Here is a 72,089-nt window from a genome sequence, read left to right on the forward strand (position 1 = left end):
TTTGCTGTTGCACAAGTAGGCAGAAACAATTGTTGACTTAGCCAATGCCAATGAAGGAATATTTTATGATTCCTAGTTTAGCGAGTGACAAATGCAAGCCCATTGGAACCATGAAACTCCTAGCTTTTTGTTTTTTTAAGTTCTGTACATATCATTGAAATATACACATTATAGAAGCAAAGGAAAACAAATAAAAAGTATTGCTTATCTAGGCTAACTATGGTCAAGGTAAAGTGCGTCTCTGTCTAGTCTGCAAAATTGACAGAGAAGAGCACGTAGAGCTTTCTTCTTCCTGCATGCAGATAGTTTTTTTTCCAACTACGGTCGATTATATTTTTTGGACCCTGCATTTATTATTTTGATTGCTCAGAGGAAATGCTTACCTTTGAAGTGACATCCTGGGGCAGTGCTTTGCAATATCCTTTATTAAGCTTTACTGTGTCTATTCACATTTATTTTAATTCTTATTTTTAGAAGGAGGATTTTAAGAAGGTCAATGCATTTAAGAAGGTCAGTGATTGAATTCCAAGAGTACTTAGCAGGGGTCCATGTATATAAGGGTGTTGAATCATTGCGAACTGGGAATGCGTCCAAGTTCATGCTTAACTGAGAATCCTCTGTGAAATATTTAAAAGTGAAAGCGTTCTTATAAAATGGGCCCATGGGCCTGGACAACACAGAAATGGGAAACAGCACTACAGAAGCAGCAGAGGCAGAGCTGAGATCTGGGCTCGCTGTTGTTCTGATCTTGGCTATATCCCCAGCCCCTCACCCCTTTTATTGATGACATTCTGCTTTCTAGCATGTGAGGGGCCCTCAGACAATTAACTTTCATTTGCTCACATTGTCCTCCCCTGGGCTTCTATGTGGCAAATATTTCAGGGCCCAGTATGGTCCTGACCTGGATTTGCTTCCCGGCTTTGCCACTAGTAGTTAAGGGACCTTGAACAAGAAATGTACTTTTTCTAAGTTCTAGGTTCCTTATCTGTAACTGGGAGACCTTAATACCTATTTGAACATGTAAAGCATGTCCACCATGTAGAAGACTCTTGATAAATGTAGTCTTACCCTACCATCTTAAGATCAGTTGCTACCTTGGATTAGTAAGAAATGATGTTTGCAGAGAAGTATGGATGTAAGCATCTAGATATTGAGTGCAGTAGGAGGAAAAAGCAAATCTGGAGGTGAATATTTTATTTATAAAATTAAACCTAATTTTATTTTGCAAAAATCAACAAATACATGTTCAGATCTGGTTTATCTTCAAAACACGTTTTTGTTTTTTAACAAACATGCAAGGTAATTTGGCATGCCAAGCATCTTTCTCTCTAGCTCTCCTTGAAATTTTCTTTCATAACACAAAGAAGGGTGCAAATATTATCCAAAAACTATTTATATCTTTTACCCTCCAGAATTACTAACATTAATATTTATTGAGAGGAAAGGAAAACTGCAAGGTTTGTTCTTTGGCATTCACATTTGACTCAACAGTATAATTAAAAACTTGTATTGGTTTCTAAGATAAACACTTTGAAGGAAATTTAATAAATCTTGTTTTTGCTCTACAAAGGAGCCACTATATCAAAGCATTTAACTGAAGCTGTCGAGTTCCTGCTGGTAGAATATTACTTCCAGCCTATTTATTAGCTTTTCTTCCTGTAGCCCAATATATGATCCCTACCCCCCTCTCCACTGAGTGAAAGCTCAAAAAGGAGGCAATTTCTTGTCTCTTTCCCCCCAGCATCATGCAAGGCAAGGCAGCATCACAATCACAATATCTGAATTTATTTTGATTATATATTTTTTCTTATGCTTAAAATTATTTTGTATTATAGTACTTACTGGGTTATCTAAAATCAACACTGTTGATTTTGAACTGTTATAAAGCCAGACTTTTAGAGGCATTTGAAACAATTCATGAACCATGTCTGATTGGAGTTAATTGCCTTCAACCAATGCCTTCAATTCTTTTGCACTTGAAGGAAAAGAATTTTAGAATCAGCAGGTTCCTAGAAAATAAGACTTTAGGGGTCTATATAATTTATTCAGGTCTTTTCGTATATTGTAAACAAAGATAGGATACTTTGACAGTAGCTTATGAACAAATTTTTTAAAAATATATCTTTCACTATAGAATAGGTATCAAGGGAGCATTTTAAATATGACTCTGATAGGTCTCTTATGAGCCTATCTTCCAGAAAAAGCTTATAGGCAATTTACCAATTAAAAACAAAATCTAAACTTATAGATTTAAGTTGAGAGAATATGGTATGTGACGTAAGGTCATTGTGTTATCCATGGTCTAATGCACAACATAGCGTGTACAAAAGAACCTAAAGAGACATCTATCTCAAATTTCAGGCAGGATCTAAGACTGCATAGAGAGGGGAGAGCTTTCCCGGTTAGATAGTGAAAGAAGCCACAGTATTCACCTAAATCAACGCGTTGGAAGCAACATACACATATGCAATGCCAGTTCGCAGAATGCAGAAAAGATCATTTAGAAATTGTACTGTGATAGCCACACATTTTGGAGAAAAATTCCCAAGCCAGACGAATGTGGATGGGGATAAAAACATAGGCGGTGTACACCACCATAGCAAAGATGGTTAGTAGGATGGTATTGAACATAGATTGCTCCCAAGGCTCCAAGACAGCACAGCAGCTAATGATTTGATATTGATAGTAGAGCCAGGATAAATAGTCCTTCACACGCTTGAAATCCATGGCTGGTTCCTTCAAGCTGCAGCAAGTCTGTCCTGTTAAACAAGGTAACAGATTAGAACAAAACAAATAAGGCACTGTACACAGAATCTCCTTAGATTTTCATGATCTCAGCATGTAAAAAATTTTCAAAGGTTAATGATCATTGAGTGAATTACTAATAGGAATATTACATGGAAATAATAAATAGCATGTTAATCATAGGAATTAATAATATTGTCATTATTGCTAATAATTACTACTAGAATTAATAGCAATATTAACAGTAATATTTATCTAAAAATCATAAATGTTAGTAATAATTCTAGTGATACTAGTATCTACAATTGAGGCTAACCACATTTTCTTTAGCCCTGTACATCGAGAGAAATAAACATGAATTTTCTATTTCCTACAACATATATTTTGCAAGAAGAAGTTTAAAAAATAGTATGTGGGAAAGAGTTAATATAGCAAGCCTGAGGTTGCTATCTTTAGAAGGGCCCTTGGCTGGCATCTGGGAACTTGATTTTTGGAATGTTCTCTTCATTCCCTAATGGATAAGGATGATTCACCTTGCCTAGACTGTGCAAACACTGTAATTTATGGTGAACACCTGCTTTATTCTGGGAGCCTGGAATTTTTCTAATTGCCAGACAAAGAGTGTCCATGTAGCCAGCCCCAATAAAAATCTTTGTGCTGAGTCTCTAATGGGCTGCCCTTGGCAGAAACTTGACATGTATCATGGTACTTTTTGTTGGTAAAGAAAGAAGCACATTCTGGGTGTCCAGTCATGGGAGGGAGAGAACATCTGAAGCCTATAAATGAATTTCTTCAGACTCTGCCCATGTTCTCTCTTCCTTGCTGATCCTGTTGTTTATCATTTTGCTACAGTAAACCTTAGCTGTGAGTGTGAATATATGCTGAGTCCTATGAGTCTTCTAGTGAGGCACTTGACATGTGGTTGGTCTTAGAACCTTGGAAACAAAGGGGAAGCCGAAAGTGTACCTTTGGGTGGTCATTTGGTTTGGGGGTAGAGAACTTATGAAAACCAAAAAAATGTTCTGTTGGCCCTGAGATAGGATCACAGTTAAAACTTCCTAGAAGGAAGGCCATCAGACGCTCACAGACATGGTGGGTGTCCTTGTAGATACAAGCTGACCCGTGCTTGTTTTGCTTACTCTTCAGGATGTCATGGTATCACATAATCTAAGTCCATCTTGATGACTTACTATTCAAGTCACAGTTATGTTTTTTGAAGATCATTCCTATGTTCTGACATGAACGTATCTCTCTTTTCTTTGATTCTCATTTGAGTAAAAGCAATATATTTTTGCTGCATAAGACTGCAGACTCCTCAGGTTATGGGGAGATTCTCATGATCTTAAGACCTAGCATAAAGAGAGTCATCAGCAAATACTTGCTGAACAAATAAGTAAATGAATGAATAACATGTAACTAACTTAAAAAAAAAATAGAGATGACTCATAGTCTGGACCTAAGTGGGATATGGTTGGCTATTGCTGACTTTCAACAGCTTGGCTTTGATAATAAGTAACCCTTTGTGATAAGGATAATTTCCACAAAAACTTAAAATGGGAAAGCCTTTGTGTTACCAGGTCGTGATTATTTGTAATAATGGTCAGAATAATCCAAATAAGTAGATAATACAAACTGAAGTTGTTTTCACTTTCCTATGAAAAGAAAAGTGAGCCTCTCATCTTTTCTAGAAGCCAGAGTGGGGACTAAGTCATTGGATATAAATGCATTGTCTTGGCAGGTGGACTTCAGTGAGAAGTTACCTCCAGTGTTCTTCATTCCTAACTCTAGTTGTAGAGAAAGAGCAAAGGTCAAAGGTCTTAGAGAGAATGAGTGACAGGAGGAGTGATCATTTTAGTGAATAATATTATCCAAGCAACCAAGACTTTCCATTGATAGACTGATAGAGAAAATTAGGAGATATGACTATTTGAGCTTTTAGGCTGTTTCGTTAGACAACTGTATGTTTCAAACTAAATTTGATTTTTAAAAATTTCATTCATGGATACCCATACTTGCTCTCTCTCCATTACTTAGACAGTTTAGGGTGGTGCCAGGTAAGTGACTAGGAACGTGAGAGTCCATTCATCAGGTATGAAGTCCCAGACTATGCTGGGTGAAGGTGGGAGAATGATGGTTCAGGGAGGCCCAGACCTTCCCCTTACGAAGCTTGATCCAGTTGGGAAGACAAGTAGCAATCAAACAAGGTACATAAATATATAATTATCAGCTACATTATACCCTAAAGGACAGGAGCGATGTATAAAGGGGCTGTGGGAAAATTAATCCAGACTGCGTCTATGTCTCTGAGGAAGAGATATTTGAGGTAAAATCCAAGAGACGATTGTGAGTCTAACAGATAAGTCAGGTGGGGAGAATGGCCAAGACAGAAGAATCGACTTGTGTTTGTTCAGAGGTTAGAGGGTGGAAGGAGTTTGATGAGTGGTTGGGTGGGGCAGTGAATGGAGCACAGATATCTGGGGAGGGAGACTGGGAGTGTGAGAAAACTGAAGAGGAGGGAATGACCAGAGTGAGGCCACACACCCTAAGCTTGAACCTATGAGTGAGGGGGCTCCAGAGGTTTTTAATACGGGAATGCTGTAGTGGGTTTGAGAGGATGAGGCTTTAAGTTCACATAGACATGTTGCCTTCCCTGTATTCTAAAGCCAAGTTGAAATGCTTTTGAATTTTCAGTAAATCTATGCCTCTGCCCTCCCATGGGAATTACTCATTCAGAATCAACCATGTACTGAAAATCTGTTTAAAATATTTTCAATTACTCTTTTTACTTTTAAAAATGAGATAAATTACTCTTTTAGAAATATCATTGACTTTTTCCCCTATACATTTTAGCTTTTAAAAAATGTACTAATTGATTGCCTAGCCATTGGTTTCTCTTAAAAAATTAAACTTCTTGCTTGAGCAGCCCCAGTGGACACCTTGATTGTACCCTTGTGAGGGATCCTGAGCCAGAGGCACTGAGCTAACTTGTACCCAAACTCCTAAGCCATAGAAACCCTGAGGTGGTCAGTGTTCATTGTTTTTAGCTGTTAAAGTCAAACAATCAAGGAAACAACAGCTATAAAGCATACCAACATGCATCACACCAAAGCCGGATACTTGGTAAAGACTTGGTTACATATTGCTAACAATTTAAAGGATTAAGATTGAACTTTTTTATTCTTGCCCATTTCTCCAGTGCCCCGGATCATTTCCCAGCCCTCTCAGTTCTCAGCTCTGACAAGCTTTTATGGTCCCATTTCATTCCAGTCTCACAAAGTAGGAGAATCAATAAAAGACATTGATGTCCCCCTTTCCTTTGGTTCTTTTCCCCCTTATTAATGAGATGCAGTTTTAAAGATTATCTATTTACTGTTGGTCATGAAAAGGTGAGAAGAGAGTTGGTTATTATTGGTAAACCATCTGCTACAACCTATTGTTAGAATATACACTATATTTAGATTCTAGATTTGCTTAGATAATATGCTTTTCCTTCCTTTTGAGTCTATTTTTAAATTTCCTATGGGACAACATGCAAGATTTAAGAAAACCACTCTAGACAATTTAAGATGAGTGATGTGGGAAGGAGAATTTGTTCATTCATTAAACAACTGCACTTTGAGTACTGCTCTGTGGTTTTTTCTGAGTAGTAACAGCTTCAAAAGGAATCCATTCCAAAATGGCATTGCAGACAGAAGATGCTCTTCTTGGCAGCAGCAAACTGGACCACGTAGCAAGCATGCAGTGATGGGGGCCAGGAATGAGCACTAAATGAGGGGAAAGGGCATGGAAAATGCTAAGAAGCAAGCTAGGAAGACCCTAGGAAAACTGGCTGAATTTGGGAAATAAGATGACAAAAATGGCATGAAATTAATTATCCAAAGGTAACCTGGAACTGTTATTGTTGTGTAGTTGCTAAGTTGTGTTCAACTCTTTTGTGACCCCATGATCTATAGCCTGCCAGGCTCCTCTGTCGATGGGATTTCCCAGGCAAGAATATTGGAGTAGGTTGCCATTTCCTTCTCTAGGGGATCTTCTTCACCAGGAATTGAACCCACATTTTCTGCATCTCCTGCATTGGCAGGATACTTTATCACTGAGCCACCAGGAAAGCCCAACCTAGAACTAGATAACAGCAAACATCTTAATGTCTTAATTTTCACAGTGAAGTGTGAAATTAACTTGCCCTTAAAGACCTGATGCCATATCCTAGTAATGGTAAAAAAAAGACATAAAATGCTTACTCTATTTAAGCATAGTATGCATCTCCTTGTTTTTAATTATGTGTTTTTTAAAAGGTGATTTCCTGTATATGGAAAAGAGGGAGCAAGTAGTTTGTTCTTTCTCTTCCTCCTGCTTCTTTTAATTTTTCCTCTAAACTTGATGATTTTTCGAAACCCTCTTAAATGTTTAAGGAGGTTGTGCATTCAAAGGTGACACTGCCTAAGCACGTGGTGGAATGTGTTCAGTAGGACAGTGGCCTGGATGGGCTTGGCTCTCGCAGCTGAAGCTGTGTGTAATGGCTTAAGGCGAGTGGGGAGGGCTGGGAGCCCCTGTGGGACACACAGTCAGTGACGTGCTCGGTAAAAAATGGGGGTGGATGTACAGAACAGACTTTTGGACTCTGTGGGAGAAGGCGAGGGTGGGATGTTTCGAGAGAACAGCATTGAAACACGTATATCACAAAGGGTGAAACAGATCACAGGCCCAGGTGGGATGCATGAGACAAGTGCTCGGGCCTGGTGCACTGGGAAGACCCAGAGGGATTGGGTAGAGAGGGAGGTGGGAGGGGGGATCGGGATGGGGAACACATGTAAGTCCATGGCTGATTCATGTCAATGTATGACAAAAACCACTACAATACTGTAAAGTAATTAGCCTCCAACTAATAAAAATATAAAAAAAAAATGGGGGTGGGACAAAGGCCAGCACTGTTGCTTGGAGGGATGGATTGTGAGGCCAGAGGAAAAGGTTTCTCTGGGCCAGTTTGATTTTTAATGTTTCTTTCTTTTAATGGAAGTATAGCTGTCAATGTTGTGTTAGCTTCAGGTATATAGCAGTGATTCAATTTCTATGTGTATTTATATGTGGAAGTGTGTGTAAATATATGTGTATATACATACATACGTATGTATGTGTGTATATGTGACTAAGCCTAAGCACTGGCCCAAGTTCTGACTTCCCCACTAGCTGGCATGTAAACTTGGCGCAGTTACTTAATTATTCTGGACCTCAAGCTCCTCATCTGCAAACGGAAATAACAATCCCTTCTGTTTAAGGTTGCTGTGAGGATTAGCAAAAATGCAAGCAAAGCATCAAGTAAAGGGGTTTGTATATGGAAGAAGTACATAGATAGGAAGATGGAATCTAACCAGAGAAAGACTTTCCTCTCTCTCTACCTTCCTTTTTATTTACTACCATCCTGGTAATTGCACTAGGAACTGGAGATTCCATAGTAACTAAGACAATCATGGCCACTGTCCCCAAGAATGATAATTATAATTTAGCTGGATACATTCCACATATATGCATTTTAGACAATATTTACCACGTGTTAAGTAGCTAAAGTGTAATCCTAGAATGTTAGGGGTGGCTGGATGGACTGTAGAATCCCCTAGTCCCAGTCATTAATTTTAAAGAAAAGGGTCAAGCCTATGAGGCTAAACATTAAATGGATATTAAATTGCTTGATGTCAAATTGGTTTGTCAAACTGAATTAAAGTGACTAGATTATTCTAGGTGGTGAATACTCTGTGTTTGTGAACTGATGTTGGATGAAAGAAGTAGACATTTCAGTGGAGGCTTTCTGTGATCTTCAAAGATTCAAAGTTGAGCAAGGACATTGGTATCAAGTGTGTAGGTATCTGGAAGAACTTCAGCCCCACCTTCTCTCAATTTCCCCAGATTCTACTCTTCTCTTACTCAAGACTCCTGAAAGCCCAAATTCTCTTCCAGTCAAATAAAGGTCTGAATGCCCACTTATTGCAGATATTACTGGGAACTGGCAAAAGCCAAGGTTCCTGTTACCAGTGTACAACTTAGCATGGATAAAAGACCTAAAGTGGAGTTTTGCCAAGTTGAGGGGAGAAAACGTTGGGAGGAAGAGATTATTAGAGAATGATTAAGAGAGTCTTGGGAACCAGAGGGAGAGAGAGATTCCTGCAGGGAAGCCAGGGAATGAATGGAGACACAGTGACAGTAGAAAACAGGAGAACTTGGAATTCCCCTAAGAAGTTACATCATAACTGATTGGAGAGTTAGTGGCTATTTTTACTTTCTGAATGATTTTTTAATTTCTGAATATGGTCACTGAATGATTTCTCTCTCACTAGACTGTATACAGTGAGGAAAGGTAAATTTTGATCTCGTCTCTCACAATGATAGGGAGAAGTCCTGGGACTTGGGATCCACATTAGTCAGGGACAAAACTTTCTTCTGGCCTGAGCAGAGAAGAAGGTTAGAATAAATAGAGCAATAAAAAAACTCATATGCTCGCATAAACCCATGTAATCTATGAGTCACGAAATGAGAATACTGTTAAAGGAACCTTCAGGGTGGGGACAAAAGTAGAGGCTGGGCTTGCTCAGGAGGCTTTTTGGTTTTGGATCTCTCCATGGGAACGGAAGTGGTAAAAAGTTAGGCAACCACAATGAAAGATGAGTACTTGATGATTTGTCAGGGTGGTGTTTACCTTGGGAATACTGCAAAAGACTTGATCCTGCAGCCCTCTTCTGCCTAAAGAAAGTACTCCAAATGATTGGATTTTCTAAGAAAGGGATTTTCCTTTCTAAACATTGGTTAAAAAATCTTCCCTCCCTAAGTGGGTGTGGGACCTAACACATTTTGGTTTAAATCTCCTTCTAAAATGTCAGAATCTGGGGCTAAAGAGAAAAGTCAGAAGGATCTACAATTGATCGTGGGCTAACTCCTTCCCAACTTATTTTGGAATTCTACGTCAATCACTCAGCTTTTTCTGTGCTTCATATTTGGAATCTGAAAACCTGAGAAGTGGGAAAAGTATCTTGCCTGCTGCCGCAGAGGGAGATGCTGTATCTAAAAAGAGATTGTGTCTGTACTTGGAAGTAGCTTTCTTTAGAAAGAGCTCAATATGACTGACTCAAGTTGAAGCCTTCCTTTAATTAACTAATTCATTTAGAGAGGGAGCAGAGTGATTTCCTTCCAAAGACTACAGTGTGAAAAGTGGTGATAACTGCGAGTAAATTTACAGAGGAGGAGACTGATAAGCTCAGTCAGCTGATCAAGACCACTATCAACAGTGATAACTCAGGCTGACAGTATGTATCCATGATATCATGGCATGAAAATGGCACTTTTCTACTCTACTGTCTTTCTCTCCCAAACTCAGCCTCAGTCTAATCATGAGAAAAAACACCAGACAAATTTCAACAGAAGAGCCTCTTACAAAATGCCTGCCCTTAAAATTCTTAGTACTTAAAACTCTCAAGGTCATCAGAAACAGGCAAAAGCAGAAAAATTGTCACTGCCCAAAGCAGCCTAAGGAAACATGACAACTAAATGTAGTATTTTAGCCTAGATGGAATCCTGAAAAAAGAAAAAGGATTTTAGCTAAAAACAAAGTAAATTTGAGTAATGTATTGGCTTTAACAATAGCACATCAACATTGGCTCATTAATTATAACACATGTCATACTAATGTAAGATGTTGATAGCAGAAATTGAGTGTAGGGTATATGGTAATTCGCTGTATTACTGTCTCAATTTTTCTGTAGGTCTAAAAATGTGCTAGATATTCTAATTTTCTAACAAAAGCAAAAAAAAAAAAAAAAAAAAAAATTAGGAAAGTCCTAAAACATCCAGTTACCCTTACTCCAAACTCCAGTGAATTTTGCTTATACTGTCTTTCCCTTCTGGAAGTCTCTTCCTCATAACTCTGAATGTAGCTAAATAATAGCCTTCCACAAAAGACTGACTTTCAAACATTTTCAAACACAATATAGAAGAAAAGCACACTTTACACTGTGATCCAAGGGTACACACACATACACATACCTTTAACTGAAATAAGCACCTCTCAAAATAAACTCTTCAGTGCATGCTGACATTTTATTTCCTATTCTGCTCTACTCCATTCATTTCTGTTCTGCTGTCTTCTGTGTTATTGTCTTCATTCATTAAAAAATACCAATTGTGAACTACCACATCAGTTTTTGGGGGGCTGTGCTGCTCAGCTTGTAGGATCTCAGTTACCCGACCAGAGATCCAACCTGGGACATGGCAGTGAAAGCCCAGAATCCTAACCACTGGGTCACCGGAGAACTCCCTACCACATCTATTTCTTAACCCACCAATTGCAACCTGCAGTTGGAAAAACTCTCCTTTAAGGTTTAACCCAAGATGTCTCTGCATTGTCCAATTTGGCAAATTTAAATTTAAATTTAAAATTTTAGTGCTCAGTAGCCGCATGTGGCTCATGGCTACCATACTGGACCGCACAGATACAGAATATTTCCATCACTGCAAAAAATTTTCTTGGACAGTGCTGTGGACTCTTTCCATCTCTTCTTTGGACTAATGTAATAGCCCATCTACCACTTGTCTCCTTTTCACCTTACACTCTTCCATGCTGTTGCTGGAATTAACTTTCTAAAATAACAGATTCATTTTTCTGCTTGAAACCCTTCAATAGCTCTCCATTTCCTATGAAATGAAACATTCATCTAAGACCTCCACCTCTCTGAACTTTCCTGCTAAATGCCATTCACTCTTAAGCTTCTGTGTTCACCTGCTTTCCTTTTCTAGAAATATTTTTTCTTTTAGAGAAAATCTTATTTGTTTTCAAGATGTAGCTCCTATATGCTCTCTTCTACGAAACATTCTCAGGAGACTACCTTTCCCAAGGAATGTATATTGCTTTCTTCTATGGGTTACCATTGTAGCAAATATACTGTGTTATAATTAGCCACATATTCAATACAATGTTGCCCCATTAGACTCTGAGGTCTTTGAATACTGAGGATATGCCACAGTCATCTCTCTATCGCCAGTGTCTGGAATGGGATACTTACACACCGGCTCATGAGCTGGTGGGCTGACTGGCTGACTTACTGAACTTTAAGGTTGTGGAACACCAGGACCACACTTGTACTTATTAAATATTTCCGTAGCACAACGTGGATATAAAAGGAACTTATGAATTCTCATCGTCTGCTTTCAGGCAATGAGTTTTAGACATATTGTTTTCTAAGTACTGTCAACTTCAGTGTAATCTGTTTTTTGTAAGATGGAAGGGAGTTGGTACTAATGTTTTTTATTATGACAAATGCTTTTTAATTTTCCAGTACTGTTCAAAGTTCATGGACTCTGTGGGGGAAATAAAAACACTTCTAAAGTTTGTCTTAAATCCCATTAAAATAACTTTTTACAAGGGCGTATTCTAGGTGAGTAACTATTTAAGATTGGTAGGTAGAAAAGTGGTTCTAATGGGAATAATTCCAGGATGAAAACATCTGAAGACCTGAAGCGTATTACAGCTTTTTTTTCTCTTCATCTCTTTTTCTCTTTATTTCTCTTAATTCATTCATTACTTTGTGTCTTTGAGAAAGTTCCAAAGTCTTTCTGTGTCACAGCCTCTCTATGTGAAATGGAGATAATTGGTAATTTTCTCTGTCTCAGTGATGTAATAAGGAATGTAGGCATAGTTTGTGAGTTCTTTAGGAATATTTGTAAGAGTCATAGTGATAGTAATAGATGTTTGTTGTTGTTCCTTGTGGATTGGTACAACTTTAAACTATTTGCAAGATTTTATTAATTATAATTTGGAGTCAAAGATTCTTCATAGAAATAGTCTATAATGGTCACCTCAACAATGGAGTGCTTTGGGAAAAAAAACCTCAGTCCTATTTATGTTTGCTAGATGAATTGCCTAGTACATTAAGAAACTGTAATAAAACAACACATATATATATAGTCACTGCCACAAACCATTACTTGAAAGGTGTTATAGTCTTCACACAATTTTTTAAATGTGTTTTGGGCAGGGCCACCACATACCATTGTGTGGACTGTGTGTTGCCTAAGTTTGTGTCATTGTTCATATCTTGAGGACCTAACCACAAACTGCTTCTTTATATGAACACAGTTTGATTGACAGAGGTACAAATTTGTATTATTAAAGGAAAAAGCTCACATTGTGTCTGTGTAAGAATCAGACATAACAATAGTTTATTGACTTCCTCTGAGTTTGGCTCTAAGTTTTCTGTGGGTGACTCTGGTTTTTTTCTGTATCCCACAGAAGGTTCTATTTCTGCTTAACATTTTCTGGAGAATTTCCTTTTCATCTTAAAATACTCTCCAGTCACCCTTTGGCAAGTCAGATACCAAGGTGAATATTGGATATCAGACCAGAAGTGATGGATTTGAAGTCCAGGTCTTCAGAGGGAGCTTTGAAAAACAAACAAACAAACAAAAAACTTAAAAGTTTGTGAGAAGCAAATCAAATAACTATAGGGCAATTAAGGAACTTTCTTTATACTTTTATGAATTATATGAATAATTTATAGACTCCTCGAAGAGGAAGAAATAAACAATTGTAAGTTGAAGCATGTTTTTGCTTTTAGGGAGCTAAGTTACTCAGTTTTATACTCTAATACTTAGAAGTGAGTTACTGAAATAGTATACTAAGAGGAAAAAGTTTCAACAACAATTGAGCCCAGTTGTTGTTGGTATGGTGTTAGTCTGAGTAATACACAAGAGTAGAGTATCTTTGTGGAACCAAACTTTTGGCTTCCAATTTCCACTAAGGCCAGCAAAAGCAAAACAATAGAATACATGTATTTCTAGTCCAACTATCAACTGAGGCCATTGGGCAACACAGTGTGTGTTGAAATACTAATTTCAAAGCAGTCCTTGCTGTTTCACATTTTATGACAGACTCTAGAGGAATTTATGAATGAAGGACGTCTCTCTGGGAAAGGAAATTTGGAATTTCACTTTAAGAGAAAATTCCTTAATCATTTAGGAAATACACAATTCAGATTAGATCAATTTCAATGTCATGTGGCTAGTAAAAAGGTGATGCACATAATAAAACCAAGGGGAAAAAAAAGCAGTACATATACATATATATATATATAAATGCTGAATAGATGTTATGAATAGGAAGAGAAACTTGTAATAGGGGATGATATAGTTATTCCTGGCATCCTGTCATCAACTCATATAGAAACAGGGCGAGGGGTATTCCCTGATGGTCCAGTGGTTAGGCTGCTGTGATTTCACCACGTCTGGATTCAATCCCCGGTCAGGAAACTAAGATTCTGCAAGCCATGTAAGGACAAAAAAAAAAAAAAAAAAAAAAAGCCTCTTTAAAGAAAACCAGCAAAAAAAAAAAAGAAAGAAACAGGGCAAGTATCCTTCTTTATTTCTGCTAACTTGGGAATGGAAAGTAGGACTTCTGGACCAACTTTTTACCTCTAATGTCACTTCCTAGGATGAACCTCTTTATTGTTTTGTTAAAAAAAAAGAAAAAAACCCTGTTATCCTAAGGAAAGAAGAAAGAGTACAGCTTCTGGGTTGATTTTTCCTTCTGCAGATATTGTTCCCAAAGGTTACCAATTTGCTTTTTGTTTTTAGAAGTAAAACGTGAATACAGCTACAACGCTAACAGTTGACTTAAAGACATGAACAGTCATTTTTAAATGTCATTAAATGTACACACATGTTAAAGCACATTATTCACAATAGCCAAAAAGCAATCCAAATGTCTATTGGCAAATGAATGGATAAGCAAAATGTATTAATAGCTTATATCTACAATGGAATATTATTTATTTTTAGAAAGTAAAGAAATTCAGACACATGCTGTAACAAGGATGAACCTTCAGGATATTATGCCAAGTAAAATAAACTAGTCATAAAAAGACAAATGCTGTGTGATTTCACTTATCTGAGATATCTGGAGTGGTCAAACTCAAACAAACAAAGTAGGATAGTGATTACCAGGGGCTGGAGAAAGGGAGAAACTGGGACTTGTTCATTGGGTATGAAATTTCAGTTTTGCAAGATACATTAAAAATACTCAGAATGATATCTTTTAAAAGTCATTGAGAGTCTCAATTTGTAGTGGGCACTACTAGTCTAGCAAAATTGCTTGGATGGACCATCTGTAGTTGAATAAATGAATAACCCTAAAATGTCTTCAAATAATCATTTTAAGATCCCAGTTGGGGTTTTCCTCTCCTTGGCTTTCAGGGTATAAGAGGAAAATTGGAAACTGCTGAAATGCAAAGAATCTTCTGAGAGGAGTGTTGATCTATTTAGGTTGACTCTTGGCATCTGTGAAATTTTCAAAGTTTAATTTCCTATAGTACTTGTGGGAATTATAAATTCTGTGATATGCTTACCTGTTTTTGACAAGACTGTAAAATAAGGGGCTCATAAGACCCCCAAACCCAGAATATTTAAAAGTAAGCGGAAAAGTGGCTAAATCATTTGACTGAAGCTGTTACTTTTCTACTGTCATTATAGACCCCTTTACTGGCAACTATGTGCCATGTACATCATAACAATTCTGACTTTCTCTTTTCATCCCCAGGTCTTCACCATCAAACCTATACTTTGGTACAGGAAATACCCGCTTACTGTTCATTTCTAAGGACTCAGTTTCCTTAGGAGCTAGAAGCCTGGAGCACAAAAAAATCAAGCCTTTCTCTCATCCCTGCCTATTGCCATTATTGATGTGTCTTCAGAAATAGAAGACTTTTCTTCCCAAGGAGTCTGAAGGCAAGGAAGGTGAGTTACTAAAATACTGATTTGTAAAATGCATTTGTTCCCTGTGTTCTGCCAAAGGAAATCTGGTTGCATAAGCAGTTGGTCAACCAAGACTCTTCCAATAGTATTTTCTAATACTAATTTTCTGAGTTTTTTTTTTTTTTTTCTTTTTTTTTTTTTGTCCGTTGGGGGCAATTTTTTGGATGACATTGAATAGGTTTACTCATAAAACTTTCAATTGCTTTTATTTTTCTGTCCTTCCTCCTCCTCCTCTTTCTTTTCCTCATTCTTCTGGCTTATTCTTTACATCTTACTGCATTGTCTGGAAAGCTTTTGGTGATGAGTTCAATTTTCTGGTGACTAGTAACATTGAACTTGCATAGGTGTGATTTTTTTGATGACAATAGTAAGATACTCTCACTGGTTTTTTGTTTTTCAATACCTTTTTACTGCCCTCACCTGACTTGCTTTTGTATCTCAGTTATCACTGCTTTTAAGAAAACGGAATGGAGAGCTAAGCTGACTCCAAGGCTACAGCCTTGTCGAGGTGTTCTCTCTGCTAACCACCAGCTCAGGGGAGATTTCCCTACTGGGCTGGTTAGCATGTAGGTCAGTTTCTAGGTAGAACAGGGGGAGTTGAGAATGGAGGGGCAGGAGTAATAGAGTTACCTGTCAAGACATCATTGCCTTTAGGCAATGAAATTAATTAGATTTTTGTAATCTGATACTTAGAAGTGAGTTACTTAAGTGAGATACTAAAAGAAAAAAGCATCAGTGACAATTTAGCCTAGTGGATTCCTCATTCTTCTGGGCAGGATGGTATAGACATATTATGCTGGCTTCATTCTCCTGCACCTGCTCCCAGGTGCAGGGGTTTCTGCATGCTTCTAGTGAAAAGCAGAAAGGGGCTGAGCTCCAAGATTATTCTTCTAAATAAGTAACAATTGTTTGTTTCCTAAGAACATTGTTGATTCTCAAGGAGAAGGCTAATGGTAACTGGGCATATTAATAAAAATATTTCAACCAATAGATTTATAACCAATTTAACTATAGGCTCAAACTGGATGAGGTGAAATGTTCTTTGCTCTCTTTGAAAAACTACGGGCTTGTTTGTCAAGAATACCAGAGGAAACCTGCCAAGATAGAAAAATATTTGGGTTAAGATATTGTAGTAGGTTGAATGGTGACCCTCCAAAAGATACATCCACATCCAGAAACCTGTGAATATAACTTTATTTGGGAAAAGTGTCTTTGTGGAAGTAATTAAGTTATAGATCTCTACAAAAGCTCATCTTGGATTACCCAGGTCAGTCTTAATCCAATGACAAGTGTCCTCAGAAGACAGGCATGGAAGAGAGGGCTAGTGAAGACAGGCAGAGATTAGAATTATGTAGCCATAAGCCAAGAAGCCATCAGAAGCTGAAAGAATAAAAGTAGAATGTCCCCTAGAGTCTTTAGAGGGATTGCAGCCCTGCTGATATCTTGATTTCAGACTTCTAGCCCCCAGAACTATCAGAGGATAATTTTCTTGCTTTCAGTCACTGACATTGTGGTTCAGTGTTACAGCAGCCCTAGGAAATGAATTCAAATCTCTTCCTTAAAGGTACTAGAATTGTATCATGTGGAATTGTCTTTAGGGAACAGAAACAGCATTTATTAAGTAGCACTGTGACAGGCACTGGCTAAATGTTTAACTTAAATGATTCCTATTTTATGATGAAGAAACTGAGGCCCAAAGTCTCACAGTGACCACGTGAGGAGCTGGGTGAGAATCCAGGTGAGAATCCTACCAAGAAGCAGGGTGGTGAGTGTTTATGAGCCCTGTCTCTGGATCCTGTCTGGGTTTGGCCCTGGCTAAGTTGCTCAACCCTTCAGACTCAACTTCCTCTACTAGGAAAAAAGGACTGATAATGGAACTTCATTTATACAATTTCTGGGAATATTAAAAGGTGTAAAGTATTTAGAATAAAATGTAGAAAGAAGACCTAAGTGAATGTTAACTGTTATGATGATTATATGCTACACTAATACATTATTGCTGAGGCTATGAATACCAGGCAAAGAATAAATGAGAATGAGATCATTTCAAGGCAAAATGTGTGAACATTGGAGAAGGAAATGGCAACCTATTCCAGTATTCCTGCCTGGGAAATCCCATGGACAGAGGAGCCTAGTGAGCTACAGACCATGGGGTCACAAGAGTCAGACACGACTTAGAAACTAAACCACTACAACACAGATTTAATAAAAGTGGGTATGTGGCCAGTGGCAGTCAAGGTTTTTTCCACTCCATTTCCTTTTCTTTCTTTCTTAAAAATAAAATAAGTTGAAAGAAAATGAATGCCCCATATGAACACTGACCAGCCTTACTTTCATTAACATTTTTTATGAAAATGTTTTTATTTTATCAAGTTTCTCTCTTAATGTGGTTAACTGAGAACTTATTGAAACATTTACTCCTTTCTTGTATCAGAAGTCTTCCAGGATAAGACATTGCTCCATTTAAATAAAAAATGAAGGATGCAGAAGCAGAGCAGCTTTAACCAGCAGACCCATAAATAAGATAGTAGTTTGTGCTATGTAATCCTTACCTTGGCACTTGTACTAGAATTGGCCAGAGGTTCTTACCAAGGAGGCCAATTTTGCATGAGCATTTTTTAATATCCATTTCAAACTGCTAGTCTCCCAGTCATGTCCGAGTCTTTGTGATCCCATGGACAGTAGCCCGCCAGGTTTCTCAGTTCATCGAATTTTCCAGGCAAGAATGCTGGAGTTGGTAGCCTTTCTGTTCTCTAGGGGATCTTCCTGACCTAGGGATCATACCTGTGTCTCCTGCATTGCAGGCAGTTTCTTTACTGTCTGAGACATCAGAGAAGCCCACTTCAAAGGAGCCTGTAATGTCTGTAAGTTAAGAATCACTGTTTCAAAGCCTCATTATTAAAGCTAATTGCACATTTCAGTCCTATATATCATCTTAAATGCCTTTGTAAAATCAAATATATCATAAAATGTTTCATGGTTGCTTAAGTGAGAACCAGAAACTTCATCTCGTTAAAGATATCACCTTGTAAGGAAAAGGGGCAGATTTCTAAAAACGATACTCCATGATATAACCAGAAGAATCTACCTACCTAGGAGAGTCCAGGTCTGGGTTCTTGTCCTTGCTTCCCCTGAGGAGTGATTCTGTGTATATTACTTCTCCTCTCTGGGTTGCAGTTTCTTCATCTGTGAAATTAAGATTTGAATTAAACTCAAAGATGCCTTCAAACTTTAAAACAATTCTATTCTATATAAAAGGTCTTTAAACCTTAGAGAGATGATCTCCCACAGAATTCTAGAATGTATTATATTAATAAAAACAAGGTATCAGAAACCAGCCTTATTTTAAAATTTATTTTTAGAGAAGGTTACAGTTTGAGGACATGCCATTGACCAGTGACTTCCCAACGTACTCTGAGGACTATAAGGCGCCATATTACTATCTATGGCGGGGTTGAAGGGAGGCCCCAGGTGGGACAAAGAGAGAGAATCTGAGAGCCCTCATCTCACTTATATCAGAGTAGACTGATTTTAATCTGCTTTAAACACTAGGTTTCTGGGTTTTCTATATTTTCTATAAACAAAAACACTAGATTTTGTTTATAGAAAATATTTCATGATTTTAATTAGTCTGTGTTGATATCTATATGAGGGGGAAAGGAAAAAGATTAGGTTAATCATTGTATTTAAACATTCATCTTTGAAAAAGCACTAGAAACAGAGACAGAAGCTCTAAGGCTTGTTTCCTATTTTGTCATTTATTAGCTGTATCACATCAGGCAAGTCAGATATTCTTTCTGAAGCTCTGTCCTCGTGTATAGAATGGTGGTGCTGGTGGTAAAGAATCTGCCTGCCAATGCAGGAGACAGAAGAAGCACGAGTTCAATCCCTGGATTGGGAAATCACCTGGAGGAGGACCTGGCAACACACTCCAGTATTCTTGACTGGAAAATTCCATGGACAGAGGAGCCTGGCGGGTTACAGTCCACGGGGCTACAGAGGGCCGGACATGACTGAGCACAAGCACAATAGCATGATGACAATATTCTTTTCACAGGTTAATTATAAGAATTAAGTGAAATGACATTTGTGAAATTGCTTTGTAATTGGTGAAGCATTTATAAAGACGGTGAGTAGGACCTGAGTGAAGAGCTCTAGGGCTCTGCATCGTGTCCTGGCCGTTGCAGCACTTTTGTCCATCTGAGTTATGGCAGAGAAAGTATCGCTTCGGGTCCATCGCTCAGCTGTGTCCGACTCTTTGCGATCCCATGGACTGCAGCACGCCAGGCCTCCCTGTCCATCACCAACTCCCAGAGTTTACTCAAACTCATGTCTATTGAGTCAGTGATACCATACAACCACCTCACCCTCTTTTGTCCCTTTCTCCTCCCGCCTTCAATCTTTCCCAGCATCAGGGTCTTTTCCAATGAGTCAGCTCTTCTCATCAGGTGGCCAAAGGATTGGAGTTTCAGCTTCAACATCAGTCCTTCCAATGAACACCCAGGACTCATCTCCTTTAGGATGGACTGGTTGGATCTCCTTGCAGTCCAAGGGACTCTCAAGAGTCTTCTCCAACACCACAGTTCAAAAGCATCAATTCTTCGTACTCAGCTTTCTTTATAGTCCAACTCTCACATCCATACATGACTACTGGAAAAACCATAGCCTTGACTAGACAGACCTTTGCTGGCAAAGTAATGTATCTGCTTTTTAATATGCTGTCTAGGTGGGTCACAGCTTTTCTTCCAAGGAGTAAGTGTCTTTTAATTTCATGGCTGCATTCACCATCTGCAGTGATTTTGGAGACCCCCAAAATAAAGTCTGCCACTGTTTCCACTGTTTCCCCATCTATTTGCCACAAAGTGATGGGCCTGGATGCCATGATCTTTATTTTCTGAATGTTGAGCTTTAAGCCAACTTTTTCACTCTCCTCTTTCACTTTCATCAAGAGGCTCTTTAGTTCTTCAGCTTTCTGCCATGAGGGTGGTGTCATCTGCATATCTGAGGTTATTGACATTTCTCCAGGTAATCTTGATTCCAGTTTGTGCTTCATCCAGCCCAGAGAAAGTATAGGTGGTCAAATTTGCAGATGAACCACAGTTATGGGATGTAGTTATAAAAGACTTAGTTGATTACAGAGTCCCAAGAATGACCAAGGGTAAAACTTTGAGAAAAATACAAAGTCTTGTTCTTCAGTTCAAAAAGCTAATTGTCCAAGGATAAGATAGGGAAAAATGTGGCCCACAATCAGTTCAAATAAAAAAGACTAAGGAATTTTATTTGACTTCAAGTTCATTGTGAACCAATATTGTCGTGAAATGGTTTACAAAGAAGTGATCCTATTGTCTTAGTCTGTTTGGTTTATTATAACAAAATAACATAGACTAGGTGACTTACAAATAACAGAAATTCATTTCTCATGGTTCTGGAGACTAGGAAGTCTAAGATCAAGGCACCAGTGTGGTTGTGTTCTGGCCAAGTCCTCTTCCTATTCCTAGTTGCTACCTTCTGACTGGTCGAAGGGACAAGGGATCACTCCAGAGTCCGAAGAACACTAATGTCATCATGAAGATCCCATTCTCACAACCAAAGCACCTCCCAAAGGACCCACCTCCTAATACCATCTCCTATGGGGGTCAGGATTTGACATATGAATTTTGAGGGGGAAACATTCAGACCATAGCACCAATATTCTTAATATTTATAGAATGTTGTGCCACAGATAAGAAAAGAGGGCCACAGCTCTTGGCTTTGGTTACCATCCTTCTTCCATCTGATGAAAACAGTCACTCCAGGAAGCTGACCATGTCCTCAGGAAACCAGATGGAGAAAATCTGGAAGGCTTCCAACAGGAAAGGTTGCAAGAAGATTTCGGGGGAAGGAATGTATCATGGAAGTCTTAAAAGATCTAAGAGATTTTAAATGGTGTTATAAGCTATGATGGAGGGAAAGGTTTGGAATTGTTTTATTGTTTTCAGAGGTTAATCTCAGGAAAAACCGAGGAATTCTCTGGTGGTTCAGTGGTTAGGACTCAGCCCTTTCACTGCGGCGGCCTGGGTTCAATCCCTGGTTGAGGAACTAAGATACCCTAAGCTGTGTGACATGGCCAAAGACAAAAACAAAAAACTCAAGAAAAACTTTAAACAGTAAGAATAATCTAAAGGGGAAAGGGCTAGCTGACTGAAGTAGTGAGAATTCCATTAGGAAACTGTTCAAACAGAATCTGGATAATACCTTCTGGGGGTTGCTAACAATCAGGAGGAAGAGTTGAAGAAGAGAGTACGAAGCTTTCATCATATCTAAGGTGCTATTTCCATAATAGAATTCAATATCCAATTGGAGAATGATTTGCTTCATTAATTTTTTTCCATAATAAGAGAATATGGATTTTGAAATTGGCAAACTGGAGTTTGCTGTCATGTGATATTCAGGATATTGATTAACCTCTATAAACATCAGTTAAGTGTTGGTAACACAGAGATGATTAGTTATTTCTGTGTTGTTGTGAAGATTATACAACATTGGTAAAGGATACTTAATGGAGCCTGGTTTTAATAATGGCTCAAAGATGGTAACTTTTGTCAGAATATTATTTGTTCCTCTTATTTTCTACATGCATTTTATTGTTCTTCCTAAGAGAGTCCTTTCAGGTGACTCTTTTGAACTCATAAAGCACAAATGATGTAACTGGGTAAAATGGTGACTCTCATGAGTCTGGGAGAAAGAATTCACCCTGTAGGTCATGGGGAGGGGTACCATATCATCTATTTTACATTTGCATCAGGGTTTCATAAATGGAGGAAACCTGTAGAACCACTTTTTTGGTTCTGAATTATAACATGATTTTCCTGCCCATCAAGATCAGAACTAGGCCAACCTGATTGATTTTTCCTTTGTTTAAAGTTTTAGGCAAAAGATATCCTATTAAAAATTTAATGACTAAGCTCTCCCTTGTGGAGTAAAATATCTGCAGCCTCAAGGAATAAAAAGAGTTGGTAATTGAAGTATCAGGGTTTGTTACAAATTCTTACTCTGTCTAATTTTTTTCTATCAATAAAATGACTCTAAGCTAACTTTACTTAAAAATTACTCTTCAATGGATGAGTTAATAAAGGAGAATCAGTTTGCTATTCTTAGGAGAAAATAAAAAAAGAGAGAGAGAGAGAGATTCCCCTATGACTGGGGAAGAGGCCAAGAGAATTCTCTTTAATAGCAGTAGAGGGAGACATTAAAATTACTAGGTTTCCACAGACAGTCACAAGTTGGCATTTCACCTTATTTAGAAGGTAATAAACACAGCATTTGAAGACGTACTAGGATAATCCTGACTACAGATCTCACACAAAAAGAGGATTATTAAACTTTCAAAAGAAACAAAAAAGATTATATAACAATCTTAGGTTTAGATAAGGCTTGACTTCAAATAAAATTTTTTCCCACTTTTCTTTCTTCTCCTGCATCAGTAAACACTTATTGATGTTTATTGGGCATGACATCCTATGAGGCATAAGTATGTTCTAGAAGAGAGATGAACTGGCCTGTTGGCTGGTGGATGTGACAGAAGCAGAGGTATTATTGCCCCAGGAAAATTGCTTTGGACATGCCATCTTGAGCACTTTTCCTTCTTTAATTTTCTAGTTCAATTTCTACTTATATTCATTTCTAAATTCTCCTTTTAATCTTTTCAGAGATCTTGAACCCAAAGTGATAACTTTAGCCCGAATGGACATCCTTTGATCTTATAATGGAGCCAAAATGGCAGGGATGTGATATTTGGATAGCAAATGGTCACCCAGGAAACCACCATTCTGTACTGGTAATAATAGTGGATAATTATTGAGCAACTTATGTCTCAGAATTTTATATGTATTACCTTAGTTCACTTAAACAACACTATACCAGAAGCACTATTTCTATATCCATTTTCCAAATGAGGAAACTGAGGCATTGAGAAACTTAAATATTGACCCAAAGTCTCATAGTTAATGTTGAGAACACACTCTTAACTACTATTCTTCCAGACTGCCTCTCTTGGCAGAGACCTCTGGTTACAACATGGCAAATCATCCATCCATCCGTCCATCTAGTCAAATATTCAGTAAGCATGTACTAGGGATATATAAACTGTGAATAACACTGACATACTCTCTTCAGACCACTTTCTAGAGAGGAGGAGAGACAGTTACAGAGGCATCCCATGCACTGTGATAGGTGCTATGACAGGGAAGTGGAGGGTACTCGGGCATGGAAGGAGGCGCTAATCGAAACTAGAAGTGGGTGTCAGAATAGGCAGGTCAAAAAGTTCTGTCCTCGTCATTGTGTGCTTTGACTACTTTGTAACAAAGGGCATATAAGGTAACTGAAGGAAAGTGCTTTGAAGCAAGGCCTGTGTTGTTCCCCTAGTACTTGACATATGGTGGCTGCTCAATTAAAATATATTTACTAAATAAATGAGAATTCTAATGCTCCATAATGACTCCATTGTAACAGGAGGTTTTTGACTTATTTCTAACTTGACTCTGAAACACTTCTCCTCCAAGCCCAAAATAAATGTTCCCTTTCGACTTAAAAAAAATAATCAAGTCCCTGATCCCTTTTAAGCCATTTTCTAAAAGTCCTATTTCAGGCGAGCTGCCACACCCATTATAGTTTACTAGAACAGTGTGTTCTCAGGTACCTTTTAAGTATCAGATATCAGATACCTCAGGTATCTTTAATCCTGAGGAGAGACTGTGGGTTGGTCTGGGAAAGCAGGTTGCTTTTCCCCTTTTTTCCAGTTGATCAGTGAGGTTCCATGCTATGTTCTGTAGTTCTGAAAGATCTGTTCTCCTTTCACCTTTCCAGAGAAATTTTTCTGCCTGGAAATTTTTCTTCCCCTCAAACCCTCCTGTACTCAGTTCACTCTTTCAAAAGGTGTTAACTTTGGGAAAGTGGTTCTTAATCATTGACCACACAATCCTCTAGCAGACTACAAGAATCCAGGGCACAGTGAGAGAGAAAGGCCAGAAGAAACGGAAAGACCAGGCTAATGATTTTCCTTAACAAGGATTTTTGTTGTCCTAAGGTGGTGTTTTATTTGGGTGTAGTTTTATTTGGGTTGGGTTGTAGTTGCCTTTAAAAAAGGCAAGAAGTTCTGTCTTCCTTGTGCTTGCTTAGAATGTTGGGGCTAATGTAATATTTTCTTTGGTGAAACAGCAGTAAATTCAAGATAGTAAAACAATGCTGACGGGAAGGGGAAATGAAACTCCCGGGGGGGGGGAAATTTAACTTGGAGCAGGTAATCCTCATGGCCCATCCCATATATGATCTTTATATTATCTAATTACATAATTGTACTTCCTAGCCTGATGCCACAGTTTAAAATCGTAACTCGTTCCCTTCCCTGTTTTCCTCCAGAGCCCTTATCTCCTACTCATGCCCTGTATAATTCACTTAAAAATTACATATTTATATGACAGCCCCTCTGGAATGTTAAGTTCCTTAAGCGTAGGAATTTTGTCTGTTTTATTACTCATCCAGGGCCTAGAGTTGTCCGGGTACGGAGTTAGATGCATCATAAATATGTTGAATAGAAGAATCATTAATCCTGATCAAAGCAATATTAATAAATAATAACTACAATCAGATTTTTCCTACATGGATTTAATTTATAGACGATTGGTTGGACATTTAAAATTATTTTATAGAAATCTGACAAAACATGACAATAGGATCTCTATAAAATCTTCAATGGTCACAAACTGCGTGGAACCTATTTTCACCAGCACAGTGTGCTCTTCTAAACATAAACATGGAAGGATAAGCTTGGCCTGGTGAGAGTGGAAAATCCTGAGGTTTCCTGATGCAGGTGGCCTTGCTTGAATCCTTAAAGCTAAGGGCATCCTTTGGCTCTGTGTGCTCATACCTGCTCCTGGCAACAAGTTCAGGTGTTGTTGACTACCCCTCTGAAACTCAGACTCACTAATTTTGTCTTCCCGTTTTTGAACAAAACATTATCATCCGATTCCATGGTTTTTAGTACAGGATCAGGTAGTTTATAGAAACTCAAAACACAGAAGATGAGTAGAAGAGAATATGAATTGTTTGGAAGCTTCTGTATTTGAGATTGTTGAAACCACTAGAGATGCTTCCCAGCAGTGACATGTCAGGGTGCTGAGTACCACCGTGGCTGCTCCAGCTCGTCCTTTCTCCTTAAGACTTCTAGTTGTGAGCCATTCTAGTGTGAGTGAAACGGGGGCTGTCTAAGTGGCAGACAAGTACACTTTTGGCTGAGATTCAGCTACCCTCCTTCCCTCTCTCACCTACTGAGGCTTCTCTCAACAACTGGCCTGAAGAACTGATAACGGACTAGACTTATCTAGAAACAGGAGGAACAACTGGCCTCGCTGAACTTGTATTAATCTAAGGAGTGCATGAGTTAAAAAAGTTAGGGCATTGCACACCAATTCTCTATAGGACAGCATTAAAGACATTTGACATTTCAAAACAGAGAAAAGCTTGGGCAGGTGTGTAAACATATGCAAATCAGATTTGTATCACTTGTATCACTCAATTATTTCATCTATTTCGGTGTGGCCCTTAGGAAAGAGCTTCATGTAAACTATTGGTCTGGTGGTACACAAAGATTCATGAACTCCAAATTCTGAACCTATATGTTCTTTTAATACCTTGTATAATTCATTAAAAACAGCTCAATAAAGAGATATAATTCAAACACCATACAATTCACCCAAAGCACACAATTCAGTGGTTTTTAGTATACTCACAGTTATGCAACCCCTACTAATCAGTTTTAGACCATTTTTGTTAGCCCATAAAGACACCTTGTACCCTTTAGCAGTAATTCCCCATTCCTGCTCAACTCCACCCCCACCCCCACTTCAGTCATACTTAACCACACATACAAAAAAATCTACTTTCTGTCTATAGGTTTGCCTGTTGTGGACACATTATATAGGTGGAATTATACAATATATGGTCTTTCACTTAGTATAGTCTTAGATGTTCATCTATGTTATGGCACATATCTTTTCCTTTTCATTGCTGAATAATATTCCATTATTGCATTCCATATCACATTTTATCCATTCACCAGTCAATGGAATCTTGAGTTATGGTCTCTTTTTGCATATTATGAGTAATGCTGCAGTGAACATCAGTGCACAAGTTCTTACATGGACCTAGATTTTCAATTCTCTTGTATAATACCTAAGAGTGAAGTTAAATGAGTTATATGGCTGGGCTATAATGGTAAATTTCAGTTTTTTGAGGAATTCACAACCTATCTTCCACAGCAACTTACTCATTTTACATTCCCACCAGCAATATATGCTGGTTCTAATTTATGCTGGTCTAACATATGCTGGTCCACTCCCTTTCCAACAATTGTTATTATCTTTCTTTTTGATTAGTCTTTTTGGTTGGTATAAAGTGGTATCTTTGTTTTTGATATTTATTTCCCTAATGGCTAATGATGGTAAGCACCTCTTCATGTGTTGATTGGCTGTTCACACACCTTCTTTAGAGAAATGTCTGAAGTCCCTTGCCCATTGTAAAATGGGTTAGTTCTTTTTTAGTTGTTGAGTTTTCTCTCTTTTGCCTTAAGAATGGGGGATGGTTGGAAGAAGACAGCCTCAGACCTTTCACTTGCTCTTGGCTAAAATAGAGCTTCTGCAGCACTGGTGGTGGATGAGATGCTGGTGGCCTGTTTTCTCGGGACGTAACATAGCCCTCAGCTGTGGTCTAGGTTGAGAGTGAGCCCAGTGTTCTTGGCTGTGCTCCCCCTCAGAGCAGAGCACCATCATGTCCCGGTGGAGCTGGTGAAGGAAGTGGGTTATAGCTCAGAATCCAAACTCTTGCTGTTCTTACTGAAACTTAATAGACTGTCTTTAACAAAGTTTTCTTCATTTGTTGTATTTCCTCAGGACAATTTCTAGAGACCAAATAGTTGCTTATGTACAATTTCCAACAGTAATTTTAAAGTTATTGTTGTTTTGCTTAAGGGGGTAGGTTCACAGAGTTCCTCATACCACCATACTGGAAGTTGAGTCCCATTTAGATAATTTTTAACGAAGATTTTCCATCTTGTATACTTGGTAGTAAAATAGTTTATGCTGACATAAAAGCCCAGTAGATATAGAATTACAAAGGACGGTTTTTACATAAGTATTTGCAAATTTACAAACAGTGGGTTAAGAAGGCCAATTGAAGTTGAGGATTGGTTGACTTTCAACTTCATATCCACTACATTTCTAGAATGCCCATGAATTTGGTTTGGCAAACCATTGTTAATTTGTTGTTATCAAACAGTTGTATAGAAATCTTTGGGTAATGAGGGTGATAGTACCTTTCACATGTTTGCTGTTGCTCTAGTTATCTATGTGTAAAACCATCAACAGCCATTGAAACAATCATCAAAATGATGCCTGCTTTATGGACTTATGGTTTCCAGGGTTGGATGAATCGAGAGATTGGGACTGACATATATATACTACTTTTTGCCTGGGAAATCCCACGGACAGAGGAGCCTGGTGGGTTGCAGTATATGGGATCACAAAGAGTCAGACATGACTGAGTAACCAAACAACAACTTATAAAATAGGTAACACAGGTAGCACGGGGAGCGCTACCCAGTGCTCTCTGGTGACCTAAATGGGAAGGAAATCCAAAAAAGAGGAGTTATAGCTGGCTCACTTTGCTCTATAACAGAAACTAACAACCCTGTAAAGCAACTATCCTCCAATAAAAACCAATTAAAAATAACAATAAAAAGATGTCCTTTAAAAAGTATAGGAATAATTCAGAAGTGAAAATTAATTTTACACACTAATCTAAAAAACTCATAAGCAAAAATAATCATGCATTTCTTAACATTTATTTAATTCAAAAGAACTACCAGACCACAAAGTCATATAGGAAAACAATTGCCCCAACTTTCTTGGTGCATTTATTTGTAGTTTTAGGGCTAAAATTTAAAGTTAATAATTCTTCAAATTCTTTATTTGATCAAGGGCTGGGTTCATATGTTAATTGCCAACCAGTTGAACGTCATTTTAGTTGACACAGATCTGGAATCTCTGCTCATATCTAAACTCTTTTCTATCCATTATGCCATATCCTCACCCACTTGTCAAAGTTATCTATATGTACTTTTCTCCTTGGGTTTAGAAGTCTAGTTACTTATAAGTGGTCACTTAATCATCTTAAAGAAAATACATACTGCTTAATTGGAGATGGAAATGGCAACCTACTCCAGAATTCTTGCCTGGGAAATCCCATGGTTAGAGGAACCTGGTGGGCTACAGTCCAGGGGGTTGCAATAGAGTCTGACAAGACTTGTCAACTAAAACAAACAGCTTAAGAAATCATGATAAAATGTTCAAATGTATCTCTTGTTGGAAATTCTTTACTTTGGGGGCAATTGACTTGTGTGTATTATTGCCTCAAGTAACTTATGGGCAAAAAGTATTGTATAAAAACACGAAACAAGATAAAGAAAATATTTAAGAATGAAATCAAGCAACTCTCAATGACATTTCTCTGAACAGTGTTACTGCATTATACAAAGACAAAACCCAAAAGTAATTAACAAAGTAATTTTCTCTTCTTTTGGCTGGGAAAGTTTCAGTAGGAAAGTTTGGCTTCTGTTGACTGAAACATCTTAGTTTCTAACATAGTTAAAGGCAAATGGAAAAACCCATTCAATTCTTAAAATTTTTAGTGCCGTTAAATAATAAACTGGTACATTGCTTTATGGCTCGGTATTATTTTTTCCTTCTAAAGACAGGAATTCTAGCCTTTAAAAGCGACGTTACCGTTCAAGCATGTATTTGAAGGATGCTTACCTCCCGGTTGGGTTGGGTATGTCTCCTGCGGCTTAGGTGAGCACAGCGCTTTGGCTCCTCCCCAACTGCTGCGAGCTTCCTACTGCGCTGGGCGCCTCAAAGCTCCAGGAGTTAGGTGTTCGGCCCCGCCCTCTGCACTATTGCTAAAACTCCAATTCTGCCAGCCTGATCCCGGTGATTAATTATTGACGGAAGGAAAACACTCCCAGGCACACTTGTGTCCACCCGGTCACGGCTCCCCACGACTCCTTTCAGAAGGGAATGCCGGCTGCACCGCTCCCCTCCCCCCTTGCTCTGTGGTCCCAACTTCCCACACGCTGCCGCTCTCGGTCCCGGGCGATCAGGCTCGTCCTCGGAGGAATGCAGCCCAGCGACTTCTACATTTTTAAATTTGGTTTCCTGCAGCACGTTAGCACTTCTCCAGGGACCAGCCTCTCAGAAGGAGGCGCTTTCCGGAGGCTGGGGAAGCTGGGGCTCTGAGAGCAACGGAGGAGGCTCAGGCGTCACTGTCACCTCCGGCTGCCGCAGGAAAACCCCGAATCGCGGCGGGGATGGGGAGGAGGGGATGGGGAGGCGCCCTTTCCCTCGCTCGGGTGGCAGCGCCAACACTACCAGAGGGGCACGTACTTCGATGGTCGTGGTGGGAGCGGGCAAACAAATAGAAGGCGAAGGTGGGAGCTTTGGGGCTTTAGCCTGGGGAAAAGCCTACGCCCAGCGTCTATCGATCTGCAGACTTCGGCAAGGGGGCAAAGCCGGGCGGATGCTGAGTACTGCGGTCTGAAACTCAGCGGCAGGCTGCGAAGTGAACCCAGGGCTCCGGGTCGGGGCGGCAGTCGGCCCAGCAGGCATCCCACCGCATTCGTCTGTCAAAAACGGAAGAAAGCAAACCCTTTTAGCTTTGGCAGTTAATTTTGGTGCCCGTGAACGTGCAAAATGCTCCCCCCCCCCCCAACTCCCTCCATCCGGCACCTTCCCTTCTCCCGGTAGCTGGGAGGTTAATGGTTGAAAGGCTGGATCCCATCGGGGAAACGGAAGGATCGTGCCCAGGGAAGAGAATTAATTTGGGCTCGGACTGCGGCAGGAAGGCGATTTGGGAAGAGAGGGCTCGGAGGAGGCTAGGTGCCGCACACACCAGGCAGGCTGCGGCGGCTCCGGCCCCGCCGAGCCAACCTCTCGGCGCTCAGTTGTCTTCCCCAGGAGGCGCGGGACCGTGAGGAGCATCTTCCCTGAAAACCCTCATGCAGAACACCATCGATCCCTTTTCTACCGAGGACATAGTGCTTAGACAGAATGCCGCGGTTGCTGGATGAGATCTCAGAGGCCCTTGAAGCTTCCAGCCCAAATATCTCCGTAGCTGACTATGCCCAAGACCTGGGGGCGTCCGGGGCGAAAGCGTCCTTGGATTGACGAGTCTTTGGGCAACAGCTGCCAGTCAACCCCCACAGCCTAAGGAAGACCCCGTACTTGTCGGCCTCATCGGGCTGAAGCGCGAGTTTTAGCTGCGGGCAGGTTTCTGCTCCCTCCTCAACGCGCTTCCGGCAGGTTCCAAGCTGCCTGCCTTTGCAATGAAGAGAGAGACTCACACAATCGGGCGGGGGTTTCTCCATGCAGGAGGGAGGTGTCCTCAAAGGAACCTGAAGGTGTTGGGGCCAGGGAAGGGAACCAATAGAAGATGAGCACCTTGGAGTCTGTGTTGGCCGTTTTACATTTTGTTATCTTTTCTTTATCTTGTGTCTAAATATTAGCAACCTCTTGGCTTCTCCTGACAAAGCTCATCAAGTTGGGAGCACAGGTATGACCATTCCCACTGAGAGATGAGGAAATGGAAACCTCGAGGAGTGACTTGTCCAAGGTCACCAAGCCATTTTGTGGTGGGATCAATACTATTTACACTCGTTTTTAGGTCTTATTATTTATTGTTTAGTTTTCTTATCAGATTTTGACAGCCTCCCCGCATACTCCCTGTGACTGTACATTTGTGAGAATGTAGAAACAAGTCTCTCTCCGTCCTGTCAAAGGTTTTTGAAATGGCGTTGAGATCTTGCAATTATTTGAACCGTAGATGGGGAGAAACGGCTATCTCTTGCAGAAGCATCTAGACCATTAAAAATCATTTTAAATGATATATGTAGTATAACCACACATATCTTTGCACCCCCCAAATGGAGAATAGGTGTTTTTTTTTTTTTTTTTTTTTAATACAAACAGAACATTCTCAAAACTTAACTAGATCACAAGTAAAGATCCACTCTTTTCTTTTTTCTTTTTCTTTTATTTTTTTTAAAGCTTTTTCTTTTGCATTGGAGTATAGCCAGTTAACAATGTTGTGATAGTTTTCAGGTGAATAACAAAAAGACACACATGTACCTGTATCCATTCTCCCCCAATCTCCTCTCCTATTCAAGCTGCCATATAACAATGAGCGGAGTTTCATGTGCTATACAATAGGTCCTTGCTGGTTATCCATTGTCAACACTGTTTTTTTCTAGAGGGACATATTTTAAGTGGCAGACTTTATAAATAGCACATTTCCCCCTGATTGATAAAGCACAATTAAAAATTTAAGAATGTGTTAAACCTAGATTAAAGGGAAGCACAAATGGGAAACTACAAACTCTTTAGAAACAGAAGAAAAACAAAAATCCTACATAAGATCAGGAGAGTATAAAAAAGCGATACAACCTTCAATGTATTTATTGCAAAACAACATACAAACCAAGAAACATAGAAGGAATTGCAAAAAATTATGTTAATTCATTGAAAATAAAAGCAGAAATTAATAAAATAGAAAAATAAAGAGCAAGGCGAATTGATAAAAAAAAACATTTATTGAAAAGATAAATAAAAAATCAAGAAACAAAAATACAAGCCTTATTAAAAAAGAAAAATGGTATACAACCACAGGTAGTAGGATATTAAAAACAAAATAACAGATAATGTTTTTTGCCCTCAAGGAGGAGCCTCCCTTTGTGCTGATAACTAGAAATCGTGAGATAACAAATGGTTAAGTCGTACCACAGCTTATGGAAAGTGGAATAAGGTTTGAAGAAGTAGGCAAAATTGTTTAGCATGTAATAGTGTAAGAATATAAAGTAATTCTAAGTGTATCAGCTGAACATTTTGAACCAGGCCTTTCATCATGATTGTCATAAAGCAGTTGTTGAATAACTGAAGAACACATGTGTGCTAGAGTAGAAAACTTCATAAAGTAATAAAAGTTAAAAGACTCTATGCCGTCCAGGTTACCTGGGAGGTTTGAGGACAGAAATTACAGGGAAGGGAATAGTATCACCTTGTAAAAGCTGTACTTATGACCCAGAAAGATCGTTTGGAAATGATCTCTGGAGTTCAGAACACGGGGAAGGAGAAAGGGCTTGATGTGAGAATCCACTGAAAATAACCAGCGGTCAGGTATCCAGCCTTGTACACATCTGCTGAGGATGGTCTTCCCTCCAGGGGACCAAAATTAACAGCCTGGGTTCTATTAACAGCTTTTCTACTAAGAAACTCTGTGGTGGTGGTAGTTTAGTCCCTAAGCCATGTCCAACTCTATGTGACCCCCTGGACTGTAACCTGCCATGTTCCCCTGTCCTTGGGATTTTCCAGGCAAGAATACTGGATTGGGTTGCCATGCCCTTCTCCAGGGGATCATGAAGATCCAGGGATCTAACCTGGGTCTCCTGCATTGGAAGGCAGATTCTTTACAGTCTGAGCCACCAGGGGAGCCCAAGAAACTCTTTAGTCTGAGACAAATTGTCTAATATTTCTGAATTTTAGTTTTCTTATCTATGATGTGCAAATTATATTGCCTCCATGGGGTTCTTTTGAAAAATTAAAAGAGCCTCTGTTTATAAAGTACTTGTATAGTTCTCTATCTTCCCTACTCCCTATTCATCCCCCCTCTCCCCCATGCTGACACCTCCCCCCTTCTTGAAACATCATCTTTCAGGATATTCTCTTCTGTCCATCGACGTATTTCCTATTTTGTCAATAGGACTCTACCTTCCTTCCCTTCCTTTCAGTGACCCAGGTACCTCCTCTGTGACTCCTCAGCCATCAGGAATCCAAACATCATGATTGAGTACCTTGGGAATGCTTTGGAGAGACATCCCTGAATCTAAAAGTAACTCACCCTTCTAAGATAGATGGCAAAAGCAGGATTGCCTGTCCTCCCTCCCTTTCTTCCTTCTTAATTAATATATATTTTGAGTTCCTATGTGGCTATATGCTAGCAGCATGAGTGTCATTGTGTCAACTCACTGATTACAGTTTAACAGAGATGCAGTGCTTCAGCTGCAGTCTTTAATGGAAAGATTCTGACATTTAGCTATTCCTACATTTAATATTAGGATAAAGATCATAATAAGAATCAGTAGTTTGTTCTAAATATTGGAAAAGCAGTATTTTGTTAAGGTACTGATTGTCTGTCCCATTAATCACCAACAAACATATGAGATACATCATAATAGACACAATTAATTCTTGACCTTAAAAGGCTATTCTTAGCAATAAAGATATCCCAAGAGAACAATACAGAAATTCCCAGAGCAGCAGTGAGATCAGTTTAACTGAAGATTTTCTGAAGCATCTATTCTGAAGCAGCATCAGACACTATCTTTTCATATAATGTCCAAGGTATAACTGCATCAATGTGGATAAAACAGAGAAGACAATGAAAAGTCAAAGGAATTGAGAGGAAATAACAAGGTTCCAACCAGCTATATCTCCTTTTAAATATTAACTCTTATTCTCTTCAATTGATCTTATTATCAGGAGGGGGAAAAGAAAAAAAAAAAGTAACAGATATATTTAAAACAAGAACAGAAGTTTGAAGCAAATTTTATTTACTTCCTTCTGGTTTGCTTTTATGGTGTGCAGATGAACCCTTTCTTATTTCTTTTAAACCTTGTAGATTAGCACCACTTATTTTTATTGTTGTGTGACAAAAAAAAGTTGCCTGCCATTTTAGTAAACAATATGCACTTCATCAGTCATGGGAGCCTGCCCATTGGTGTGCCCTGAGGGGAATTCAGGATGGACAAAAACAGGATACTGGCTCTAGATAATTAAGATGCATAATCAAGAAATAATTTCAATGACTACAGACTCTTGCATCTTCCCGTGGGTAGAAAAACACTAGAATCATTAACTTGAGATGTGTGCTTTTGTTTGCTGTTTGTTTTTGTGATTAGCAGTAATCTTTTGATGTTCTACTACTTTTTCCCCTCCACAGCAAAAACTCATAAATGGAGACTCCTCTCTTACCTCTTGGGCTTCCCTGGCTGCTCAGACAGTAAACTATCTGCCTGCAATGTGGGAGATATGGGTTTGACCCCTGGATCAGGAAGATCCCCTGGAGAAGGAAATGACAACCCACTCCAGTATTCTTGCCTGGAAAATCCCATAGACGGAGGAGCCTGGTAGGCTACAGTCCATAGATAGGGTCACAAAGAATCAGACAGGACTGAGCGACTTCACTTTCACTTTCACTCTTACCTCTCTGGCACAATTCCAAGGAATTGTCTGAGAGGTTGCCTTCCCAGGCAGTAGTCCTCAATAAGGCCACCAAATAAATCATAACTTGCAACTTTTAGGTTGTGTGTTTCTTGTTTTATTTTTATTTTTCAGTTGACAGTGGAATACTCTCCCAGAGCAGAACTCTTCATAACACTCAATAGATTTATAAAGGTATTTGAAGGGATTGTCATATGTTAATAAATCTTACATATTTTATTTTTTAACTTTTTGTTTTGTATTGAGGTATAGCCAATTAACAATGTTGTGATAGTTTTAGGTGAACGGCGAGGGGACTCAGCCATACATATACATGTATCTAGTCTCCTCCAAACTCCCCTCCCCTCCAGGCTGCCACATGATGTTGAGTGGAGTTCCATGTGCTATGTGGTAGGTCTTTGTTGGTTGTGTATTTTAAATATAGCAGTGTTTTTAGTCTTCACTGAGTTACCAACTAGCTATACACTTTTGGCTAAACCAGCTAACTTCTCCAGAACCATATCACAATTAACTCAAGTACTTGAATAGATTATTGGAATACATTAATCAACTAAAGGAACCAATCTCCAATTATCTGCTAGCTAGTACAAAGTCCCTTTCCTAATTTTATATTTATTATCTTGTTTTTTTTCCCCAGATTAAGTAGATAATTCCGTTTTACTGTAAAATGGAAAACATTTTTTCCCCCTCTCCTGGCTATGTTGTTATAAAAATGCACCTGATAGCCCTCATTACTATCAATTCTTTTGTTTCAATTTTCCCTTATCAACATTTTATTTTCTTAATTAATTAGGACTGTTAGGTTAAAAACAAATAAAACAGGGAAGTTGTATGACCGGAGTCTTTGAGCTGTATGCAAAACTTCAAAAGAGTAATGATAACAATGATAATGACTATCATTTATTGAACTACTACTAAGGTTTTCCTTAATCATCTGTTTTTCTTGCTACAAGTTTGCAAGGTAGCTTTTATTTCATTTTTATAGATAATAAACCAAGAATCAGGGAACTGATAACTTTCCTAAGGTGATGTAATTGTAAGACTTGGATGCCAAAACCTGTCTTTTTACCCTATACTATTAGTTCACTTTACACAATTTCTCCATAATTTCTCAAATGTCTTTTTTTCCTGATACTTTTCTCAAGAAAGTGGCTGTGTTGTACTGTGTGTTAAGAGAACCAGTGTTGGAGCCAAGCCTCCCATGTTTAAATCCCAACTTGACCACTTAACTTTTGTGAAAAGGCCAGCTAACTTAAGTCTCTCTAAAGCCTCAGTTTCCTCATCTGCCATAAAGGATAATAACCGTATTGAATTATTTAAGTTAATATGCAGAAAGCATGTAGAAAAATAAATGTCCCATAAGTGTTCACTACTACTGTTGAGAGAATTCAGTGAGGTTATAACTCAGTATCTGGCCCTTAGACAACACTTAATACAACAATTTCACTTTTAAAAGTATTTTATTTTAATAACATATATAATTTTAAACTAGTGTTTCAGGAATATGATTAAGTCCCTCCTTCCTTCCTTTCATCACTCCCTGTCCCTTTGTAATAATCATTCCCTATCTTCTCGTCCTCCCTTTTTGTGCCAATAACTAGGACTTACTCAGCTCTACTATTGACAAACCATTTCCCCGCCCCCCTCCAGAGAGACCCATTGTTTACCCTAATGTGTCAGACCAACATAAATATACTTTAACTCAGTATCACATATTCAGGGACAGAGCTATTTAATTCCCTCATCTTTTTAGAAGACTTTTGCTAAAACAGTAGTTGACAAAAAAAATAAGACTGTTCAGGTTTTAAAAGGAGAAATTAGCTTAAATATGAAAACTTTCTATTTTATGAGTAAGAAAATTTGATTGAATACAATAATAACAGAACTCTTAGTATCTGAAAAACAGATTTGTCTAATGTGGCTGTGTTAGGGTTCTCCAAGAAACACAACTGATTATCTATTAATTTGTCAAGATATTTAGTATAAGGAATTGGCTTATTCAGTATTCTGGAGGCTGAGGAGTCCCCATATCTAAGGCTGGCAAACTGGAGACCCAGGAGAACTGATAGTGTAAATTCCAGTCCAAAAGCTGGCAAGCTTGGGACTCAAAAAGAGTTGATTCTTTTTTTTTAATTGGGGGATAATTCCTTTACAATTCTGTGTCGGCTTCTGCCTTACAGCAACATGAATCAGCTATAAGTATACATGTCCCCTCTCTCTTGAACCTTCTCCCCATTCCCCACCCCATCCCATCCATCTAGATTGTCACATAGGACTGTGTTGAGCTCCCTGTGTTATACATCAGCTTCCCACTAGCTATCTATTTTACATATGGTAATGTATATGTTTCACTGCTCCTCTCTCAATTCATCCCCCGACCCCTTGTCTGGCTGTGTCCAAAGTCCGTTCTCTATGTCTACATCTCTCTTCCTTCCCAAATAAGTTCATCAGTACCATTTTTCTAGATTCAGCATCCCACTACTGGGCATCTACCCTAAGAGTTGATTTTTTAGTTCAGGTCTGAAGACAGGAAAAGATCGACCTGCAGCTCCAGCTGTCAGTCAGGAAGAGTTTTCCCTGTTACTCAGCCTTTTTGTTCTATTGGTCCTCAACTGATTGGATGAGGCCTCAAAAGAATCTGCAATAGAGTAGGCAATCTGCTTTACTTAGTCTACAGATTCTAAGGTTACTCTCACCTAGAAACACCCTCACAGACACACTCATATTAATAATAAATGTTTGTGTAAATTTCTGGGCATCCTGTGGTCCAGTCAAGTTGATACACAAAATTGATCATCACAGTGGCCAAAAATTTTGAGTGATCCAACCACCGCTTTTGACTTTGACATAAGACTACATCTTTTTCAGAACAAGCATAGTTCGCCCGTCCTTTGCTAAGGGATTTATTGCTTCTTTTAAGGCTTTTGATTTGATTTCTTTTCTTATATTTAATTAATTGAGTAAGACTCTTCAGTTATAATGAATAGTTGTGTAACAAGAAAGTGAAGAATCTTATCCCATCATTGCCTGCTCCCTGTTGAGTGAGTTGTCTGCCATCTTCAACAAAACCTCTTTCTCTGACTCTTATGCACTAAGAAAATTCATAGCTATTCTAGTATCTTGACATTTTTCTGTGGAGAACTTGACATTCATTGTAAAGTTATTTTTAATGACTGTCAAGTTAAACTTTGGGGCCAGGGACAAAAAGAACAAATCCAGAGTGAAAATAAAACACAAGAAAATAAAGCAACAAGAAAATGCATCTGTCAAGAGTAAACAACAGGAAAAGAAGCTTATTGGAAACACAATGGCAACTGAAAATGAAGCCATGGTCCTTTTTCGTTCATCTGCCCCAGTTTTTAATATCTGATCTAGTGACCTGTAGTTGAAATTTGTATGATAGTTTTATGGAGGACATCAGGGAAATTTAGCGAAGCATCTCACAAACCATGAATTAATCACCTAAGAAATTCTTCCCAGCAGGTCTAGACTTTTAAATATCAGGCAGACATAGCATGCATCTGTGTAAATTAAAACAGTATCCCACCAAACTAGCCACTAAGAGTTTATATTGACTTCCTCATCTTTTTACTTTTTAAATGGCTGTCATTTTCTTCTATTATATATATATTTAAAAAAAAAAACACTGTCGTGATATAATTTGCATACCATTTAAGTCATTCATTTATAAGATGAAGTTCAGTGGTTTTTAGTGAATTCACAGAGTTGTACAACCATCATTACTAATTCCAGAATATTTTCATGACCCCAAGAAGAAATTTCATATTTTTTAATCATCACCTCCAACCCTAGGCAACTACTACTTAGCTTTCTGACTCTATGGGTTTGCCTATTCTGGACATTTCATGTAATTGGAATCATGCATTTAGTGATCTTTTGTGACTGGCTTCTTTTATTTGGCATAACATCTTTAAGGTTCATTCATCTTGTACCATTTATCAATTTTCCATTCATTTTTATTTCTAAATAACATTCTATTGTGTGACTATACCACGTTTTATCTATCCATTCATCATTTGATGGGCATTTGAGTTATTTCTTCTTTGGGTGTATTATGGACATTTGCGTACATACTTTCGGTGGAGGTATATTTTTATTTCTCTCGTGTATAAACCTAGGAGTGGAATGGCTGGGTCATTCCACATAAGATAACTCTAGCTTACTGAAGTACTACAAAACTATTTCCTAGGTTGGGTGCATGCACAATTTTACATTCCCACTAGTAATGTATGAGGCTTCCAATTTTTTTTCACATCCTGGTCAACACTTGCTGTTGTTTGTGATTTTAGCCATTCTGGTATGTGTGAAATGATATCTCATTGTGATTTTGATTTGCATTTCCTTAATTAATCATTATATTAAGCACTTTTTCATAGATGTATTCACTATTTGTACATCTTTAGACAAATGCATATTCAATTTTTTTGATAGTTTTTAAAATTTGGTTATTTAATTGGATCTTTTTATTGTTGAGTTGTAAAGAGATTTTCTACATATTTTGGATACAAGTCAAATGGATTTTAGTAATCTGATGAAGTCTAATTTGTCTTTTTTTCTTTGATCTGTTGTTCTTTTGGTGTTGAAGAAAACATTGCTTAGCCAAGGTAATGAAGATTTCCTCTCATGTTTTCTTCTGGGATTTTTAGAATTTTAGATTTTACATTTAGGTGTATGACCCATTTTGAGTTAATTTTTGTGCAGAGTGTGAGGTAGCTTTCCAAATCCATTCGTTTGCATGTGGATGTCAAGTTGTCCCAACACCATTCTTCAAAAAGACTGCTTTTCTGCATTAAATTTTCTTAGCACTCTTGCCAAATCAAGTGTCCATTTGTATGGACTGAATGTTTGTGTCCCCCAAGGGACTTCCCTGGTGATCCAGTGATTAAGAATCTCCCTTCCAATGCAGGGGATGTGAGTTCAATCCCTGGTCAGGAAACTAAGATCCCACATGCCACAGGGCAGCTGAGCCCATGCACCACAACTGGAGAGAAGCCCATGCACCACAATGGAGATACTGTGTGCCACAGCTAAGACCCAACACAGCCATAAATAAATTCATAAATGTTTTTAAAAAATATGAATGTTTATGTCCCCCAACACTCATACTTTGAAGTCTAATCCACAGTGTGGTGGTGGTTGGAATTAAGAACTTTAGGAAATGCTTAGGTCAAGAGGGTGGAATCCTTGTGAATGGGGTGAGTGCACTTGTAAGAAGCAGCCAGAAAGTTAGATAGCTATTTTTTCACCCCGTGAGAACACAGTAAGAAGTCAGAAGTCTGCAGCCTGGAAGAGGGTGCTTTCAAGAGCTCAACCATAATAATACCCTGATCTTGGATTTCAGCCTCCAGAATAGTGAGAAATAAATTTCTGTTGTTTATAAGCCTCCTAGTTTGATTTTTATTATAGCAGATAATGTAAGAGATTATTTGTGGAGACTCAATTCTATTCCTTTGATCCATGTAGTAGCCTTATACCATATGTATCATACTGTTTTGATTACTGTAAGTTTACTATAATAAGTTTTGAAATTGGAAAATATTGGTTTTCCAGTTTTTTTCTCCTCTTTTAAGACTGTTTTAACTATTCTGTATCCCTTGCATTTTCATATGAATTTTAGAAGCAGCTGTCCATTTATTTGAAAAAGACAGCTAAGATTTCATAGGAATTTATATCCCTTTATTACAGATTGAATCTGCATATCAATTTGAGGAGTATGCCATCTTAACAATATTAAATCTTCTGATCTACGAACATGAACTGTCTTTCCATTTACGTAGATCTTTAATTTTTTTCCAAAAATGTCTTGTAATTTTCAGTGTACAAGTCTTACACTTCTTTTGTTAAACTCTTATTCTAAGCCCCAAATTTGAATAAAGATTCGTAATGTTCAGGAATTATGTCTTGGTTAACCCAGCATCCTGCTTACCTGGTTTAGTGTCCTGAATTGTGGTTGTTGATCCCTGTGCTTATTGAAGTAAATTGAGAAAATACATTTTATACTTACAGAAAGTTTACAGTATTTTTCCTTTTTATTTCAGCATCCCTTTAAGAAAACAGAACAAGTATTGACCCTATTTAATAAGAAAGTTAACTGATGGATATATAAAGGCCAAGAAGGTTAATTGGCATGACCAAAGATACTCAGTCCATGTCAAATATAAAATTAGAACACAATTAAACATTTTCCCCAATGTTGTATTATTTCTGAAAGCTTTTAGCCTAAGAAGCATATTGAGAAGTTCAGGGTAAAATGGGGGATGGCACTAAGTGATTTTTATTGAATTACATTAAAAATGTATACTGTCATATTATCCAGCTTCTTTAGGGCTAAAATAAGGGTTTCACTCTGGGGATATATTTCCTGAACTTTTAAGTTAGCAAAGTGTTTGTAAAAATGCTTACGGTTATTTTCATGCCACATTTCAGTGACTTGTAATCGATGTGAGGCTACAAGCAATTTGACTTAATAAAAGTTAAGGTGTAACTGTCACAGATGGAGTTAAAGATGTGGCAAACCTTGGAGACTCTCTCTTCAACTTGTATTTCAAAGGTACAGATGTCTTACAAGTTGACACCTCCTATAATGGTCTCTGATTCAGGCTTTAGAATCGAAGATCCACTTAAGCACTCAGTTGAGCAGCTGATAACGAAGCTTGTGATGGGATGAAACAGGTATTAAGAGACTGAAAGGAGAGCAGCATGTGGGCATCTAGCATTTATAGGGAGCGCTTACCAAGCAGGAGGACATTGTCAAGTTCAGGCAAATGGACCAAGAGAAGAGTGCTAGCCTTGACTACAGGATACTGATGACACAACTCTCATTAGAAAGGGGAAAGGAGGCCTACTGGACGTTTCTTGATGATGAGAACAGGAGGTGCAATAAGAGAAAGGCCTGTTATCAAAAGTGTCAGACTTTATGGCCTAGAGGAAACTATAGTGACTGACTGCTGCTTTTCAGGTCAGAACTGGATGGATATAATGGCTGCTTGGACCCTAAGTGAAGAAATTTTAATTATAAATAGTTAAAAAAGAAACGGCTTTTTACTTCAGGAAGTATTCCCTGAGGTAACCAGGTGCAAATAATAGGGTTTTTCTTCTCTGTAGGAAAACTGGATGAGGGAAAGTTTCTGAAATAAGTTAAACACAAAAGAACTTGAAGAAGGAAATGTGAGTTTAGTTGTTCTTTACCACATACATGTTATCTATCAATTGTTTAAGAGGCATACCTCTTTATATTCACCTCACTGAATATAAAGGAAAGATAAACACTTAATCTGTCAGTTCGGTTCAGTCCCTCAGTTGTGTCTGACTCTTTGTGATGCCATGGACTGCAGCATGCCAGGCTTCCCTGTCCATCACCAACTCCCAGAGCTTACTCAAACTCATGTCCATCGAGTCAGTGATGCCATCCAACCACCTCCTTCTCTGTCATCTCCTTCTCCTCCTGCCTTCAATCTCTCCCAGCATCAGGGTCTTTTCCAATGAGTCAGTTCTTTGCATCAGGTGGCCAAAATATTAGAGTTTCAGCTTCAACATTAGTCCTTCCGATGAATATTCAGGGCTGATTTCCTTTAGGATGGACTAGTTGGATCTCCTTGCAGTCCAAGGGACTCTTAAGAGTCTTCACCAAGACCACAGGTCAAAAGCATCAACTCTTCAGTGCTCAGCTTTCTTTATAGTCCAACTCTCACATCCGTACATGACCACTGGAAAAACCATTGCTTTGACTAGATGGACTTTTGTTGGCAAAGTAATGTCTCTGCTTCTTTGTAATATGCTGTCTAGGTTGATCATAGCTTTTCGTCCAAGGAGCAAGCATCTTTTAATTTCATGGCTGCAGTCACCATCTGCAGTGACTTTGGAGCCCCCCAAAAATAAAGTCTGACACTGTTTCCACTGTTTCCCCATCTATTTGCCATGAAGCAATGGGACCAGATGCCATTACCTTAGTTTTCTGAATGTTGAACTTTAAGCCAACTTTTTCACTCTCCTCTTTCACTTTCATCAAGAGTTTCTTTAGTTCTTCTTTGCTTTTTGCCATAAGGGTGGTGTCATCTGCATATCTGAGGTTCTTGATATTTCTCCTGGCAATCTTGATTTCAGCTTGTGCTTCATCCAGCCCGGCATTTCGCATTATGTACTCTGCATATAAGTTAAATAAACAGGGTGACAATATACAGCCTTGACATATTCCATTCCCCATTTGGAACCAGTCTGTTGTTCCATGTCCAGTTCTAATGAATTTCTAAACACTTAATAAAGGCCATGAAGTAGACCATTGGCCTATGTGGGTGTAATATTTTTAGTTCTACTATGTTCAGATCATTCTAGCAGTTCATGAAATTTGTAACTGTGCTAAGCCACAGGCTTGACTTCTGAATTAACACTTAATAAAGGCCATGAAATAGACCATTGGCCTATGTGGGTGTAATATTTTTAGTTCTACTATGTTCAGATCATTCTAACAGTTCATGAAATTTGTAACTGTGCTAAGCCACAGGCTTGACTTCTGAATTTGAAGTTAGAAAGAAAGAGCAAGTTGCTTAATTAGGAAGTGACCTATCTAGTAAATAAGAGGTAATCTTTAAAAAGTCATTGTTTTGGTTTGCTTTTGTTTTTAATTTGCCAGCATCTCTGGTAAAAATAGGTAGGGGGTAACATGAATATTTGTAGGAAAATACTTGAATTACTTAGGTATCATTTCATGTTAAACTTATCCTTCATTAACACAGATAATCATATTTATTTGGAGGAGATGGGGTGGTTCCACATTTCTATGTAGGAGTTTCTTAGAGATGACAAATATTAGGAAGGGGAAGATTTTTGTCTTGAAGCTGCATTTCCATAGTTGGTATCAAAGTTTAATTCAGGAGAAAATTAAATAAAAATTGCAAGCATTTATTTTTTATCTTAGTTTCAAGTAAGCTTATCTTTCCTTAAAAAAATAGAATCAAATTATTGTTGTTGCTAAGGAAAATTGAGATACAAGTTTGAGTAGTAGGTTATTAGGCATTTCCCTCAAACTGTTTATGTGAATAATGTATAATCAATTCCAGGCTATTAGGGTGAAAGTTATTTTGACTGCAGTGACTGTTTGCGTGTCACATGATTTTGTGGAGGGTATACTCAAAAGTCTGAGAGGTCTTTGGAAACTGCAAATCTAAACATAAGTCCTTCTAAGGGCTAATGCTATTTTAGGTCCCAAAAGAGTAGGCTCATTGAATTCAACAAGAAAGGACCTGATTTTGGGATACAAAGAGCAGAACTGTGAATCTGGGCTCATGGTAGGAACTGATGGTAGCTCTGAAGCTGTAAGGGATCTTGGAGCACAGATTTTAATTCTTTGATGTTCATAAGCAGGACAAGTCTTTTCAGTCAGCAATATATTCGTATTTGTGTCCTCCCTTTGGAGATATTTGGCTCTGAGGTTGCTTCTAAGTTTAGAAGCTGCAGAGACAAGAAGATACCCTCCTTTCCTCCTTTGTCCCTCTCTCTGCAGGCATTTGAGGGATAAACAAATGAATAAATGTGCAGCCCTCCTTCTGATTTTGAAATCGATAATGACAAAGGAAGGAGTAATTAAGGGGTAGATCAATAGCTGAAACAAAATGAGCACTGGCAATCTTTACTTCTGAAAAATATATTAAGATAATTTTTTTTTTTTGCTTCAGGATTTCATTCTTCATTCTGAAACAATATAGTGGTTTCTGTCGGTGTATCTCAGTAATGGTGCATTTCCCCCCAAATCTTCTATAATGGAATTTTTCTTTCATCATGGCTTTTACTTTTAATTTTTTTTTTAGCTCAGTGATTGGCTTTACAAGTAGTCAGGTATTCCTAGATAACATCTTCTTGCAGTGTGTGCTTCTCCTGGCCTGCAAAAATCATGGTTTTCCTGATTCAAATCAGAAAATTTGTTTTCCAAATTCAATGAAGTTTTCTAAATTCAAATAAATGAAAAGATAATCTAATGTTCATGGATCAGAAGACTTAATTTTGTTAAGATGGCATACTCCCCAAGTTGATCTACAGATTCAATCTGTAGAGAGGGAGAGCAATCCTATTGAAAACTTAGCTGCCTTTTTCACAGAAATTGACAAACTGATTTTAAAATCCACCCGAAAATGCAAGGGATCCAGCATAGTCAAAATAATTTTAAGGGGAAAAACAAAATTGAAAATCCAACACTTCCCAATGTCAAATCTTTTTACAATAAAGCTACAGATAATGTAAACGTTGCTTTTCATGGAGGCATAGAGCAAGGTTTTTTTGTCTTAGCAGATTTCAAGACAATTGTAAAACCTTGTAGTTTTAAAGAAGACTGAAGCTCATTAAAAAAAAACAAAAAAAAAAAACGCCAAAAACCTGAGGCATTCTTTTTTTTTTTTCCTGAGGCATTCTTAAGGGAGAATTATAAACTTTTCCAAACAGGTCTTTAACACTGAAGACTCCAGTTCTGTATTATTGCCACTGACTTTTAACCATCCTAGTAAACATTACTGTGTAATGGGAGATTTTTGACCTTCTGGACCTCTTACGAATAAGGGGATGACCATCTTTACCCTTGCTAAATCCTTTTAAAATATCATTTGCAGCCCTTATGGTTGACTCCCCCCACCCCCTTTTTTTTGTCCTTGAGAAAGTAATCACCATTCTTTGAAATGACTGTCCTCTCTAGCTATCTCAAATAGTATTCTGGCCTTACTGGGAAACATTTTTCCTATTCTTATCTCCTAAAGCTAATATTTATTTTCTCCAGTTTTAGTCACTTAACACATATACAAGGCAGATGTTAGGTGTTAGAAATTTAGTTTTCAACTTAGCTGTTGGGCCATTTAATTTAAACACAAAATGTGCCTGATTCACTTACTCTTGGTTTCAATAGATATCTGGATATCTAGATTACTTGGCTATCGAAAATTAGTGCCTATTGACATTCTGAATAAGATGACGCTTGTTAAGAGTCTTTCCCACCACATACCATGTACTTAGTGGTTATTTGCTTTCTTCCTTAATAGCGAAGTTGACAGTGGAAGCTTTTTTAAGTGACAAAATTACAATCTAAAGTTAAATGGGTTAACTAAGGCTTCAGTTTTCCTCCTGAGTAGATTTCATGTTCATATATACAGAGAGCCTTATTAGGATCCAACTAAAATTAAAAATTCAAAAAAGTTACTACACTAATTTAAACTAATTTTCATACTTGCACCCATGGCTTAACACACTTTAAGTTTCCTCGATTTGAAAATGCCCCTTTGGTATCACTAGCAAGTGTTTTGTGTAGAAAACACAGTTCCTTATGATTTCAAGCCCAATATAAGGATTGTGGGATCCTCAGCAATTGAACAAGTCATTTGAGTTATTCTGGAAAGTTACAAAATGTTATTAGAGCTATGAATACATATGATGGTCTCATTCATTCATTAATTTATCCAACTAATGTTCACTGTTACTTTGGCCACCTGATGCCAAGAACTGACTCACTGGAAAAGACCCTGATGCTGGGAAAGATTGAAGGCAGAAGGAGAAAGGGATGACAGAGAATAAGATGGTTGGATGGCATCACCGACTCAATGGACATGAATCTGAGCAAGCTCCAGGAGTTGGTGATGAACAGGCATCACCTGCCTGGCATGCTGCAGTCCATGGGGTGGCAAAGAGTTGGACACAACTGAGCGACTAAATTGAACTAAATGTTCATTGAGCATCTGTATCCAGGCATTCAGTTGGTGATAAACACAGGCTGATTTCCTCCCTCCATGGAGTATTATTCCTGTGATGGTAAATTAATTGATCAAGCCTATTTTAGATACCATAGTTTTGAAGGATTTATTTATTTATTTTTAATTTTTTTCCTTGTTTATTTGAAGTTTTCTTTCCGTATCTTTTCAGGTGATAAACAACCTAGCCATACTTTTCTTTCAATATGGGGGTCACGATATTTTTGTCTCACTCTCTGTGTTGAAGGATTTATTTTAAACAACAATCCTATCATTGAAGAATAGGTCAAGGAGCCAGGTAAAGTTGCCCTGAATGAGAGAAGTCTTAAAGATCTCTGCCTTCACCTTTTTGACAACTGTCATACTGAAATCTCCTAAGAGTATTGTAGGGAAGATTTTTATAATATAAGCTGATGAGAAGTTAAACCAAAATATTTCTAAGGTCCTTTTCAGCCTAGGATTTGGTGGATTGGTGGTAAACCTGAGAAGAGGGATCTCTCCAAAATAACCCCAGAAAAACACAAAAAGTGCCACTTCATTCTGTGTCACTATAGTAAGCTCTAATGAGCAGGCAACTCTGGGTTATGTCTATTACACTATTGACCATTGCTCATCCTTTATCATTTTGAGCAAAGAAAGTCTGGAAACTAATGGAAAAGCATTACAGAATTTTATTGATCTCTGCTTCTCACTGTGAACTGAACCTAGAGACTTGTTAAGCTAAATGAGCTCAACAGAGACTGGCTGTCAACATTTACTCAGAACCTGTGCATTAGCCTCTGGGTCTTCAAGGGTTTTCTTCTGACCGGCATAAACATTGCATACGGACAGTTTTGACTTGGGATTTCTGGTAATTATTTTAAAAATGTGACCTTTTATTTTTTTAGTGAAGTATAGCAACTTTTGTTGTTTGTTTTTCAGAAATAGACATATTAAGAATTTATTATTATAAGGTATTTTTCCACTTTAACATTTGGTAGCATTTCCTCATGGTTAGTAAGTAAAATTATGACCTCCTGCTTTGTTGAGTGGGCAGTGTTAGTCTCATTTCAGTGTCCTTTGTGGTTGGAGCTATTTAAGCAGAGGCTTGGGAGGGGATTAATATTATAGGGCAGTGTCTTTCAAAGTGTGGTCTTTAGACCAGGAACATTAGACTCACCTGGGAACTTGTTGGAACTTCCCCCTGGTCCCACTGGTTCATATCCATGCTAAAATTTGAGAACCCTGTAATAAGAATGTGAGCCTTAGCTCAGTACTTCTGTAGAAAGAAGAAGCTGAAGGAGAGTATCAGCAATGCTTGTTTTTTTTTTTTTTTTTCCCTGAAGCTTACAGTCTTTTTTTCCCCTGCCTTCTACAGTGCACGCTGCACACTGAACTATTCCTTGAGAATCTGACTTGTGCTTTGGAGGCTTTGGGATGGATCATTGGACTAGATGGATGAAAATTTGTAGGATTTGGTCAGTCATGATGAAGTTATGCCCTGACATTGTGGCTTTTTCAGGATTTGTAAAGTTTTGTCATCTTTGAATTTACTACAGATACACTGATAGCCCCAACTGCTACTATGAGCTAGACAGAAATGGTTGAAGATGGATGTTATTTTGCAATCTTGAACTAGCTTTTGGTTGTTGACCTTTCCTAGAGAAGTTGGGAATGTTCCACTCTTTTCTGAAATAAGGTTTTGAGTCCTATTGTATAATGCCTGGAACTTTGGGTTTCTTGACGGTAAGCCACCCATTGAGAAAAGACAGTGGAATGGCTGGGGTGATCATATGGCCTTCTAGGCTACTTGGGCCCAAATGCTGGTTCCGTTGCTTGCTCTATGTGTGACCTTAGGAAAGTCCCTTTCATCCTCTTGGTCAGTTTCTTTGTTTGTAAATCGGGCTGGTAATAATGTCTACCTTTTACTAAGTTTTAAACATTCATTTTGGGAATCAGTGAACTAAAACGGACTGGAATGGGTGAATTTAACTCAGCTGACCATTATATCTACTACTGTGGGCAAGAATCCCTTAGAAGAAATGGAGTAGCCATGATACTCAACAAAAGAGTCCGAAATGTAGTACCTGGATGCAGTCTCAAAAATGACACAAAGATCTCTGTTCATTTCCAAGGCAAACCATTCAATATCACGGTAATCCAAGTCTATGCCCCAACCAGTAATGCTGAATAAGCTGAAGTTGAACGGTTCTATGAAGACCTACAAGACCTTCTAGAATTAACATCTACAAAAGATGTCCTTTTCATTATAGGGGACTGGAATACAAAAGTAGGAAGTCAAGAAACACTCAGAGTAGTGGGCAAATTTGGCCTTGGAGCAAAGAATGAAGCAGGACAAAGGCTAATAGAGTTCTGCCAAGAGAACCCATTGGTCATAGCAAACACCCTCTTCCAACAACACAAGAGAAGACTCTACACATGGACATCACCAGATGGTCAACACTGAAATCAGATTGATTATATTCTTTGCAGCCAAAGATGGAGAAGCTCTATACAGTCAGCAAAAACAAGACCAGGAGCTGACCGTGGCTCAGATCATGAACTTCTTATTGCCAAATTCAGACTTAAGTGGAAGAAAGTAGGGAAAACTACTAGACCATTCAGGTATGACCTAAATCAAATCCCCAACAATTATACAGTGGAAGTGAGAAATAGTTTTAAGGGACTAGATCTGATAGACAGAGTGCCTGATGAACTGTGGACGGAGGTTTGTGACATTGTACAGGAAACAGGAACGAAGACCATCCCCAAGAAAAAGAAATGCATAAAAGCAAAATGACTGTCTGAGGAGGCCTAACAAATAGCTGTGAAAAGAAGAGAAGTGAAAAGCAAAGGAAAAAAGGAAAGATATACCCATTTGAATGCAGAGTTCCAAAGAATAGCAAGGAGAGATAAGAAAGCCTTCCTCAGTGATCAGGGCAAAGAAACAGGAAAACAATGGAATAGGAAAGACTAGAGATCTCTTCAAGAAAATTAGAGATACCAAGGGAACATTTCATGCAAAGATGGGTTCCATAAAGGACAGAAATGGTAAGGACCTAACAGAAGCAGAAGATATTAAGAAGAGGTAGCAGGAATACACAGAAGAACTGTACAAAAAAGATCTTCATGACTCAGATAATCATAATGGTATGATCACTCACCTAGAGCCAGACATCCTGGAATGTGAAGTCAAGTGGGCCTTAGGAAGCCTCACTACAAGCAAAGCTAGTGGAGGTGATGGAATTCCAGCTGAGCTATTTCAAATCCTGAAAGATGATGCTATGAAAGTGCTGCACTCAATATGCCAGCAAATTTGGAAAACTCAGCAGTGGCCACAGGACTGGAAAAGGTCAGTTTTCATTCCAATCCCAAAGAAAGGCAATGCCAAAGAATGCTCAAACTACCACAGAATTGCACTCATCTCACACGCTAGCAAAATAACGCTCAAAATTCTCCAAACCAGGCTTCAACAATACGAGAACTGTGAACTTCCAGATGTTCAAGTTGGATTTAGAAAAGGCAGAGGAACCAGAGATCAAATTGCCAACATCTGCTGGATCATTGAAAAAGCCAGTGAGTTCCAGAGAACCATCTATTTCTGCTTTATTGACTATGCCAAATCCTTTGACTGTGTGGATCACCACAAACTGTGGAAAATTCTGAAAGAGATGGGCATACCAGACCACCTGACCTGCCTCTTGAGAAAACTGTATGCAGGTCAGAAAGCAACAGAACTGGACATGGAACAGTAGACTGGTTCCAAATAGGAAAAGGGGTACGTCAAGATTGTATATTGTCACTGTGTTTATTTGACTTATATGCAGAGTACATCATGAGAAACACTGGGCTGGATGAAGCACAAGCTGGAATCAAGATTGCCAGGAGAAATATCAATAACCTCAGATATGCAGATGACACCACCCTTATGGCAGAAAGCAAAGAAGAACTAAAGAGCCTCTTAATGAAAGTGAAAGAGGAGAGTGAAAAAGTTGGCTTAAAGCTCAACATTCAGAAAACTAAGATCATGTCATCTGGTCCCATCGCTTCATGGCAAATAGCTGGGGAAATAGTGGAAACAGTGTCAGACTTTTTTTTTTTGGGGGGGGGGGGGAGTTCCAAAATCACTGCAGATGGTGACTGCAGCCATGAAATTAAAAGACACTTGCTCCTTGGAAGAAAAGCTATGACCAACCTAGACAGCATATTAAAAAGCAGAGACATCCCACTGGAAAAAAATAATAATAATAATAATAAAAAAAAATTTAAAAAAAAAAGAAAGTAAAAAAAAAAAAAAAAAAGCAGAGACATTACTTTGCCAACAAAGGTCCGTCTGGTCCAAGCCCTGGTTTCTCCAGTGGTCATGTGTGGATGTGAGATTTGGACTGTAAAGAAAGCTGTGCACTGAAGAATTGATGCTCTTGAACTGTGGTGATGGTGAAGACTCTTGAGAGTCCCTTGTGTAGGAGATCCAACCAGTAAATCCTAAAGGAAATCAGCCCTGAATGTTCATTGGAAGGGCTGATGCTGAAGCTGAAACTCCAATACTTTGGCCACCTCATGTGAAGAACTGACTCATTTAAAAAGACCCTGAAGCTGGGAAAGATTGAAGGCAAGAGGTAAAGGTGATGACAGAGGATGAAATTATTGGATGGTATCACTGACTCAGTGCACATGAGTTTGAGTAAACTTGGGGAGTTGGTGATGGACAGGGAGGTCTGGCACGCTGCAGTCCATGGGATCGCAAAGAGTGGGACATGTCTGAGCGACTGAACTGAACTGAACTGAAGCATTTCATGAGTTAGTACATGTTAAATTCCTGACACTTGATAATTATTCAATAAACATTAGATATTACTATTATTATGGGGGCTGCCCAGTGGCTCAGTGGTAAAGAATCCGCCTACCAATGCAGGAGACCTGGATTTCATCTCTGGGTTGAGAAGATTCCTTGCAGAAGGAAATGGCAACCCATTCCAGTATTCTTGCCTGGGAAGTCCCATGGATGTGAAGCTTGGTGGGCTATAGCCCATGGGGTCACAGAGAGTAGACACATCTTAGTGACTAAACAGCACAAATTACTATTATGACTGTTGTGTAATAAGAAAATCACCTACAACTGAAGAGATAACTAATTAGCATAGTAACTACAACTGGGAAATACACGTAATCTGTCAGGATAGAGAAAAAAGCTATAGAGTCAGACACACACTAATTCAATTTCTTGATATGCATCTTCTGGCAAGTAATTTAGTCACTCCTGAGCCTTGATATTCTTATCTCTGAAGTGGAGTTAATTTCTGCTTTGCAGGGCAGTTGTGAGCAGAAACAGGAACATTTTGGAAGAGGATGACATATTCAATACAAATGGTATTATTCTTTTTATTGCTACTTGCTTTTCTTGAGCTAAATTTTAAATAGCAACTTCTCTTCCCTATGGAAATCTAGGGAGTCTGATTTAGAGGAAATGTGTATATGCTGTGGAATGGCCCATATGCCACTTTGTTATTAGAATATGACTCATTATTTCTAAACTTAGTGTTGTTTTATTTTTATGCCATTTGCTTTTCTGAAAAATCGCCATGTTCAGATCCAATCATAAACTTTGGATAATAAAAGAAAGTAACCTCAGTTAAATGCACTTTTGGGAGCTACGGCTAGTCACTCATATGAGGTTATTCAACCAATTAGTGATGTTGTACTTAGTCACTCGATTGTATCTGACTCTTTGCAACCCTATAGACTGTAGCCCACTAGGCTCCTCTTTGCATAGGATTTTCTAGGCAAGAATACTGGAGTGGGTTGCCATTTCCTGCTGTAGCAGATCTTACCCATACAGAAATGGAATCAGTGTCTCCTGTGTTTCCTGCATTACAAGTAGATTCTTTACCCACTTAGCTGTTAGGGAAGCCCTAATTAGTGACATATAGAGGACTAATATTTTGGTAAGCAACTGTGGAATTTTGGTTGCAGTAGGTCTTTGTTGCTGCATGTGGGCTTTCTCTAGTTGTGGTGAGCTGGGGCTGCTCTTCATTGCTGTGCATGGGTTTCTCCTTGTGGTGGCTTCTCCTGTAATGGAGCGTAGGCTCTAGGCGTGCAGGCTTCAGTATTCCAGCACATGGGCTCAGTAGTTATGGCTCGAGGGCTCTAGAGTTTGGACCCAGTATTTGTGGCTCATACATGGGCTTAGTTGCTCTGTGGCGTGTGGAATATTCCTGGACCAAGGATTGAACCCATGTCCCCTACATTGGCAAGTGAATTCTTATCCGCGGTGCCACCGGGGATGTTTGAGCCGATGAGTGTCTGAGGCTGGCCCAAGGATTGAAGCAGAACAGGGGATCTGGATGGAACTGGGTTAGGGCGCAGATCTTCAGATTTGTTCAGATGTTCCGAAGATGCTCTAAGAGAGAAGCTTTGTCTTCCAGAGTGCAAAAGGGAAAGCGCATGGGCGCAGGGTAGGAGAAGCCTCTTTTAAGCCTCAGCTTGGCCGTCCACTGGCTGAGGGAGCCCTGGCAACTCCATCTGTAGATCTTCTTCATTTGAGTCTGTTTCTCCATCTGGAAAGAGGTATTAATAGTTTAATGCTTCCCTCCCAGGTTCCGGTGAGATGTTCCTGACACAGAACTGGCTCTTCCTGTGCTGTATTAAGGGTGGTCTTCAGGGAGCATTAATAATGTGCTGTTGACTTTGGTGTGGAATTTCCATGTATGGAAGTACTTATCTTCCCCTTTGTCTCTGAAGATGTTAATTCATAACTTATAGACTCTGAATAGAAGCAAGAAAGTTTGCTTGTCAATAAAGTCCTCATGATAAAGCAAAGGAAGGACGCAGAGGGATTTGTTTGCTTTAAAAGCGCTGGGAAAATGAATACAGCTAATTACGTGCCATGAAGACCCTTTTTTCTTATCCCTTCTTAAGAAGAATGCAGACATCCTCAGGATGATGCCCCTTATTCAGGAAGCTTATTAGGCTGCATAGGTAAAGAAATCTTGAAGAAAAAACCAAAGGGGGAAGCATTTTACTCTCAGGCTCCATCACCCCTATTCCTGCTGTGTTATGGATTCAGCAATGTCTCTGGGTCTCCATCTCTTCACCTATGACCCTTAAAGAGCACACACCTCAGGACTGATGTGAAATTTGATGGGTTCAGTTTTCCAGTGCTTTATGTGGATGCAAAGATTTCAGTAAAAAAATTCATCTGTGTACTATGTAGTTTGAGGTTAAGTGTGTCGTCTAGAAAAACACTACAAACTATGAGAAAATTTGATATAGGATGACTTAACGGTAGGATACATTACATTACGGTCATAGCAAAAATTGGGAGGAGTCTTAGAAAAACCTAGGGTTGGATGATTAGCTTGTTAAGTGAGAGCATCTGAAGAAATTTCAGACAGTCCATGACATTGAAAAGTGAAAGTGTTAGCCACTCAGTCATGTTTGACTATGTGACCCCATAGACTGTAGCCTGACAGGCTCCTCTGTCCATAGAGTTCTCCAGGCTAGAATACTGGAGTGGGTTGTCATTTCCTTCTCCAGGGGATCTTCCTGACCCAGGGATCAAACCCAGGTCTCCTGTGTTGCAGGGCGATTCTTTATTATCATGACATTACTGAAATGTTTTCAACCAGGATTGTAAAACGCTGATCTCAAGTGACCCAACGAGGCCTTGTAGCTCTGTGGAGCAGCCTTGCTTCCCAGTATTTACCTTTAAACTTCCCCTCTGTGTTCCTAAGGAGGGGCCATGCTTCCAAGGGCTCAGGGCTTGTGCGGGGTGAGGAACACCAGTCCTAATAGTCTGGGAATCAAAGCAAAGTGTTTCTGCAGGAAACTGAATGATAGGCTTAATTTATGGTTTTCCATAATTGGCATTTAAACAGTGGTTCTGCTGGCTCAGCTTTATAATGTAACAGATCCCCTGTGTGTAGGAGGGAGAAAGAATGAATATGCCTCTAAAAGTTGGGTGCCTTTTTCATGAAGAATAGTTGAGAGGAAAAAGATGACCATCAGACAAAGATGAAAAAAGGGAGCATAGGATAGAGAAAAAAGACATCCCATGCAGTGTATGGCTATATGACAGTTGTTTGGTTCAGGCATTTTGTTGGAGAAGATTTTCTTTCAGAATTTACATTATTTTTTGTGTTGCTTTTCAAGTATATTGCATGATTTCCTATTTATTTATATATTTATCTCCCTTCCAGGCATAAAGGAAAAGACACTTTGAGTTTCAGGTGATGATAGGCATGCAATTTTAACCACTTATTTAAAAGGTGACATGTATTGAGTGCTTTTTTTAATGTGCCAAGTACTGACATAATCACTTGTATTTTTATTGCTTTATTTATTGTTTTCTCATAACAAGCACATGAGAAAAGTATAATTATTATTTTTATTATTATCACCTTGTGTGTGCATGTGCACTTAGTCGTGTCTGACTCTTTGCGACCCTACGGACTGTAGACCACCAGGCTCCTCTGTCCATGCAATTTTCCAAGCAAGAATACTGGAGTGGATACTTCCTTCTTCAGGGTATCTTTCCAACCCAGGGATCAAACTTGTGTCTCTTGTCTCTCCTTCATCGACAGGCATTCTTTACCAACTGAGCCATTGGGGGAAGCCCATTATCACCTAGAGATGAGGAAACCAAAGGCAAGAAGTTGCCAAGTTTAGGCAACTGTCAAAGCCAGGCACATGTTAAATCCACATGTCTAAATTTAGGCACATGTCAAAGCCAGGGCATTTAGCTACATGTTTATTCTGTATTGAACTTCTTGATGGTGGACGTTCTATCTCACCCCTCTTGATATCTTCAGCTCTCAGCTCAGTGTCTATAATATAATTTCTGTTGAATGATTTACAGAACCCAAACATCTTTAAAGGGACTTCTACAAAACTACTGATAATCTCTTTTCCCACCACAAACATAAAGGGGTGGAGATTATTAAGGGAAAATTTGGAATCCCATTTGGAAATGTTAGCTGTGAAATGCCAATTAGACACCCAAATGTGAATGTTGGTTAAATAATAGTATTTATGGGCCCAGAGCTTAGTCAGAGCTGAAATGAAAATATGGTTGTCTTCAGTGAATAGATAGTATCTAAAATCATGGGCCTTGATGACATCTATGGTAGGGTAGCATGGGGTGGAAGATAAAAGAACTGCAGACTTAGTCCTGGGCTTCTATAATTAGCAGGTGGGGACAGAAGTAAAAGTTGGAATTGGAGAACTTGGAGTGAGAGACCATGGATGCTAAGAGAAGAAAGTGATTTGTGAAGATGAGTGTGGAAGGCTGTGTCAAAATGCAGTTGGATGAGGACAAAGAACTGACTGCTGTGTTTGCTGAAGGTCCTTGATAGGAGTTGTTTCATGGGCACGGTGGGAAATAAAGATGGTTAGAGTGGTTGGAGAGGGAATGGAAAGCGAGGATTTGTCCATCTTTTAGAGTGTTGCTATAAAGAGCTGAGGGATGGGGCAAAAACTGAATGGGGACAAAAGGTCAAGGGAGAGATTTTTTTCTTAAATAGGTAAATATTAAGGCATATTTTATGCTCAAGGGAATGGCCTAGTAGTGAAGGAAAAACTGAAGGTGCAGGAGAGAGGGGGGAGTGATTAGGAGGCAAAGAGGTGAGGGAAACAAAGCAAACAGCTCCAATGGAGCATCTCCCATTTTCCAGGAGGGATGGCAGGATATGTGGTGCTGATGGTAGCATTCCTCCTTTACTCCTTTGTTTCACTTTATTAAACTCGCAAGAGCTGGTGGATTTAAAAAATCCTGATACAAGGATATGCTTACAGATAAATACACACACAGAAACTATTTCGCCAGAAGCTGGTGTGAGAATCAGGTAAAATTTAATAACCTAAGACGATTTTATTATCAGACCTACGTTTAATATTGAACTTTAAACTGCTTGCTGTTTTCTAGGGATGTTATCCCAGGTTAAAGGAATAAATTTGCATTAAAAGTAAACCCAAGGAAATTGCTAATTAAATGGCAAAATGTGAAAATTTCCAAATCAAGAATGATGTCTTCTGTTTTGGCTCAAAAAATTTACACCTTTGCAGAAATGATAGGAATACTGGTGTCTACGATCAATCGTTGTAACTTCAGTGTATTGAGAACCTATCCTATTCCTGGCACTTTTCAAACATTCTTGCAGACTTTTACAACAAAGCAAACAGAGTGGTTTTATTATGGTTTGACAAGTGAGAAAACTGTCAGTGTGGCTCTGCGAGGTTTAATGGTTTGCTCAAGGTCACCCAGCTCCTTCTGAATTCAGAATTGCTTTCCCTTATACAAAGCCTTGATATAGTAAATGTTTTGGTATAAATAATATCCCCATTTAACATGGAAAAACATTTGGTCCAAAATACTTTTATTTTCCTTCTAGTCTAGTGTATAGATATGGTTAAAAGGAAGGAGGGGAGAAAGGCAGGCAGACTGGGAGGAGAAAAAAACTATGAAAACTAGGAAGAATACTCTCATGAACACTCATATGCTATGTTCTGACCTCAACAGGGGTCAACTCCTGGCCAGACTTGTTTCTTCTCCATCTAGTCATGTTTTCTTTCCCCTGACAATAGATAATTTTGAAGCAAATCTCAGCTATCACATCACATCATTCATTAGTATTTCATTGCATATTTCTAAAAGATGAAAGACTGTTTTTAAAATGTGACTTCAAGACCATTGTTGTTGTTCAGTCACTAAGTCATGTCTGACTCTTTGTGATCCTGTGGACTGCAGCACTCCAGGCTTCCCTGTCCTTCATTGTCTCCTGGAGTTTGATCAAACTCATGTCCATTGAGTCGGTGATGCCAGCTGACCATCTCATCCTCTGTCAGCCTCTTTTCCTCCTGCCCTCAATCTTTCTCAGCATCACGGTCTTTTCCAATGAGTTGGCTCTTTGCATCAGATGGCCAAAGTATTGGAGCTTCAATACCATTACCACATGTTAAAAAATTAGCAATAACTTCTTAGATTTGCCAAATATCCAGTCGGTATTTAAATCACTCCAACTGTCCATGAATGATGTTACAGTCAGCTTACTCCATCCCAGCAAGGGTCCATTTAGCAGTGTTGCTGACGGAACGGTTTCTGAAGTCCCTGTTTCTCCAGCCTCTATTTTCCTCCTCCTTGCAATCTATTGGTTATTTGTCCTGTAGAGGGTCACATTCTGGTTTTTGCTGATCCCATCAGTGGGCTTTGGTTTAACATGTTTCCTGATGATGTTTCCTGGAAATTGATTACGGATGCTTGATAAAATTCAGCAGTTTGAAAGTAGCCATATACTATATAGCTAAATATTTAAAGTTATCAACTAAAGTCAGCTGGTCATTCCCACCCACAGCTCCTCTCCTCCTGGAGCTGAAGGAGCCTCGTGTTCCTGAGGTCCTGCTTGCCTTGTAAGCCCCTGAGTGGCTGTCAGATGTGCTGGGGCAGGGCGGGATGGAGTCAGGCACTGGGACTGTGGCTTCTGGCTGCAGCTGGATCCGCCTGCTCCTGAGTGGGGACTAGGTAGGTTAAGTTCCCCAGAGAGCCAAGGGAGCAATTCACCTTTTCCCACACCTTGCTTCTCCATTTCAGGATTTCCAGGAAGTGTAAAACATCCCAAAAGTATGCCTCCAAATAGAGGGGTGGGAAGGAGCACCATTGTCTGGGGGGGATCAGTCTGCTGAGCCCCCTACTTCCATCAGTGCTCTGCTGTTTCTGTTCAGTGAGGGCACTGTTGACTGTTGCTGTCTTCCCCCTCTCCTCCCAGTTATCATAGGGCTGCCCATACACTGTGAACACTTCTGTATGAGGGACGCAGGCCTGCTCTGCTCTGGACCTTACTAAGAGTCTTTCTAAGCTGTGAGATTCTATAGCTTTGCCTGTGGAAGTCACCCTGCTGTTACATCCAAGCTCCGTCAGCTGCAAAAGGACCCAGAAATTAGACACAAGAACTGCTGAACTCTGGGGAAATCATGCGTCCACTTAAATGCCACAGAGGACAGATTTCAATAATTTTGTGTTTAGTAGTTTGAATCCATCATTACTAACATCAAAAATCATACAGTTTGAACCAGATTGTCTCATTTCAGTTGAAGAGGTACAAAATCACTCTCCCATCTAGATTCATCCATGGTTACTATGGAGATGACTTCCTTTGTGTCAAGATTTACACAGATATTTTAGAGGGGCAGAGAATTTGGGCTATTAAATTCTTTAATGACCTTGAGAGGTGGGGTGAAACCAAAAGCAGACAATATATACAAACCTTGAATTTGAGCTGCTGATATTTCAGTTGGGACACATCACTTGTTCATGGATGGTGAGGGGGGTGGCCTGTGTTATGCAGATAATGGTGACCATCTTCACAAGTATTTAACCTCATATATACCATTGTTGCAGCTTCCCAGGTAGGAGTAGTGGTAAAGAAACTGCCTGCCAATGCAGAAGACGTAAAAGATGTGGGTTCGATCCCTTGGTTGGGAAGATCCCCTGGAGAAGGGAATGGAAACTTGTTCCAGTATTCTTGCCTGGAGGATCCCATGGACAGAGGAGCCTGGCAAGCTATAGTCCACGGGGTCACAAAGAGTGGGACATGACTGAAACAACTTAGCATGCATGCATGTTGCTGTCAGCTCTAATGCAGTCATTCTGTTCACAGCTTGCTCTTTGATTTCATAGAATTATCGAGTCCATGACTGTGTAGATCACAGCAAACTCTGGAAAATTCTTCAAGAGATGGGCATACCAGACCACATTACCTGCTCCTGAGAAATCGATATGCAGATCAAGAAGCAACAGTCAGAACCGGACATGAAACAATGGACTGGTTCCAAATTGGGAAAGGAGTACATCAAGGCTGTATATTGTCACTGTGCTTATTTAACTTATATGCAGAGTACATCATGTGAAATGTCAGGCTGGATGAAGCATAAGCTAGAATCAAGATTGCTGGGAAAAAATTCAATAACCTCAGATATGCAGATGATATCACCCTTATGGCAGAAAGTGAAGAGAAACTAAAGAGCCTCTTGATGAAATGAAAGAGGAGAGTGAAAAAGTTGGTTTAAAGCTCAACATTCAGAAAACTAAGATCATGGCATCCGGTCCCATCACTTCATGGCAAATAGATGGGGAAACAATGGAAACAGTGACAGACTTTATTTTCTTGGGCTCCAAAATCACTGCAGATGGTGATTGCAGCCATGAAATTAAAAGTTGCTTGCTCCTTGGAAGAAGGGCTATGACCAACCTAGACAGCATATTAAAAAGCAGAGACATTACTTTGTCAACAAAAGTCTGTCTAGTCAAAGCTATGGTTTTTCCAGTAGTCATGTATGGATGTGAGAGTTGGACTATAAGGAAAGCTGATCACCGAAGAACTGATGCTTTTGAACTCTAGTGTTGGAGAAGACTCTTGAGAGTCCCTTGGTCAGCAAGGAGATCCAACCAGTCCATCCTAAAGGAAATCAGTCCTGAATATTCATTGGAAGGACTGATGTTGAAGCTGAAACTCTAATACTTTGGCCACCTGATGTAAAGTGACTCATTTGAAAAGACCCTGATCCTGGGAAAGATTGAAGGCAGGAGGAGAAGGAGATGACAGAGGATGAGATGGTTGGATGGCATCACTGACACGATGGACATGAGTTTGAGTAAGCTCCGGGAGTTGGTGATGGACAGGGAAGCCTGGCATGCTGCAGTCCATGGGGTTGCAAAGAGTTGGATATGACTGAGCGACTGAACTGAACTGATAATGGGTAGCCAGTAGAATCAGAATTATAAAGCACATATGAGCTCTACTGAAAGTTAAAATAGGGGAAAAAGAAAGGAATTTTAAAAATGTACTGATAACCAATGAGTCTGAGTTTTGGGTCTCACTGAGTGGTCCTGGATTGTTTTTTCATCCTAAAGCATAAGAGTCATTGGGCTGGCCTGGACATGTCCATCAGTGTTCCGAAATGTTTCCCTGGAGAGCATTAGAGCCAATATATTTACTTTACTCTCTCTGCTCCCTCAATCCTTTCACATGCTTCCAAACAGGCCAGCACTAAATTATTTTTAATCCCTTGATTAAAATGAAAATCTTATGCAAGATTTATGTCCTACTGCATAATATTTTGGTGTGTTTTAATAAAAACTATTTCAAATCAATAAATTACCCCAGATATTCAAGTAAAATAGATGCTCCAGAATCATGTGTCCTTTGCCTCTGAGGACGGTGTAGTGTATGGCCCATTCTCCTAGTGGTGCACAGAATTCCATCCGACAAATCATGGGGAAGGACATTTTTTGCTAAAAGCTGAGATCCATTACCTCTGGTTCTCTGTGGTGTTTGATATTCCATTTGAAATGATGTTTTTTCAGCTGTGTGTTCTCCTTGACAATGCAGCTAGAAAGAGGAGCATAATCAATAATTCACACACTATTATTCACTAGCAGTGGCTAGTGACACCTCAAGGAGAATATGCATTCAAACAATGATAGTTGCATAATAATTGGTTATGGGGGAAATCATGAATGAAAATTGAGTGGCAGTTCAATTAATATATTTTAGGGATGAGAAAACCAAAATAATTACCTGTAAGGCATGGAACTAGATGATGAACACCTAGGGAGTCTGGACCTTATTTCGTTGTTTTTGGTTTCTTAATGCCTAGCTCCTGTGTGTGTGTATGTGCACACACGCACACGTGTGCTTAGCCGCCTAGTCGTGACTGACGCTTTGCTACCGCATAGACTGTAACCCACCAGGTTCCCCTGTCCATGGGATTCTCCAGGCAAGAATACTGGAATGGGTTGCCATTTCCTCCTCCAGGTCATCTTCCCAACCCAGGGATCGAACTCACAGCTCCTGCTTCTCTTGCATAGGCAGGTGAATTCTTTACCACTGAGTTAGCTGGGAAGCCCAGTGCCTAGCACGTAGGAAGTACTAAATAAATGCTAGTTAAATGAACTGGGGAAAGTAGGATTCACTTCTAAGGCCGCTGTGATTTCCATTTGGGGAACCACAGGTTTTTGGTGCCACAGGGACAGATTTGCATTAACTCAAAGAGAATTTCTGCTTGTTGTATCCCTCACTTCTCTCTCTGGAACTAGTGGTTGAAATTTGACCTATACTGTATTTATCCATTCTGTGTCCTGTCCTGTGGCTTCTTCCTTTGCAAAGCCTTCCTATTTCTTAATTTTTCTGTCTTTCTCTGGCTCAGACCCTGGTGCTTTCCCTGATAGAGAATTACACTAGCCTTCCAGCTGGCCTTTCTGCTTTCAGACACATTCCCCTGCAAATATCCTGGCAGGCTGTCTATAGGGTAGTATTACCAACTCACATATCATTTGTACTACCTCTCGCCTAAAAACCTTTATCAATGATTCTGCGAGTCCAGTTGAATTTCTTTCCTTGGTATTGAAAATCTTCCCACTCTCACCTAACCTGCTTTTGGGGCTTATCTACAAGGCCTAAAACCTACATCCCCAAAGACATAAAAACTATCTACATCCTTGACAATCTAGTTGTTTTACAATACTTCCTCATGCCTGAGGACGTGGTATGAGAACATTTTGTTAACCTGAGAGGTTACCTTTGACACTTGATTGTTATCAGCTTAAGAGTGGGGGATGTGTCTTGTATATCTTTGAATTTATTCCCCAACACAGCAAATACCATGGTGGAGATGCCCACCAAAGACGCTAACGCTAGCTTCTCCGTGGGTCCCCTGGCATGAGTCAGGAGGTGGGACTTGGATGTGGAGGGCTGTCCCTGACGCTGAGGTACAGGGTTAGGGCACACGAAAAAGGCAGCAACAGACTCAGAGTGATGGGCAAGATCGGAAGAGCTGATGCCGATGGCATATTTCATGTTTCAACTTCCTACAAGTGTTGAATCCCTTTGGGCAATCCTAGTATTCTCTGTTCTCAGGCTTGCAGAGTGGCAGATGATGAAACACACTCAGAAATGTTCCAAATAATGTCATGGAGGGGAATCAGCTGGGTGAAAATCCCAGTGTAAGCTAGCACAGAGGTCCCCAGGTTGACAGCTTGAAGACATGAACCAGGGATAATAACCAGCTTTTCCATACAGGGGACCAGGATGCCTTATAGGGGCATGACTGGCTCAGCAGGTACTGCAGGGTCAAAAACCTCATTTAAATATAAAAACCACACTACAATATTGTAAAGTAATTAGCCTCCAACTAATAAAAATAAATGAAAACAAAAACAAAAACAAAATAAAATAAAATTTCTTAGCCTCAGTTGAAAAAAAAATATATATATAAAAACCAGTCCAAAAATTTCAGTGTGCATTAAAATACCCTAGTGTTTGGAGAAATCTGGCTATTGTTTTTAACATGTGTGTGTGTGTGTGTGTGTAGCCTAAGTGAAGAAGGCTGTAGATGGTGCCAAGACTTTCTGAAGCCACACACCACAGAACCTAGTGAAAGAATTTGTTAACTCCAAAGACAAAACCTGGGTCTAGGACAACTCTAATTTCAAATAGTCTCTGAACTCTTCCCAAAATAGCACTCGTATTTATTATACCCTGTGCCTTTACATCTCCTGCCCAAAGGATAGCTCTTTTCAATCACAACACCATAGTCACAGAATTTTCTTTGAATACAAATAGAACATTTTCCCTTTGCTGTATCCTACTTTCCTTTTTCTGCTTTGCCTTCTCTCAATGCTCCTCGAGAACTTTCTTTGGCACCTTGCCGGAGGGTCAGCACTCAGAATCAAATCCAAAGTGAAGCTTTATGGAGGAGGTTGGGACCCAGAGGCACAAAATCCTTTTGTTTCTTGCCATGGATTTTTTTTTTTTAGCACAATAGTAAGAACCTTTAAAGTTGTAAGAATTAAAATTTCTCTCGAGAAATGTTTAATTATGGTAGAACAAAAGTCATTTTTTGGCTTTTGTTTTTTGTTTTTGGCTTTTTGTTTTTTATGGCAAGGTTGTCACCAGGAACAGAATATTTTCCAGCTCCAAAAATTCTTTTCAAAGCAAATATGTACATTTGATACCTGCAAGTTTTGAATGTGCAAATAATGACTCAGTAGATGGATGAACCCATGCTCTGTTTTTTTTTTTGTTTTTTTCCCTCAAGGGTTGGGCCTATTATAACTCTGACTAAAGGTTATATATTTTTTCTTTCCCATGCGTGCTTGCATGCGTGCTAAGTTGCTTCAGTTGTGTCCAACTCTTTGCAACCCTACAAACTGTAGCCTGCCAGGCTCCTTTGTTTATGGGGATTCCCCAGGCAAGAATACTGGAGTGGAAAAAAAAAAAAAAAAAGAATACTGGAGTGGGTTGCCATTCCCTCCTCCAGGGGATCTTCCGAACCCAGTGGTGGAACCCATATCTCTTATGTCTCCTGCATTGGCAGGCAGATTCTTTACCACCAGAGCCATCTGTGAAGCCCTTTTTCTTCACCAACTGATGAATTTTCTGGAATGAGATGTTTTTCATCTCTGTCTCTGAAATATATAACATCTGTGGAAAATGCTAAACAGATTTTTATCTCCCAGGGATCCCCTTTGAAAATTCATATTATGGTTTAGGCTAAATAACCTAGTCTCCCCCTATCAATTCTTCAGGGACCCCGATTGATGACTTAACATCTGGTTACCAAGGGATTTGGTGGGAATCTCCAACATGTTGGATTCATTTGATTTTTAGTACTCTCATTTTAAGATGGGTGAAAAAAACTGCCCTCACATAGGCAAGTCACCTTGAATAATGGAATTTCAAAATGCTTTCAGAATTAGTTCTAGAGATAAACATGTACATAAAATCCTAAACTGTAAAGCAACATTCCCTGATGGCTCAGATGGTAAAGACTCTGCCTGCAGTGCAGGAGACTTGGGTTCAACCCCTGGATCAGGAAGATCCCCTGGAGAAGGGAATGGCTACCCACTCCAGTATTCTTGCCTCGAGAATTCCATGGACACAGGAGCCTGGCGGCTACAGTCCATGGGGTCACAAAGAGTCAGATACAACTTAGTGACTGACGCTTTCACTTTCCAAGCAATATGCTTACATAAAATCACAAATAGTAAGACAGTATTCAAAGTTAGTTTTCTTAAATATAATGTGCAAAGCAAGGTGTTCATGCTTGAATCATTGGTATCAATCCGTATTGCCCTGGCCTTCAACACCTGAAGTTTCTACCTTCAAGGTGAAAAGTAGGCAAGTAAATCACACCATTTCATGAAAGTCTGTAAACTTATCTTCAAAAAAGTTAATCAAGAGCCATTTTTATTTTTTGTTTAAAAAATTTTTTATTGATGTATAGTTAATTTACAATGTTGTATTAGTTTCTGTTTTACAGCTAAGTGATTCAGTTTTACATATATTGATATATACATTTTTAATATTCTTTTCCATATGGCTTATCACAGGATATTAAATATAGTTCTCTATGCTATACAGTAGGACCTTGTTGTTTATTCATTCTATATGTTCTAGTTTGCCTCTGCTAATCTCAAAAGAAAGAAAGTGAAATTGGAGTTGCTCAGTCGTGTCTGACTCTGTGACCTCATGGACTAGAGCCTGCCAGGCTCCTCTGTCCATGGGATTTTCCAGGCAAGAATACTGGAGTGGGTTGACATGTCCTTCTCCAAAATCCCAATCTATCCTTCCCCCACTCGGCAACCATATGTTGCCCCACCCTCCCCCTGGCAACTTCATGTCCATTCTCTATATCTTTGAGTCTGTTTCTTTCTGTTTTGTAGATAATAAGTTCATTTGTGTCATATTTTAGATTCCACATACAAGTGATATAATGTATTTGTCTTTCTATTTCTGATTTCATTTAGTATGATAATCTCAAGAGCAATTTTAAATGCATAAATTTAATCTGTGACACATCTACAATCTATAGTTACTGGCTACCTGTTTCTTGTGGCCCAGTGAAGAATCCCCAAGCCCTCATGGAGCTCGTTCACCTAAGTGCCTCTGGTTCTGAGCCATGTCTCCAGGTGGCCCCCAATCCCTGTCGGGGGCAAGCTGCATTTGAGGAAGGACCTTGGTTTCCTTTATATCAAGAAGTTGTAGGAGGTTATCTCTTGCTTCATGCTTCTGGGTTTAGGTCATCTTGAGAATCTTGGAAGCAAGAAGGTGATGCCACCATCTATTTGAATTGACCTATTTTTAATCAAATCTTACGTGTGCAACAGAGTGTTACACTGGGAATTTGTACCAGCCCTGTAAGCTATCAGTGGCTTCCCTGATAGCTCAGTTGGTAAAGAATCTGCCTGCAATGCAGGAGACCCCAGTTCAATTCCTGGGCCAGGAAAATCCCCTAGAGAAGGGATAGGCTACCCACTTCAGTATTCTTGGGGTTCCCTTGTGGCTCAGCTGGTAAAGAATCCGCCTGCAATGTGGGAGACCTGGGTTTGATCCTGAGTTGGGAAGATCCCCTGGAGAAGGGAAAGGCTACCCAGTATTCTGGCATGGAGAATTCCATGAACTGTATAGTCCATGGGGCTGCAAAGAGTTGGACACGACTGAGTGACTTTCATTCACTTCACTCTCTAGTAAGCAGTGCAGGTGGGATTAGCCCCATTTTAAAAATAAGAACATGTAGACCCAAAGAGGTATAACTTGCCCAAGGTATAACTTCAGTTCTTAATATTCCTTTTTGCTTCTGATACATAGCTCTAATTGCCATTGGGAAGGTTTCATAGAACTTGGAATTCCTGGCAGTAATTCTTAAAATCAATTCTTAGAATATTATTTTTGGAGTAAGCTGTGGTTGTGGTTCTGGAAATTTTTGCAGTTAAAGAGTTTTTTTTTTTTTTTTAATGTAAAATAGTTGTTTTTTTTTTTAATATGAAATATGTGATGGCACCATGTTGCCCCCTTATGGAACTTTTGATATATGCAAAGTTCTTTACTGAATTAGTCTTTTATTGAACCAAGGCACATGAAACACAATTTACAAGCGTTAGCTTTTCTTAGGGTAACATGTTATCTTACAGTTTTCATCTTTCAAATGTATTATTGCTGAAATTTTGCCAGATTTAAGGAAAATGTGATTATGAGTAAGTTGACATAAATCTTTGTGGAAACTTTTAACTATGTGTCATGGTCCCTATCACCCACATCCACAGGCCTAATAATTTTGTACACATTTTAAACACGTATCTGACAAAATGGGGTGGTAGTCTTAATATTTTGCTAAACTTGGGGCATAAGATGGCTTAAGTTTCATATTTGTGAAATGTTTGGAAATCTGGTTAAGTTTTTTTAAAAAAGTGAGTTTAAGTTCCAGCTCTTCCTCTTGTTGGTTGCATAGCCTCAGGTAAGACTCTTAATTTCTTTGAGCCTCAGCATTTTCTTTTGTAAAATGGGGAGAATGGTACCATTTGTGACTCATCTGAAACAATTCCTGATGCAGAGTATGTGTGCAAGAGTCAAAGTCGTGTTGGTAGTTGTAGTAGCTGTAAGCCATGGGACTTCATCTCCTCAATTATTACATGGGGAGATTGTACCAAAGGAGGTCCAGGCCCTCTTGGGTTCTTTATCTCTGATCTTAGGGGTGCAGGATAAATGGGAAAGGAGGAGGTACCAAGGTCAGTGTTTTCATCTCCGACCTGGGAAGTCGTTCCCTCTCCACCAAACCTGGGAGGAGCAGAGATTTCAGTTAATTTGCTAGGAGGGGCTCGTGGTGTGGGCCACTGTTTCTGAGCACTGAAGGGAGTTAGATACAGTGGGGTGACTTCAGATATGAGCTCCCTCCAGGCATGTGTAACCACATACCCCCAGGACCACACTCCTCAGATGAGATACTGATGAAGAAACAGTCATCAGATTCTGGGGAGCTGGTAGTAGGGAGTGACTGGGGTTGCAGAGAACTTGGAATGCCAGGCACTAACAACATCTAGAAATGGAGTGTAGAAGGCTCACTGAAGGAACCCATGACAGGGAAATTCTGCCTGTTGTCCCAAACACTCATCTTTATCCTGTCAAGGAGTTAAAGCTGTGAAAACGGATCTGATTCTGTAGCTACTGACAGTAGGGGAAAGAGCTGAGCTCCCTTCTGGCTTGTGTAGAGGTGACCACACTCCAGTATTCTGGCCTGGAGAATTCCATGGACTACACAGTCCATTGGGTCACAAAGAGTCAGACATGACTGAATGACTTTCACTTCACTGTTAGGACTCCAAGCCTGGGAGACAGCATCTCAAGTAGCCCTGAGAGAACTGCTCCAAGGAGATGGGGGAGAGGGGAGGTGCTTTTCTATATATGGGAAAATACAAGAGTCTAGGCTTTCTTAAATCATTCTTTTGATATGCACCTCAGCTGCCTGGGGCCAGTATCCTGTTTTCAGATCCTGAGCTTCCTTTCCTCAGGGCTCACCATAGGGAGCAGCTACAGTCTGGTGGCTGCTAGATGTCAGGTATTCTTTCCTTTCTGAGTTCCTCAGGACTCACCAGCTCACCATCCATGGTAGCTGCAATGGCTGGTGCAGCTTGCTGACTGATAGGGTAGGAAATAGCCCATTTCTCAGAACTGTTTGCATTTTTCCCTGGTTGTTTTATTTGCGTTAGTTTTACCTTAACTAAATAGATAGTTAATGTCTTTGAGGTTAGAGACCCTATCTTATTTATCTGTCTTCCATTCAGTTTGTAATTTAGTAGAGCCCAACAAATATTCAGTTGAATTTATTCAATATAATCCAATCACAGAATAAATGAAGAAGGTAAAGGAAAACAAAATTTGAGTAATTTGGTTGTCAAATGGAGAAGAAAAAGAAAATGACAATATCAAAATGATAAAAAAAAGATTATTTTACTACCCTTTTTGACATGAAGAAGAAACTCAAATTCACCCTAGAGGCCACTCTAACTTCCCTTATTTTTCTGAAATATTGTAAAAAATATTTGCTATTTGCTTCCCTAATTATAAGGAAGGAATGAATCTCTGAGGTAACACTGTGTAGGTGTTATATTTAACATTGCTGAAGATAGTAAAAATTTCTATTAGTTTAAAATTTATCTAAACCCTAAGAAAAGGTATAAAGAATTTTATTCCTCCTAGATGTTAGGAACATTCTCAAGTCTTTCCAGCTCTGCAGCAAACAGAGTGGGTAACTCTCCAATGGCAGGTTTCCCTGGAGGGAGGCCAGGCTGCAGTTGGCTGAGTTGTAATATTTTCATCTGAGGTGTTGGCATAAAAGCTCCCACAACTGCTTCTAAAGGAAGGCCAAGGTTGGGTAAGGGGTAGGGCTAGCACAGAACTGGAAGACATAGGGCTGCTTATATAAAGATACATGCATTTTATCCAGCAGCCTTTCTCCATTATAGCCCCACGTGTCTTAATATATTTCAGTGGCCTCAGTTAGGGTGGTTCTGCCTCCCAGGGGACATTTGGCAGTGTCTGAAGATATTTTTAATAGTCGCAATGGGGGGATTTGCTGCTGGCATCTAGCAGACAGAGGACAAGGATGCTGCTAAATATACTACAGTGCACAGAGCATTCCCCCCACAACAAAGAATCAGCCAGCCTAACATGTTGAGATTGCCAACAAGGAGAAACCCATTCATTCTGAACTATGTCAGCTAACACCCTACTATTCAGAGTGTGGTCCCCAGAGGGCATCAGCATCACTTGGAAGTTTGTGAGAAATGCAGATTCTCAGGATCCTCTACAGACACACTGGATTGGGATCCGCACTTTCACAAGATCCTATCCTCAGGTGGTTCATAGGCATACTCAGTTTTGAGAAGTACAACCAATGCTCTCTGAGAACTACAGAGGGCAAGCCAAGGTGATAAGTGTCTCAGAGTAACCAAATTAAGAAGAGGCAGAATCCCAGCTCTGCCGAGGTACTGTCTGTAAATCCACAAAAACTCACTTCTCCAGCTATTTTTGTTTTTCATTTTCATTTAAGTATCTTTCACTTCTTTACTCCTTTTTCTTCCTCCCTTCCTCTCTAGTTACTCTGCTTCATCAAAGCTATATTCTTTTCTCTTTATCCCATGTGTGTGCATTGCTTTTTCTAGGTCTTTAATTTTGAGCCACTCTTGATGCCAAAGAAAAAAGGCAGACACTTATCGCTTTAATTAAAGAAAATTATCTTAGAGGGAAAAGTGGGTAGAATCTGGAAGGACAGCCGTACTTTCTGAAAACGTGATATAACACAATTAAATTCAACCTTCCTGCACTGAGCCTTCAGTGGTAAGATATTAAAAAGGAAGACAATAAAGCTTATCCAGTACTAATGTAATCAGAAGCCAGTGCAATTGGTCTCTTTGATATACATTTTGTCAACGAAGCTTCAGGTTTTGAATAGACAATCTAAAACCCTGGAAATTTGCCATATTGACTTACCAGCAAAATTTCTGCTGAACCAAAGTATAATAATAGGACTGATGAAAAAAGAAAATTTAGCCTGCATACCATGTCAATGTACCATAAAATTATGGAAATTTCTTAGCTCTTTAGGAATTCTCTCTTTTTAAATGTTTGCTTATGTCAAGTTCACCATCTATTAGCTCCGTGTTTCTCTACAGAACATATGAGCTAAAATTTGAAACCATTGAAGCAAACTTCAGTTCAACTTGATATACATTTTTTAAGCACCTACTGCTTACAAGAACTGGAATAAGAATTATGGGATATTAAAAGAGATTAAGATACTATCCCTGCCCTAGCTTATAATCTGGTGTGTATGTTTGTCCATGCTTGTGTGTTGGAATGAATGTGAAGTGAGAGTCACCCAGTCATGTCTGACTCTTTGTGACCCCATGGACTATATAGTCCATGGAATTCTCCAGGCCAGGATACTGGAGTGGGTAGCTTTCCCCTTCTCCAAGGGATCTTCCCTACCCAGGGATCGAACCCAGGTCTCCCGCATTGCAGGCAGACTCATTACCAGCTGAGTCACAAGGGAACCCCAAGAATACTGAAGTGGGTAGCCTGTCCCTTCTCTAGGGGATCTTCCTGACCCAGGAATCGAACCAGGGTCTCCTGCATTGCAGATGGATTCTTTGAGTGAATAAGCATATGCACAAATTTGTTCATGGTGTATTAATACACGAATCAACCAAGAGTTGCAGGAGTTTATAATGAAATATGCATGCCTACTGTCTCTTTGCTGCAGAAAAGTGGATTTTTTTTCATTTATTTTTATTAGTTGGAGGCTAATTACTTTACTATATTGTAGTGGTTTTTGCCATACATTGACATGAATCAGCCATGGATTTACATGTGTTCCCCATCCCGATCCCCCCTCCCGCCTCCTTCCCCATCCCATCCCTCTGGGTCTTCCCAGTGCACCAGCCCTGAGCACTTGTCTCATGCATCCAACCTGGGCTGGTGGTCTGTTTCACCCTTGATAGTATACTTGTTTCAATGTTGTTCTCTCTAAACATCCCACCCTCGCCTTCTCCCACAGAATCCCAAAGTCTGTTCTGTACATCTGTGTCTCTTTTTCTATTTTGCATATTGGGTTATTGTTACCATCTTTTAAAATTCCATATATATGCATTAGTATACTGTATTGGTCTTTATCTTTCTGGCTTACTTCACTCTGTATAATGGGCTCCAGTTTCATCCATCTCATTAGAACTGATTCAAATGAATTCTTTTTAATGGCTTAGTAATATTCCATTGTGTATATGTACCATAGCTTCATGGATTTTGAAATTAAAAAAAATGAAAAATAGGACTGAAGAAGTTCTAGCTCCTAAAAAGCTTTTTTCTCAGTGACATTTTACATCTTGGTTAACAGTTTCAGGAAAGCTTAAGGAGCATAAGCAGACCTGATATTCTCAGAAAATTATCACTCCTATTTATGCCTGTTTTCCCCAGAATTTCTTCATAGCTTTACTTTTCAAAACATCGTATCATTAGCTACATAACTCTTTTCCCTCCCTTTTAAAACTCTGGAGATACCAAAGCAGAAACTTATTCTTTTTGATTGTGACTCTAAGCTATCCATGGAAGACAGTGACACTTTTGTAAGTACTAAAGAGGACCTACTAAAAGTCATAAGAAGCATATTTTAAAATCAGTTTAATTGAATAAAATTTATCTTGCTTAGGAATGACTTGTAGAAATAGTAGCTGTAACAGTCACCCTGCAAATTTTTTTTCATCTGGCATCTGTTTGAGACTTTAATAAGGAGGCTCTGGAAGTGATCTCCAACTTTTCTCTGAGTCCCAATTAATATTCAAAAGGACATATGCTATCTAGAAGTGACAAGAAATGAGAAAGCTAGTCTTTTTGCTTATACCCTATGACCTTGCAAATGACTCTTGGTGCCAAAAATTGCGTCAATATTTGGACTGAATTCCGAGAGTAAATCAAAGGACCTTGAGTCATACTAAAGCTTCACTCAATTAAGCATTAGTAGATTAATTTTTAAAAGAAGCTAGAAAAACTGGTCTTACATGATACATTTCATAGGGCAGCATTCACCTTTTGAAACTGGCAGGTGTGTCCTCACCGTGATATTGAAGAATATTAAAGTAAGAGTGTATGTTCACCAT

The 72,089-nt window shown here is 39.1% G+C and overlaps 1 protein-coding gene across 2 annotated transcripts; it reads right to left on the reverse strand.

The window, feature by feature from the left end:
* Nucleotides 1-203: 203 nt before the first annotated feature.
* Nucleotides 204-30,950, reverse strand: SPTSSB (serine palmitoyltransferase small subunit B). Of its 2 annotated transcripts, none has more exons than XM_061168257.1 (4): nt 30,840-30,950; nt 29,376-30,238; nt 18,624-18,717; nt 204-2,759 (listed from the first exon to the last, which is right to left on the reverse strand). In XM_061168257.1, exon 4 carries the CDS (start codon nt 2,725-2,727, stop codon nt 2,497-2,499), a length of 231 nt encoding a protein of 76 aa, XP_061024240.1. In that variant the 5' UTR covers nt 2,728-2,759; nt 18,624-18,717; nt 29,376-30,238; nt 30,840-30,950; the 3' UTR covers nt 204-2,496. The 2 variants fall into 2 exon arrangements, with proteins under 2 accessions (XP_061024240.1, XP_061024239.1); XM_061168256.1 differs by having other exon boundaries at nt 30,508-30,902.
* Between the last annotated feature and the right edge of the window lie 41,139 nt (nt 30,951-72,089).

Source organism: Dama dama, chromosome 19 (genome assembly GCF_033118175.1).
Source record: "Dama dama isolate Ldn47 chromosome 19, ASM3311817v1, whole genome shotgun sequence".
NCBI lineage: Eukaryota > Metazoa > Chordata > Mammalia > Artiodactyla > Cervidae > Dama > Dama dama.

What these genes read in the sequence shown, in the direction of transcription:
- SPTSSB (XM_061168257.1), bottom strand. Translation starts at nt 2,727, where the DNA reads ATGGATTTCAAGCGTGTGAAGGACTATTTATCCTGGCTCTACTATCAA.